Source organism: Ursus maritimus, unplaced genomic scaffold, assembly GCF_017311325.1.
Source record: "Ursus maritimus isolate PB19 unplaced genomic scaffold, ASM1731132v1 scaffold_26, whole genome shotgun sequence".
NCBI classification, from domain to species: Eukaryota; Metazoa; Chordata; class Mammalia; order Carnivora; family Ursidae; genus Ursus; species Ursus maritimus.
Window position 1 is genome coordinate 33,852,184 of NW_024425119.1, and position 72,089 is coordinate 33,924,272.

Consider the following 72,089-nt stretch of genomic DNA (forward strand, 5'->3'; position numbering starts at 1 on the left):
AGAGACAGACAGCCAGCGAGAGAGGGAATACAAGCAGGGGGAGTGGGACAGGAAGAAGCAGGCTCCTAGCGGAGAAGCCTGATGTGGGGCTCGATCCCAGAATGTTGGGATCACGCCCTGAGCTGAAGGCAGACGCTTAACGACTGTGCCACCCAGGCACCGCATACTGTATTTTGCTTTATGGTTTTCATAATGTATTACTCTTTTTGCTAGAATCTAATTTCTTTGAGCAGGGTGTGCTGTATTATTGATCAAATCCAGTGCCTTGTACATGGTAGTAGGTGAGTTCTAGTTGGCTGGCAGGCATAGTTATCTGTCATTCAAGTTTATATCCGCATTTACAGATGCATTAATATCTGTAATTCTCTACCCACATGGAGAAGATGCAAAGCTCATCATTCAAGGGTCCAAGTGAAATAGATCCTTCATTTATAAACTGAAATGATCAGAGCCATATACCTACCATTGGGCCTATTTTGCTTTAGCTCTCTTTCCCCCATAACATTTTATTATGAAAATTTTTAAATAGTAGGAATTAAATAGCGCACACCCATACTGTCATCACCTACATTCTGTCTTAACATTTTATTTGCTTTGTCACTTACCTGTCCATTCCTGTATTCATCCAGTAATTCATCTTATTTTTTGATGCATGTCAAAGTATGTTGCAGATCTTAGTACACTTCATTCCTAAGTACTTCAGCATATGTGTCATTAAGTAGAGTTGTGACATTTTTCTCTTTTTAAAGAAATAAGATATTACAAGTATAAAGCCTCTCTCAGATCCCTGCTGGCTTCTTTCCTTCTTAGAGTTGTCATTCTTGTGTGTTTTCCTATTTTTAGTATATATGTGTATATCCATAAACTGTTTTTAAAACCTACATAAATGGCTTCATGGTTTACATAATTCCTTTGCAAGTTTTTTCACTCATTACTAATTTGTGATTTGTCTAGTTCCTATATTTAATCTCTGTGAGATCTGCTTTTGGCACTAGTGAATTACTCTGGAATTACTTCATTTATTTTTGTCTATTTAGTGTATTAGCTAGAAATGGTAAAAAAAAATTTAAGTATTAACCTTTGAATCCCGTAAATTTATAAATCGATCTATAATTATGGATGAGAATTTTACAAACATTGATTGCTAAGAGTTTGTAGCATTTTTCCACTTTATCATTAATTTTGGAGTTACATTTATGTGGCCGTAATAATTGTACCTACATATTGAATGTAGGTGGTTGAAATCTAATCCGTGTGTTCATAATGCATTTCTTAGCAACCACCAGTGTTCTTTTCAGTTGCTGTGCTTTTAAGAGCCAGTGGGGCTGCAACTTTGAGGAAGAAGTCTCAATGATATCTTTTTCTATTAATATAGCACAAGCAGCAACATAGATTACAATAGTTTTGACACCTTCTGCATTACTACAGACCCAAATTAAAGGGTTTAAATTTGTCTCCAGTATTTAACATCAGTATGCTGTTACTATTTTCCTGACCTCATCAACACATTAGACATTATGAATGTTTCCTCGTACATTAAGCCTCAATTGGAGTTTCTTTTTTTAACTTACATCTTTATACACATTTCATCAAAAGATTGTAGAACATTTTACAGATACTAATTATTATATTTCACAATGCTCCTTTAAAAGTGGTAAGCTTTTATGTATACTTTAATGGTAAAATAACTGCAAATATATATTATTTAATTTACCAGGTCAACACTTATCACTATATCTTTACCTTTTTTCCCACTTCTCAATCCTCTGTATTAACACTGCTTAGTAGAATTTTCTGTTGATGGAAATTTTTTTATATTTGCACTGTCCAGTATGGTAGCCCCTAGCATTTGAAATGGGCTAGGAACTGAGGAACCAAATTTTGCATTTTTATTAAAATTTAAATAGATATGGCTAGTGGCTTCTGTATTGGACAGCACAGCTCTATAATCTCCACCATGCCAAAAACTGCTCTTGCAGCTAACCAGCCAGCCCTCTGATTTCCCAGTCTAATCAGTATGTTTTGTCAGCTGCTTTGATTTTTCTCTGACATTTGATTGACTATATTCTTCTTTTACAAATGTTATTCTTGGCACCTGTGCCTTCACTCTTCTCTAATTTTTAGTCTTCCTTATTGTCTGTTCTTTGGCTGATACTGGTGCTTTTAGGTATCTACTCTGGCTGTCTTTTGTTCTCAGGGCAGACTTTAGCTATTTATTCAACATTTACTGAGTATCTGCTTTCTATCAGACACTGGGGCTAGGAAGAACTTACTCCTTATTTCAAGGAACTCCCATGGTCTCAGCTGGCATCAGTGCTAAAGATGTTAAGAATTCTCTTTCTGCCACCCTTTGTACTTCCTTCCCAGTCTTCCTCCCTCCCCCCTCCCTCCTTTCCTCCTCTGTTTTTTTCCTTCCGAAGTCCAGACTCAGTAATCTGCTTCCTGTTGACAGGTTCCTCAGTTACGTACTAGGAACTGAACTTATCTCCCATTCCCAATATCCTCCGTCTTGAAATAAATAAAAATAAAAAACTTCCCACCCACCATTCTTCACATTATTACATCTGTATTGCTTTTTTTTTTTTTTTAAAGATTTTATTTATTTGAGAGAGAGTGAGAGAGAAAGAGAGCGTGAGCAGAGGGAAGAGGCAGGGGGAGAGGGAAAAGCAGGCAGGGAGCCTGATTCCGGCTCGATCCCAGGGTCCCAGGATTATGACCCAAATCGAAGGTAGACACTTAACTGACTGACCCACCCAGGCACCCCTATATTGCTTCTTAATTACTTGTAAAGCCTCTCATCTCATCTTTCTTTAACACATCATGTGACATTCATTGTCCTGATTCTCAGGAGCCCTTAATGTTGATTCTCTGCCATTTTCTCTCCTTGATACATCCAAAGGATCCAATTCCTCCTTGTAGGTCTTTCCCTATTTGCTAATTGGTGATTTATAGGTTGAGGTCTAAACTCCTTGGAAAAAAAAAAAAAGCTCTTCACCCTACTTTGAGAGTGAATACACTCTACGTTCTAGCTATGCCAAGCCAAAATGTAGTTTCCTTTTCTTCTAACTTATTTTGCTAGAGTGAACTTACGTTTAAAGAATTGGTTCAGTACCATTTTCTAATACTCCTCTTTTCATCATCTGCATCACTATATCTAACATAAATTAAATGCTTCCCATATAGTAGGCACTATTCTAATTGCTTTTTATTATTTCATTTAATCATTATAATAGCACAAGTCAGGTCTATAGGTCCTGAAACTGAGGCAGAGAAGGTAATTTTTCCACCCTGTTTTTCATTTGTGACTTAAATTTTTTTAATAGAATTTATTTATTATAGCAGTTTTAGGTTTATAGAAAAATTTTAAGAAAGTTCCCATATATCCCCTTTCTCCATTGAGTTTCCCCTCTCATTAGCATTTTTGCATTGCTGTGATACATTTGTTAGGATTGATGAGCCAGTATTGATACATTATTATTAACTACAGTCCATAGTTTATTTTAGGGATTGCTCTGTCTGTCATATAGTTCTGTGAACTTTCACAAATGAAAAATGTATGATGTGATATATCACGCAATATCATACAGAATAGTTTTACCACCCTAAAGGTGCCCTGTACACCTATATATCCTTCCCCCACTGTCAACCACTGGTCTTTTTACTGTGCCTATAGTTTTGCCGGTTTTCAGATGTCATATAGCGGGAATCAAGCATTGCGTAGCCTTTTCAGACTGACTTCTTTCACTTAGCAATAACCATTTAAGGTTCTTTCTGTGGCTTTGATAGCTCATTTCTTTTTATCACCAAAAATAATTCTAATGTATGGGTGTCCCACAGTTTATCCATTCATCTACAGAAGGACATCTTGCATGCTTCCAATTTGGGATAATTATGCATAAAGCTGCTGTAAACATTAGTGTGTAGTTTTTGCATCAACGCAGTTTTCAACTCATTGGGGTAAATACCTAGGAGCACCATTGCTTTGTCATATGCTTAGACTCTATATGTTTAGCTTTGTAAGAAACCACTAAACTGTCTACCAAAGTGGCCAGTATCATTTTGCATTCCTGCCAGCAATGAATGAGAGTTGTTGCTTCACATTCTTGCCAGAAATTGGGGTTGTCAGTGTTTTGGATTTTAACCATTTTGGTAAATGTGTACGGATATCTCATCACATTGTTTTGATTTTCGATATCCTAAAGACGTATGATATTGAAATCTTTTCATGTGCCTATTTGCCATCCAGATGTCTTTTTTGGTGAGGTATCTGTTCAAATTTTTTGCCCGTTTTAAAAAAATTTTTTTTAAATTAACATATAATGTATTATTTGTTTCAGGGGTTGAGGTCTGTGATTTATCAGTCTTATATAATACCCAGTGCTCTTTACAAAATATACCCTGCCCAATGTCCATCACCTAGTTACTCCGTCCCCCCACCCCTCTTCCCTCCAGCAACCCTCAGTTTGTTTCCTGAGATTCTCTTATGGTTTGTCTCCCTCTCTGGTTTCTTCTTGTTTCATTTTTTCCTCTCTTCTCCTATGATCCTCTGCCTTGTTTCTTAAATTCCACATATCGGTGAGATCATATGATAATTGTCATTCTCTGATTGACTTATTTTGCTTAGCATAATACCCTCTAGTTCCATCCATGTCTCTGCATATGGCAATATTTCATTTTTTGATGGCTGTGTAATATCCCATTGTTTAGATATACTACATCTTCTTTATCCATTCATCTGCCAGTGGACATCTGGGCTCTTTCTGTAGTTTGGCTATTGTGGACATCGCTGCTGTAATCATTGGGGTGCAGATGTCCCTTTGGATCAATACATTTGTATCTTGGGGGTAAATACCCAATAGTGCAATTGCTGGGTCATACGGTAGCTCTATTTTCAACGTTTTGAGGAACCTCCATACTGTTTTCCAGAGTGGCTGCACCAGCTTACATTCCCACCAACTGTGTAGGAGGGCTCCCCTTTTTCCATATCCTCGCCAACATCTGTCATTTCCTGACTTGTTAATTTTAGGCATTCTGACTGGTGTGAGGTGATACCTCATTGTGGTTTTGATTTGTATTTCCCTGATGCTGAGTGATGTTGAGCATTTTTTCATGTGTCTGTTGACCATTTGGATGACTTCTTTGGAGAAATGTCTGTTCATGTCTTCTGCTCGTCTCTTGGTTGGATTTTTTGTTCTTTAGGTGTTGAGTTTGATAAGTTTTTTATAGATTTTGGATACTAGCCATTTCTCTGATACGTCATTTGCAAATACCTTCTTGCATTCTGTCGGTTGTCTTTTGGTTTGTTGACTGTTTCCTTTGCTGTGCAAAAGCTTTTTGTCTTGATGAAGTCCCAGTAGTTCATTTTTGCCTTTGTTTCCCTTGCCTTTTGAGACTTGTCTAGCAAGAAGTTGCTGTGGCTGAGGTCGAAGATGTTGCTGCTGTTCCTCAAGGATTTTGATGGATTCCTGTCTCACATTTAGGTCTTTCATACATTTGAGTCTATTTTTGTGTATGGTGTAAGGAAATGGTCCAGTTTCATTCTGCATGTGGCTCCAGTTTTCCCTACACCATTTGTTGAAGAGACAGTCTTTTTTCCATTGGATATTCTTTCCTGCTTTGTGAAAGATTAGTTGACCATAGAGTTGAGGGTCCTTTTCTGAGTTCTCTATTCTGTTCCATTTTTTGCCCATTTTTAAATCAAGTTGTTTTCTTATTTTTGAGTTTTAAGAGTTCTTTGTATATTCTGGATAACAGTACTTTGTTGGATATATGTTTTACAAAGATTTTTTTTCTCAGTCTATAGTTTGTTCATCCTCTTAATAGTGTCTTTCACAGAGCAGAAGTTTTTAATTTTAATGAAAAACAACCAATTTTTTTTTCCCCTGAAACACTTTGGTGGTGTAATCTAGATTTTTTTTCCTTCTGTTATCTTCTAGAAGTATTATAGCTTTGCATTTTACATTTAGCTCTGTGATCCATTTTGTGTTAATTTTTGTAGACGGTATAAGATTTGTATCTAGATTATCCAGTTGTTCTAGCACTATTTATTGAAGACTGTCCCTTCTCCATTGAATTACCTTTGCTCCTTTGTTAGAACAGTTGATGATATCTGTATGAGTTTATTTTAGACTCTCTATTCTGTACCATTGATCTGTTTGTCTTCTTTTGACAATCCCTTACAGTTTTGATTACTGTGACTTTATAGTAAGGCTGGGAGTCTTCTTGATCACCGTGGCTTTATAGTAAGTCCAGCAGTGTCAGTCTTCTAACTTTGTTGTTTTTTATCATAATTGTGTTAACTATTCTCTTGGTCTTTTGCTTTTCCATATCAGCTTTAGAGTCTGTTTGTCAATATCCTCAAAATTATTTGTTGGGATTGTATTGAATTTGATAGATCAGTCTGGACAGAACTGATACCGTAACAGTATTGAGTCTCCCAATCTGTGAACATAGAATGTGTTTATGTCTTTTTTGGTTTATTTGCTTAGTGTTTCGTAGTTTTCCTCATATAGATCTTGCACATATTTTGTTAGATTTATGCGCTGTGTGTGTGTGTGCGCGCGCGTGCGCACACACGCGCTGTATTTTTAATTTCAAATTTTAGTAGTTCATTGCTGGTAAAAAGGAAAGCAGTTGACTTTTGTATATAAACCTTGAATCTTGTAACCTTGCTATAATTACACAATAGTTCCAGTAGGTTTTTCATCAGTTTTGGGACATTCCACAGAATCATGTCAACTGTGAACACAGTTTTATGTCTTCTTTCTAATTGGTATACGTTTCATTTTCTTTTCTTGTCTTACTGTATTAACTAGGATTTCTAGTACAGTGTTGAAAAGGAATGGTAAAAGGGGACATCCTTGTCTTGTTCCTTATCCTAGGAAGAAAACATTTACTTTTTCACCATGTAATGTTAGCTTTAGGGTTTTTGTAGATTTTCTTTATTAAGTTGGGGAAGTTCCCCTTTTTTCTCAGTTTTAAACAGTTTTTGTCATGAATCAATTTGTCATGGATTTTGTCAGATGGTTTTTCTGCATCTATTCTTATGAGACTGTGATTTTTCTTTTCTAGCTTATTGATGTGCTGGATTGCATTCATTGATTTTCAGATGTTGAACAAGCCTTGTATTCCTAGGATAAATCCCATTTGGTTGTGGTGCATAATTCTTTCTATACGTTCTTGGATTTGCTAATATTGTGTTGAAGATTTTTTTCCCCTCTGTGTTCAGGAAAGAGATTGGTCTATAATTTTCCTTTGTAGTAATGTCTTTGGTTTTGATAATAAGGTTATGCTGGCCTCAAAGAGATTGTAGAGAATTGGTATCATTTTTTTCCTCTAGTGTTGAGTAGAATTCACCATTGAAACCATCTGGGCCTTAGTGCTTTCTGTTTTGGAAGGTTAATTGTTGATTCAATTTTTAAAAAAAAAAATATTTATTTGACAGAGGGAATGCGCACACAAACACGGGGAGCAGCAGGCAGAGGGAGAGGGAGAAGCAGGCTCCCTGCTGAGCAAGGAGCCCGAGGTGGGGCTCGATCCCAGGACCCTGGAATCATGGCCTGAGCTGAAGGCAGACACTTAACCAACTGAGCCACCTTGGTTCAATTCTTTTCATAGATGTAGGCCTATTCGAACTATCTATTTCTCCTTGTTTGGGTTTTAGTAGACTGTGTCTTTCAAGAAATTGGTCCATTTCTTCTGAGTTATCAAATTAGTGGGCATAGGGTTATTCACGATATTCCTTGATAATCCTTTTAATGTCCATGAGATCAGTAGTGATAACCCGTTTCAATTTTGATATTAATAACGTTTGTCTTCTTTTTTTCTTGGTTAGCCTGGCTAGAGATTTATCAATTTGATGTTTTCAAAGAACCAGCTTTTGGTTTCATTCATTTTCTGTTTTACTGTTTTCACTTTCACTAATTTCTGTTAGAGCAGAAATCAGAATTTTTATTTTTTTCTCTCTTTGGATTTAATTTGCTCTTCTTTTTCTGGTTTCCTAGCTTAGATTATTAATTTTATATCTTTCATCTTTTCTAACATGTATTTAATGCTATAAATTTTTTTTTTCTTTTTTTTAAAGATTTTATTTGAGAGAAAGAGAACTTGAGCAAGGGGAGGGGCAGAGGGAGAAGCCAACTCCCTGCTGAGCAGGGAGCCTGACTCAGGGTTCCATCCCAGGACCTTGGAATCATGACCTGAGCTGAAGGCAGATGCTTAACCTACTGAGCTACCCAGGCACCCCTCGATCTCTGTTAATGTGGTAACATTTCCTCTCTTTATCTCATTCTCCTTCATTCCTTTTTAAAGGACTCTAGTGATTACATTTTGCCCAGCTGGATAATTCATGATAATCTCCCTGTCAAAAATTGGTAACATAATCATCTGTAAAATTCCTTACACCATGTAAGGGAACACATTTATAGGTTCCAGGGATTAGTCATGGACATCTTGGGGGCAGGGGTGTGAAGGGCATTATTCTACTACCAGGATAGTAGAGTCAGGATTTGAACGCTGTAAGCCTGCTTTTGGAACCACTTCTCCGCTCTTTCTGGCTTCCCTACTACCATCTAAGTGTCTTCTTTATACTGTATTTTAATTGTCTTTGTTTACCTTTCCCACTAAGATGTGACCCTCCTGAAACAGGACATAGAGCATTTGAACAAAATGAGTTCAGATAAAGGGAATTATATGAAGTGATCAGGTATCAACAACAGAGAAAATAACTCATTTGAAATTCCAGCCTTTTAAGGCTATATGCACATCTGACTTTTACAGTTTAATATTTAATATAGTTAATTTATTTAATAGAAATTAAATATTAAAATAAGTATATGTATGTAGATCTAAATTGAAGTAGCCTGCTGTAGCTAGTGGCTACTGTATTAGATAGCACAGCTCTGTAATCTCTGCCATTCCACAGAATGCTCTTAGAGAACTTTAATGCAAATGCTAAAGATGGTTTGAAATGGAGTGAAAATACTTCTAACAACTTACGTTGCCTTAATTTTTCGTTTCTCTTTTTGTGGGCACAGAGATAAGGACTAAATGATACACATTTTAGAGGAGTTTTATGTCATTACGAGCAATTTTAGATAGAACAACTTGCTAGACACTCTTCCAGTTACTGAAGAACATAATTAATAGTAAAAAGCCTTTATAGTTTTATTTTGTCATATTCCTTTACTCCTAGAAATACTTCATGAGAATTTATTATCACAGGCTACTCTAATAAAGTATTGTGTGAAACCATATTTGAGTAGTGTTTTCATTACCCTGCACATTTAACTACATTTCTATGCAGTTTATGTAAACCCCACCCAAAGTTTAACCTGCTTCCCATTTTGATGAGGTTCAATCAGGGGAAAAAGCAACAACAAAAAAAATCTTCCTGTGTGGCCTGTAGATATCAGATCTGAAGATTATTAATGCATTTCCAGCCAGGGACCATAAGCAAACAAGTTCTCCTACAGATAACTACACCCTTCCTGTTTGGGATTGAGTTTACTGTGGAACAGATTTCGGAAATAGGTTTCTGACAGTTGTGAATTTTATTTATAAATGTTGGAGGGTGAGGTTCTTCCTTTAACAAAAACCTAATTATTTCCTGTCTAATGCCCAGGCAGTATATTTTAAACAGTCTTTTAGAAAATTTGCCCCTTCATAGAGAATTATGTTGCTGTGGGCAGTTCTGGTTATTCTTGTCAATTAATGTACAAGAATTTGCGTGTTATAATAAATAATTGAAAAAGGACTTAACAATTAAAAAATAAAACACAATCCTCAAATGCTTGTATTATCTTGTCTCCAGAGTGACAGTAGTTTACAGTTTAAATAAATGAACACATTTTAATGTGTTTTTACCTTTGATATGCAAATCTGTAGCACATTTATGTTCAGTAAATATGCTAAACGAAGAGTTTCAGTTTAGGTAAAACAGATTCACATTAAAGAATTTGCAGGTTAATTCACAGTGTAACATTATCCTCATCTACTACATCTGTTAAAAAGAAGCCTATAAAATTTAGGCCACCCACAAAGTGGTCTGCTGAGGCCTGTGGTTGGTGTTAGAATGCTGTTATTATGTGGGCTGACTGGTTTGGTAAGGAATTTACCTCCACTAGGACTGAAACATCATGGTTCTGACTTTCCCCCATGGGGACTGCATTGGCTTGACTTAGCTACTACGTGGTTTTTAGACCAGTCAGTGTGCTCTGTTGCCTTGTCATCATATGTAATATGTGAGTGGTGTACTGTTTTCTAAGTTAATTAGAATAGTAATATCAGTTCTGTACCACGTAAACCTTAGGATAAACTAGAATAAATAGTTGGTTTAGATAGCTGAGAATTAAACTTAATGGTTATTATGATTAAATCTCATCACACACAAGCATGTGGGAACAGGGGTTGAGATAGGAGAAAGCAGCTAAGGTTTTACATATTTCAATTTCTGTATTCATTGAAGAACTTATTCTGTTAATTTCCTTGGGGCTTGTGGAATGGTTTTTAAGAGCAAGGAAATGAATTTAGTACAATTTAGCAACCTAGTACTGTGAGTCAAAATTAAATATTATTCTTGAAATAGCTATTGTTAAGGTACAAAATATTGCAGACATTTAAAAAATAACAGCAGCAACTACCACAACAACTAGCCGTGATCACTGGAGGAATAAAACCTCATAAGCCAAGCAGTGTCTCAAATCACTTCTTTCTCAAGTTTTTCAAAATGAATAAATCCTTTTTCAGAGAATAAACATGTTATATTAATTGTTTGTGTTAAATTTAGAAAAATTAAAATTCATGTAACAGTTCTTTTAAATCAGATAATTTACATTTCACTTTCATGAATACTTAACTGTAATTTTTCTTTAAATACATGACTTATAGAGTATGAAAAATAGCATAGAAATCTAAACTGCATTTTGTGACTACAAATCAAGGAAATGATATTTAGTGGAGAGAAAACCGAGCAATTTTTGGACAGGGAATAATATCTAATTGCAACTGATAAAGATTATATATACATATTGAAGTAAAATAAATATGTATACACAGGTATACATGTGTGTATATGTGTGTGTTTATACATATATGTGTATACACATACATGAATGTGTGTACATAACATTGGTTTGATCTTAACTCTGCCTTGGTGACTTTAATTGTAGTTAAATATTTATAACTTAACGTTTTTTCAAATAGATACTTTTAGTCTTTTGTTGTATACTGAGAATTTTGAATTTGTCATCTGGTCATGATTCAAACAAAGAATCTGAAGTTAGGGGCTCAGAAACTTTTTTCTTCCAAACAAACAAATGAATAAAGCCATGATCGTGCCTCACCTAGCAAGCCTTTGTTCTAGTGCTTCTCTAGACTGATGTCCTTTTAGTAGACTGCCAAATGCTGACAAATGCCATGGCTAACTTCTGTTGTCAGTGATGTGGTATATCAGTGTTTTTCTACTCATTCACATTGTCAACAAATCTCAGAAATAGAGGCTTAAATAGCATTTGACGGTAGTGACTACTTAACGGTGAGGGAGGTTCAATTGTATTATTGTACCTCCCTTTTAGACTTCAGCATCATCATTTTGCTAACTGAATCAGCTCAGTGTTTGGCTGATTATTTTTACTCTTAGCTGACCACAATGTATTTCACCTTTCCAGGTTTACCGACAAGACTGTGAAACTTTCGGGATGGTTGTGAAAATGCTGATCGAAAAAGATCCTTCATTAGAAAAGTCTATACAGTTTGCCTTGAGACAGAATTTACATGAAATAGGTGAGCGGTGTGTTGAAGAACTCAAGCATTTCATTGCAGAGTATGACACCTCTAGTCAAGATTTTGGAGAGCCTTTTTAGAAAATTACTTGCTCAGGCAACAAAAATGTTTCTAGGGTTTTGGTTTTTTTTCTTTTCCTGGATTGTATAAATCCTTAATATATGGAATTTTTGTGATGAAGAGAAATACTTTATGATAGTCGACCACATTTTCAATGTCAAGTATACATCTAAAATAGTCTAAGATATTTTAATTAGAATTTTTAAAATCTACATGTAGAGTCTCCTAATCCATACTTATCTTTTTCCCCCCTAAAATGATGGGTCAGTTAATTTTTCAAGCTTTGAAAAAGCAGTCCTAGAGAAGAGCTTATGTTCTGTTGTCTTCTGTAGTATGCGATCATTTGTTTTGGTCACACTAGTGTAATTTATTAGGTTAGAGATCATTCCACTTAAAACATTTATAGTCTTTTTGCATTTCATAGTCAGTGATACCATGTGAAAATGTTAGAATTTTGAGTTGTGATTTTATTGACTTGTTGCTTGCTTATTTTAGGCTTTGTAACTTTTAATATGTTCAAGTATACTGTCCAAATAAACTGAATACTTTAGTGTCTTACAGAATATTTGCTTTGAGATTCTCATTGTGATAAAATAGAGCACTTAAATCTCAAAAAGACCTCATAATAAAATCCTATTTTCTGAGTAAATGAACTCAATGTTCTCTATTAAAATAATCCTGAAACTCCTGACCATTCTCACAGATATGTGAGTCTTAAACAATATCATATATAAGAGTAAGAGAAGTGGCAATTTGAAATGAAAGATGAGAGCTCTTTTCAAGTTGAGATTTCTTTAGAAACTCCTCATTGAAAGAGAAAAGTTCAGAATATGAGGGAGTAGTGGAGTTTCATTTTTTCCCAGGCCCATATTTTTCATTGGAGAAAGAAGGTCATTGATAGTATATCCATAATCAAACCAGTTACAGGTTATGCCTTTGTTAATCTCTGTTTGTAGTCTTAACAAGATCTTTGTTCTGATGCCCTTTTTAGGGGTCCTCAAAAGTGTTCTTTAAAGAAACAAAGCAGAATAGGCAGTAAGCCCAGCACAACTACCCCTCACCAAGCAGTCTGTGTAAACAGTTCTCCATGAGGGAGCCGTCCAAATCACGAGTTAGTTAAAAATCTAACTGGGGCCATTAGGATATTCCACTCATTTCCTGATTCCTTCCAGCTGGCCAGTGGCATTTAGCCAAAATATGTATTTCTATGGCATTAGGAAACCTTAAAAATCATGCTTATTTTTACTACCCAGTTTCATTATCCCCCCATCCTCTTTCCATTTCCATTCTCTTCTCACTCTCAGTTCTAGTGGTATCTTTAGTGGCCTATATTGATAATATCTAAAGAGCTACCCCAGAAAAGAGAAAAATCATATTAAATAGCAGTACATTTGGTGAATCCTATATGTATTATGCCATTCCACAAATGTAAAAACTACTTGAACACAATTATTTTCTTAACTTCCCTATATGAGACCGCCTTGAACTCTTATTTTTGCCATTTCGATATTGTACATAAGCTAAAACTAAACCCCACATGTCATCTCTGGTAGTCTAATTCCCTAATTATGAACAGTGATTTTGTTACCCACTTTAGAAAGACTAAAGTACTGATATTGTTTCTTCCCCTACCCCCTTGTTTTTCTTTTCCTTAAATATTCTGATTCCAGGGTTCAATTCCTTTAGTCAAGATGTTACAAGTTTAAAAAAATAAAGTTAAGACACTACCACCAAGGCAAAGGATTTGTTCATTTTGTTGAAATTCATTAAACTGGAAATTCATTCAACTCAAGGTTTTACTTACAGAGTCATTTAAATGTAGGTTCAACCAATAATTTCTTCTTCTCCCCTTCCCGCCAATTACATTCAACACTTAAAGCTGTTTAGAGCTTGCCATCAGCATTATTCTGGTAGGCTTGTCAGTGTTAAATCTGTTTGTTTTTGACAGCTTTTTAAAGACCAATTTTAGGATGGTTGAATTCAGATGTGTACCAGAGTGTGTATTTTGCAAAGTGATCTTGATTAAAGAAATTTGTTTGTAAATTATCCATTGTTTTTGAGTATGCCCAATTGATACGATAAATTTTTCATTGTCTGACCATAAAGCCTTGATGATCAACAGGGGGTAAGCACTATTGTGAAGCTTTTTGTGAATTTTAAAAGTGCAAAATAAAGCAACTAGGTTTAAATAATTGGATTGTCTTTTTTTCTCTTTAACAGGCTTAAAGTATTTTCATGAAATGTAGATTTTTTTATTACTCGCTACTGCAGGATTACTCAATGTTCAGTTCTACTCAGCAGCAGGATGGAAGAACTGAGAAACCATTAACTTTGGTGACTTAAGGTGTCTTGATATCTAGGCAGGCAATTAAACAAGATAAGATTGAGCACACAGAAGTGCTCAATAATTGTGTAATTATGAATCTAAGTTTGGAACGTTGTAGGTACTTGTATTTGTTGACACTTCACAAAAGAAGTGACATTTGACCCCTAGGTCTTGGAGGACTAGGACTTACTTAGGCAGAGAAGGGGACGTAATAGAAGTCTAGGAAGAGGGGAATGGTATAGGGAAAGATACAGGCCTGTGTGACTTAAGCTGTTTGGGAAAGATAATGGGCAACAAATGTAGGAAATGATAGGATGACAGCAGAATGAATGATTCTGAATGCTTGTAGCCTTATTCTTTCTCTCCTACTTACTTAAGAATAGCATTTGAAAATACTACCTTTGAAAATATTACCTTTGTATTTATTTTTGCCAAATATATTGATTTCTCACAACCCCTCCGCCACTTACCAACTCTGAGCCGGTTTATAGACCCAGAGCCTCTTGAAGAAAGGGAAAACCAGCTCCCCTTCAGAAAGGACTCTGCATGCACTGCCCAAATATACACTGGCTTCAGCTTCATTTCAGAGTTTCCTGCAAGGGATCCTAAACGCCAAAGAAGGCTGTAACAGTTCTTTGGTGACAACTCTGGAGACAGTGATCATCCCTGAAGTATTCATGGTGTACAGTATTCAGTATTGAGGGCAGCCGGCCACCCCGGTGACTTTACAATTATAACACTGCTCAGACTGGCACCTAGAGCTCCTGTGAATAATGGCCACACTTTGCTGGCCAGACCAAGTTTTGTGGGTTATACACAATACATTTACCATCTCCTTCCTGCCTGTTCTCTTGAGAGCACTGATGTTACTCAATTCTGTGAAAAAGAAAAGAGAAAAGGTGGAGGAGGAAGGAATGACTAGTAACTGAGGCAGTTAGCAGAATCTTTTCTCCCCCTTTTCATGGTAATGGAGTTGAAATAGAGTCACATGACTCCCTAATTAGGACTACATTTTCTATGTCCCCCTTTGCAGTTATGTGTGACCAAGTGGCTAAGTCGATTCCTATGGAGTTTGAATGGAAGTACTTCTACTTCTGGGCTGGGACCCTTAGGACAGTGGATATTCCTTTGTGCTTTTATCCCTTCCCCAAAGTAGTAGCCATAGCTACCCAGCCTTGATTTGTTGCAGAGCCACCAGATGGAAGGAACTTGGATCCCTGCATGACCACATGGAGTACTGAACTGTTAAGTGACAGAGGAATAAATGTCCTCATTGTTTAAGCCACATTATTGGTTTTTTCTTAGCTCCCCTTTTGTTCAAATTAGTGTAAATGATATTTGAGAGTTAGCTTCACTGAAGTTGGCTCTCAGTAGGCTGTACGAGTCCTGCCTTTCCATTGTAATAATTGATCTCGGGGTAATGGGGACTCTTTATAGAAAGGGCTTTGCCAGTCCACTGAGTTAATTCCAAGTTGTGTGTAAAATCTCACTTGATGACAGGTGTCGTTAAAGTCTGATGCACGTTTGTACAGCAGTAGAGGCAGCCTGATGATACAGCACATCGTTTTTTGAGCTCTGCTCCCAAAGATGAATAGTGTTTCTAATGTTAGACCATTATCACTAAAATCGTATAGGGTTTTAAAGTTTTTCATTGTGTATATGTGAGTGAAAAGGTAGAGGTTTTATGAACATTTGAGAACATGTAAGATTTCTGTCTTAACCACAACATACACAGACATTTGCCGCAAGGGGACATCTGAGGTACGTGTCCACTACTTAGGCTACCCATGTGCTAGCACATTTTTCCTGGTTGGAATACAAAGAAGACGGGGAGGGGCAGAACTGCCCTGGCTTACTGACCATACAACCCGCAGGTCTGCACCATCAGGAAAGTTCCTCTTGGCCCAGGGCCAAGTTCCTGGGGGCACCTACTGGTACCCCCCATTCTTGGTAGAGAGGTGGAGACCCTACTGTTGTTGGGGACAGTGAGCATTCACTGAGTGGGTAAGTCTGGGCAAGCTACCTGGGGAAAAGGAGAGGATCCAATGACCAGAAAGTGTGTGGCCCCATCATCCTCCATGTGGGAAGACTCCCATCCTTTGTGATCAAATCCCTGAGAAAGATATACTGGCCAGATGTCTGCAACACCTTCAAGTGGGCCCAGCACCAGCCAGCTGGGTTCCTCTCTGGCACCAGATCCCAGGTGCCCTTCTCTGCCAGCACCCTATGCTTGCCTGGTGGGGAAGGCTTCTGAGGCCAGAATAGGGTCAGCCTCCAGTAGATGGGAAAGTATGTGTGTATTGTGTGTTGTGGAGAGCTGGGGGAGGGGAGAGAACATTCAGTCCAGCAGAGCTGTAGCTTATCAGGCTGAGGTATCTGTTTTGTGCTCAAGCTTTTTTTTTTTTTTTTTTAAAGATTTTGTTTTTTTTTTTTATTTATTCGACAGAGATAGAGACAGCCAGCGAGAGAGGGAACACAAGCAGGGGGAGTGGGAGAGGAAGAAGCAGGCTCATAGCGGAGGAGCCTGATGTGGGGCTCGATCCCATAACGCCGGGATCATGCCCTGAGCCGAAGGCAGACGCTTAACCGTTGTGCCACCCAGGCGCCCCTGTGCTCAAGCTTTTGATTTCTTTCCCTCTCCTTTTCTAGATAGGACTAAACATTAGTGACCTGAGGGCTCCCGCCGGCATGCCCTCCCACTACAGCCTGATGACCACAGTGGGTGGTGGTCTGTGAACACTGCAGGGCTTACTCATTTGAGAGGTGAGCCCTGTGTGAGAATCATGTTTTCTTTATCATATAGGAGCAGCCTGTCCCTGCACCCCCATCCCAAGAGTCCAAGAGGAAAGACCGAGTTTCCTCAGCATCTCCTCATCCCCTGGGATGGCTTGACCTCTGTAAGGCCTATGGCCTCCATGGCCTGCCCTTGTCATGATGTGGGAATGTTGAATGAAGGGGAGAGATCCTGCCCACACCTTGGTAAGCTGGGGTTAAGGGTACAGAACTAGCCCTGCCGTGGCAGAAATTCCTTTTCTTTTAAACTTTGTGTTCTGCTATTTCTGTAGAGTAGAAACTTAATGTATTATATTGGATGTAGGTTAAAATATATTTCAGGTTTAATTTATCAAATGACTTCATAAGATTCTGAAAAACATCATGTATTCAGTTATTTCACTACCTGAACAAGGTTAGAACCACCTTCGTAGTGTTTTTTGATTCATATTTTCACATATAATAAGCCAATGGAGATTGTATTCTCATTTTACAGTCAAGAGCAGGAGAAGTTATAACTTGCCTGAGGTCATGTAGCTGGAAGTGGCAGAGCCAGAGTTTTACCCAAATCTTTAAAGTCAGTGTTCTTAGAAGAAGTGAAAAGTTTGGTGGTCATTCAGAACGAGGTTAAAATCCTGACTCCTGCACACACTGGCTGTTTGATGTATGTGCAGATAATGTCTAATGTAATTATAACGGGTAATATAAAAATAACTCTACCAAAAAAGCTTTTGAGAAAATTCAAATCCTAGTTCAGATTTTTCCTGTTTTTCATTTTATCCTCAGTTCCTACTACCTTCCATATTGGCTCCTAGGACTTCTGTTTTGGAGCTATTTTATGAAACACCTTTTGAGATTCGCCAGGGGTAGTTATGAGGCAAGTAGCATGTAGGGTTACAACCCTCATGGTTACGGTGTAGCCTGGGACTCGGCTTTTGGCTGCTGTATACCCGGACCCATGGTGGAGTTTGAGAAGAGCCATTTAGATGGAATGAACTTGGTAATTCAACTCGCCCATTCTAGGAACCAAGATTAATTAAACATAGTTAACATGTTTTCAGCTTTGCTTACAACATGTTTGGAGATTCAAGAATAAGACTGCTACCAGTAGCAGCCCTCCAAGATGTAGAAAAAAATCCTATCCTTCTGGTAATTGTAGAGAAATAACATGAGGGAGGAAAATATCTTGCCTTCAACATACTCTATGTAGTCTCCCAACTGTCTACTTGAAGACAAAGTCAAGTTGAAGCATATGCACTGGTAGGGAAATAACCATCCTCAGACGTTTTTCCCATGATTTGGTTTAACCCATACCCACTGAGAATCCAAAGCATTAATAGAAAAATAAAAAATAGACAAAAGCCCCAACGCTTTAAAAGTTCCCTACTATCGTTAGTTCCCAGCTCCCTCTTTGGAGGGATCATCCCTTCAGGAATCGTTTACCAACATACTTGTTGGTAAATGAAAGAGTCAAAGAAGGGAAAAACACTTTATGCCGAAAGACTTTTCTGACCTATAAATTCAGTTCAGTCTCCATATAATATTGAACGAAACCTTTGAGATGGTCTAGCAACTCTCATTTTATAGAAGTAGAAACTGGGTCAGAGCACTTAACTTGCTTGAGTTAATGAGAGAAGCAGGTCTCCTAACCCAGATCTCCTGAATCCTGGCATCCAGTGGGCTCGGCAGCACTCTGCAAGATCCGCTGCATGTTGATTTGTATTAGATTAGTGACCGTCTTTTCCAGTGTCAGTTGCTTGGTTCATTTATCAAGAAACACTAAGACAGGTATTACCATTTAAGAGAACTGGTTTCACGTTCTTAACGGTTGTTGGGAATCAAATGTTCGCAGAAAATGGGTTGCAAGTTACATTTAAAGTTGGCATCACAATACCTTGTGCACACAGCAGTAAAGAAATGTGCCATTTCCTTTGCAGAAAGAAAAGTTGAGGCTAAAATTGATCCCTAAGATAGGAATACTTGACCAACTAGCTGGTTCTGTTCAAAAAGAATCAGTCGGCTCTTGTCCTGGTGCGAAGTCTATATATACCAATGTTTTTGTTCGTATGTCCTTCCCATTTTGTGAACTTTATTCCCCCAGTGAAGTTTCATTTTGTGACTTTGGCAAAATGTGAGCTCAGAGGTGCAAAATTCAGTTGCTCCTGCCCATTTCTCCTTGGCCCGGTTCTTCTACCTGGGAACCTTCCCAGTGTGTTCGCAGAAAACCCAGGTGACCATACCGGAGCATGCCTCCTGTTTTCAGATAGCTCCGCAGAATGGCTAGCAAACGGAACCAGGCAATACACAATTTTCTCATTTGACTAATTAAAAGGATTTTTATCATAATTGTGTTAGCATTGAATTGATGAGGCTTAGAATTTTTTTTAATGTTTTTCTCCTTTGTGCATCAAAAAAGGTCACAAGTATTTCTGTCAACAGTAATTGTGTGCCTCTCCTCATCAGCTCTGAGGGATAGGGGACTCACCTTTAGGCTCCAGAATATGTAACTCATGCATTGGAGATTTGCTGACTGCAGGCTCGCTTTGTTCGAAGTGTTTCAGAAATGTTTGAATTAGTTGCTAGCATTTAAAAGTGAGAATTGGCAAAAGTTTAAATTCCTGGTTTCTAAAAATATGAAGGGAGTTCTAAGCAACACTGGTTCTCCTCTCCATGGCAGTAGTCAAGTGCCCATTAGAAAAGAGAAGCTTGAGAAACCGAAGTATGCCCATGTGGTGGTGTTAGTACCTGTGCTAAAATCCTCTGGGTACTCATTACTTTCGGGACCCATCACGCAAGGACCAAGTGAGGCAGGGATGCATGCCATACCTGGAAAGCTGGCGGACTTGGGTGCCCAATTTTACTACTCTTTTAAAGAAGGCCCACTATTTGGATCTAAAGTAAGAGGGGGTTAGACAGCAAATGATACCTCCTTTTACTTCTGGTGCTTTTTATTTAACTCAAGAACTAGAAGGCAGAGCATAAAGTATAGCAAATGCATACACAAAATGAATCGTTTTCTTTTAATGAGGGCTGGAAGGAGTCCCCGTTGACATTTATCAGTGCCCCTTCATGGGCTGTAAGCAAAGCGTTCTCCAGTTTGCTCTGAAATGCAGAAAATGCAAGTAGGGTTCTGCCTCACACATGTAGAGATTAGAGACGGCGTTTTAACATTGGATATTTATCTTGGGACCTGACCAGATACTTTCCACTCTTGTTAACTAAATCTATGAACACCCTTTAGTGACTATACATGCTTAATTTTCTCTTCTAATTCTTGACAGAACTGCAAGGCAGTCGTTTCCCTTCCTTTGCAGTTTGTCTTTGCTACTAAGATTTAGAAGCTTTAAAGTTTGTTAGTTATTATCATGAGTAAATACTTGCGCATTTCCTTTAGCCTTTAGCAATCTATATAACCCTTACATGAAGAAATGAAAAAATGAATAGGGAGATTGTTGCCAGAAGCTAAAGGAACTCCTCTTTTGACAATGACGTGAAAACTACCGAGGACAGTGACTTCAGCTTCCACCTAGGTTTCTCCAGGCTGTGTGCTACCATTTACTATTTATGATTCATCTTTTATAAGCAGCGTCTCATCGCAGTCTTTTCTCAAAGGCTGCCCACTGGTTGCAGTATCGGTTCTGAAAAGGTCTACAAAGGTGAGATATTTGCTAATATGTTCTGTAAGACTGTGATGGGACAAGCACTCTCCTACATTGTTAATGTAAATGTTAATCAGGCCGATGACTTTTGGAGGAAAATTGGTGCTAGCCATCCAAATTTTAAATACAGAACTTCTGTCCCAGGAATGCTATTGCTCAGAATTGAAGTGCAGATGCGCCAGTGCAGGATAAGGTGTCTATGAGGAATTCAAGTCCACCACTAAGGGACTGGTTAAGTCAGTCACGCTGTATTATACTATCATTAAAAGAATGAGGTAGACCTATTTGTGCTAACGTGGAATGTCCGCATATAAAGTAAAACAAATCTAAGCACGTATAGTTTGCTACCATTGTTAAAAGAGATATTTATATAAATATGCTTTGAACATCTGAAGGACACACTAGAAATGACTGATAGTGGTTACCTCTGGGAAGGGACCTGAGGGATTGGGGATGAAGAGTGGAAAGGAGACATTCCGCTATCTTTCAAATTGTTCTGTTGTTTTGTTTTTACCATGTGCATGCATTTCCTTTTCACTGCTGATATGTTTTTCAAAATGAACCAGACCACGGTAATGATGATATAGTTGTTGAGTAAGTCGCTCTCTCACACATTGCGTGCTTCTGAAGGAGCTCTGTTTAGCCCAGCTACAAAGCCTTACCCTGTTCAGGGATGGGTGTAGGGGATGCTGGACTACTGGTTTACCTATTGAATTCATGTCCCCCTTCTCCAAGGCCTAACAGCTTTTCCCCTTTCCAGTAAATATGGACAAGTTTGCTTCAGTGTCTGAAGTCCTATTTCCCACCTTATTAGTAGGGGCAAGGGGATATGCAGGAGTCAAACGTGGCCTGTTAATGGTAGAAGAGGATATGCAGGAGTCAAACGTGGCCTGTTAATGGTAGAAGAATGGCAAAATAAATCATGCCGGAACAGAGGAGCAAAGTGGAAGTTACCTGGGTATGTTTGCAAAGATCTGTGTTCAGAAAGGTAGTTTGTTATTTATTAAGCATTTATTAAATACCTCCCTAAAGATCCAAGATACCACTAGGACCTTAGGACTGAAACGTATGTGCAAGAATAGCACATAGCAAAATACCAGCTCATTAGTTCAACTCCAAGATAATTTTCCCTTCAAATAGAACCTCATATACTTGAAGTAGTCAGTGGCACAGCATCCTCTGAAGATTTTAAAAGAAAAACATAACCCGAAGGCCCAGTTTTCAAAATTGCTGTTCAAGGCCAACAAACTAGCTGGAAGGGAGGGGATAAAAAGAAACAGCCTCTCTTCAAATAATAAATCTACAAAATCCTCTGCCCTACACAGCAGATCCTTGTAGTCTCTTCCCAGGAAATAATCACCACTCTTTTGAAAATGGGAAAGGCACCCCCTACCATCCCCAAAGGGGAAAAAACATTCACCCAAACAACTACTTGTTTTTACCATATATTCCAGGGATATGTATGGGTTTGTTTGTTTTTACATTTATACAGTTTACATTGCTTGACCCATAAATAGCACTCGTAAGATTAACAGGGCCATAGTTTTAAAGAGTATCTACATAGCCCCACCATGCATACAGAGCCTTTTTTATATTGAAAAATCAAAAAATTTGAACTTTCCATCACTAGGCAATATAAATTTGACCATCTAAGCTTATAAACCCTGACTAAAATACAAGCAATCATTTCATCCATAAATGCTGTTTCTGGTTCTCCAACAAATCTAGCACTGCAGTGTAACAAACGTCTTGCAATTCAGGGATATAAAAATATCAGCTTTAAAATCTGAACTGTACATATGTACATTAATATTTGCACCGTTAAATTAGGGATACACTTAAGTCTATGAAATACTACATTATAAATAGCAATGTCTTTTTCAATCTGTAGCTGGACCTAATACAATGCAATGTTTACCTGGCTAATTGAAAGGGGACGAGGTGGTCTCGCACGATGGGATGCACAGTATTGGCTGGGTCAGTGTGACTACGTGCATGCCGCACAACAGGACAGACTGATCAGGACCTGGGCCAACCTGGTATAGACAACGACAAACACTATCGCTTTACAAAGGTGGCGGAAGTTCTCCATTGTCTAAAATCAACACCCCCGTCCAATCACCTCGTGACAGTTTCTTGAGTCTCTTGAGGCTTGGAGACCAAAGCCGCTACACAGAACTGTAATGCACCTGGCAGGTACAAGATGTCACATCAACCTGGCACCATCCAAGGAGGCAAACTGGAGAAATCACACCTTCCAAATGTTAATCTGACAATGTAAACAGCAGCAGGGGTCTCATTTACATGGGCAAAGCACTTTAAACTATTTTAGCAACTTTCCTATGGAAGAAAAAAGATATGATTCAAGATGGTTAATGGCAAAGTTTAAACATGATCGCCACAACTACTAGGTTAAGAAATAATACAGTTTTTGCCCTTGTGTCCCTTTTTCTTCTTGGATTTAGTTGTCCTCTGACCAAACTGAGGAGTGGGGAGTGCAGAAGTTGGGCTCGAAAGGTTGTCTGTATAGTAGGCGTATCTCTGGGGCCGGGGTTGAGGAATTGGTTGTCCAAGAAAATATCCTTCTTCTTCTGAGTCAGAGGAGGAGGAGGTGGAAGAACACCAGGAATCCTCGTCCTCCCCGTAGAGTCCCAGAAACCTAGGCACTCCTGGGTTCTGCAGTGCGTAATCGGAGGTGGCATGGGTGTACTGTCCGTACAGATCAGCATTCTGGATGTATGCCTGGATCTCCCGGGCACTTTTATTCTGTATAAATTTCTCGTAGTTATCAGGGGTGTAAAGCCGCAGTCTGTCCTTGGGAGAATATTTTCTTTCTGTAACAAGATTCAGAGCATTGTCAGAGCGGGACTTCCTACTTCTCCTGCGGCGATGGTGATGAGACCTGGATCCCCTCTCTTCAAAATGGTAGACCCGTCTTCGAGTCCTCTCACTCATTGGAGGCTGCCTGATTTCGATGTTGTCATAGTTTCCGTTGTCGATGACATCATCCGAAAACTTGACCTGCTGGGGTCTGGACTGAGACTTGGATCTTCGAAGCACTGGCAGATGGACTGGTTTCTCCTCAGGCATGATTTTTTCTGCACACAACTCTGAACTTAGACTCTTTAAGGACTCAGCACTCCTGTGCAGCATGGAAGAGTTCAAAGTCCCCATATTGCTCATTTTCTCACAATCCTCTGCCTCTAGCTCCTCAAAGTTTTGCAGGGAATACAATGAGGGTCTTGGCTTGCTTTCTCCATCCACTGAAGCCCCTAGGAGAAGAGCCAAGACAAGATGTGATCTTCTGACAATTATTACAAACAAGCTACTGAAAGGAAGCATTTCAAAGAAAATTACCCCAAATTTCAATATTTGATTAATACCCACTGGGTAAGACCAACATGAATATATACTTAATTGAGAAGGTTTGACTTTTATCAATACACGGGACACAGCCTCTTACAAGCCCAGCTCTTTCGGAGCCAAACAGTTATAGCACGTGTCATGAGCAACAAAAATTTTTAAGCTCTTTATAAAAGTCTCTTCATTAATTTACGCAGGACACGACATGTAGAAGCTTCTGCCTCTCAATACGTTAAAGCCAGACTACTTCACTTGAACATCTCTCAAATCAGTCCCTTCCTTGGCCTCCACATTGCCACCCCACCATTATGGTCCTTTTCTACCTAGATTAGTGGTTAGCACACCACAGCGAGGGCCACCTCCATCCCACAGCCTATTTGCGGGTAAAGTCTCACTGGAACACGGCCACACCTATTCACTTACACATCGTCTACCACTGCTTTCTGCAGTGACAGAGCTGAGTGGCTGCAACAGAAACTGTGTGGTCCAACAAGTACTATCTAGCCCTGGACAAGAAGTCTGCCAACCCCGGACCTAGATCATCACATCCAGTCTTCCCCCTTCACCTAATGAACTATGCCACTTTCAGATTAATCTTGCTTTAATAAAGCTTTTCTCAAAATAGATACTGCTCTCCTTTTTTAACAAGGCCTGGGCAAGTTCAATGAATATAGCCCAGCCGACACTAAGTGACTAGGGCATGGTGCAGACTCTTGTTGGCTGGAGACTACAGAACTTCCTACTTTCTAGAGGGGGCCTGTGTCTCGGCCTGTCATTGTCAAGGAACGTTCAGCCCTAACACTTTCTGTGTACCAAGTGATGTCTGCTTTTGATACTAAATGTTAAAACACCTACCATAGGGCCTAGCAAACAGGATATGCTTAATTAAGTCCCACTCACGTTCCTCAACTCCCCTTTATCGTAGGCCTCATTTTGGTAAGTCCAACAGAAACCAGGAGGGTAGCTGTCTTCTCCCTCCTTCCCAGGATTATTTCCGGCACAGGGCAGCCACTAAAGCCTTTCCTGTATTATAGTAACATAACCTTTGTGAGAGGACTGAATGTCCTTAAGCTTGACTACACAAGTAGCCACAGCTGTTGCTAGCCATGGGCCAGTAATATCGCTGTATTCTTAATGCAAGTGTGATACTCAGGAGGGGTGGGTTCTAGGCTCAGTCTTGCCTCTAAAAATGTATGTGAAGTTAGGCATTTAGCCTCTTGATAATTCAAGTTTCTTCATTTGTAAAACATAGTAATATCCACTCTCTTCTGCTCAGGATCATTTTGAGGATAAAATGTAGCAAACTGATATGAATATGCTTTGGAAACAAAGTGAAATTATTTTATAATCTGGGTAAAAAAAACATTTAGCTATTTTTGAGCTATCTGTTGCCACAGGGCAATTCAGGAAAATATAAGAAGATGTTAGGAGCTTATAAAGTATGCAGGCTGATTTTAATATCTTGAAATTCATATAGCACAATCCACAGAGTCCAGGATCTTTCAGACAAGATGCAGACTCTATTATCCAAATAAATCTACTTCCTCCTGTTTAAAATACAGATAATACCTATTCAAAAAGCTTATATTAAAATGTATACAGATGCATACATGTATGTACACGTTTGTTTTGTTAGTGTTAGGCATTTAATGTAATTATGTAATGTAATGTAATGTAAACGTCCTTCCCTTGGTCTGCAGTTTTAAATAATGCAGCCCCTACTGCTGAACTGTAGTTTGTCAAATAAATTTTTTAGTGGCTCTTTTTTCCAAATACCCCATAATCCCTAGATTACGTACGTACCTGTGATATTAGATAAAGCCAACGAATCCATAGAATCTCGAACACTTTGCTCTGGTTTCAAGTCTGACAAACACTCCAGGGAATCTTCATACCACTGTGTTTGATCATGGTTATATCCTGAAGCCCCATGGTCCAGATCTAACTCTTGGAGCCTTCTACTGCTTGCAGGGCCTGGGTGGCTGCCATAAGCAGAATCACCCAGTCCATCTTGTGACTGTGCCCAATACATATCAGATTGGTATTTTTTGCTTGCGAGGCTCTGGTTATTTTGCTTTAACTCGGTCTTATTTTTAACCATGTTATCAGATATCCAATGCTCACTGGCTCGAATATCTATCTCATTGGGCTGCTGCTGAAAGAGGCTTTTATCACCAAACTTGAGGAGGAGCTGCGTCATATAATCTTCATGCTCAGCCCATTCTTCAGGGTCTTCTGGGGTTTCGTGCTCCACTCTGCCTTTCCAAAATTCTTCATTGACAAAACTTGGTCCCTGCCTGGAGAGACTAAGATCATCCAACTTCCGAGAAAGGGTGTCATCAGCATTGCCTGACAGGCCAGGAAACTTGTAGTTCAGAGCAGGGGACAGGAGAAGAGACTGTCTGCACTGATCGGCTGACCGACTGCTTTTGCCCATCCGGACACTTCTTCTGGAGTCTCTGGATCGAGCAGACTGAAACGCAGAGTCGGAAGAATCAGAGGCATGGACATCTTCACCAAGGCTGCATGTTTTTGAGCAATAAATCTGGCCTTGTTTGGGAAGGAAGGGACACCCCAACAAAGAAGCTTTACACTGGGCACAAGAAAAGCAGGCTTCTGTGGCATGCCAGTGCTGCCCATCATACGTCATCTGGGCGTGGTCAACACCTGTTTAGGAAAAGGACAGAGGAGGGGATTACAGTTCGATCTTGAAATAAAGGAAGAAGAAACAGATACTACTGTTTGTATGAGGGAACTCTAAGGGTGATGGAAATGTTCTGTATCTTGAAAGGGTTGTGGGTCACACAGGTACAGTTAATTCTCATTATTTGCAAAGTCCACATTTTTGAATTTGCCTACTTGCTAAAATTTATTTGTAACCCCAAAATCAACACCTGCAGAGCTTTCAAGGACTATACAGGCACATGCAGAATGATGAAAAATTTGAGCCAACTTACAAGCTTTTTCTGAGCTGAGGTCAAACAAAGCAATGTCTCGTCTTTTGTCTCAGCTCTTCAAATAACAGAAATAGCCTGGGTCTGTTTTCTCTTTCTTCTTTTTCTACTATCATGTTTTCTTCACATTTTTGTGCTTTTTGTTAATTCCGCTGTTTTAAATGGTCCCCAAGCATAGTGCTGAAGTGCTGTGTAGTGTCCCTAAGCCCACGAAGGCTGGGATGTGCCTCGCAGAGAGTATATGTGTCCTAGATAAGCTTCATTCAGGCATGAGCTACAGTGCTCTTGGCCAGTTCAGTATTAACGAATCTACATTAAATAAGCGTTCTTCAAACAAAAACATACATGAAACAATATTATGTGTTGACCAGCTGATGAAAATGTGACCAGACCCTTGCAGGAACCCAACCCTGTGTTTCCCCCAGGAGCAATGGTTCTGTACTCAATAATTCAGGCAACTTTATAGAACACAACTGTTACAAATAATGAGAACTGACTACATCTCCATCTGTCAAAACACAACAAACAAAAACATTTAAGATATGTACATTTCACATATGTAAGTTACAGGGGAAAAAAAAAGACTAGCCATTCGCAGACTGTTGGGCATGTGACAGAGAAACGGGCTAGCTGTGGACTCACCGATATGCTCCCCACAGGCTTCACAGTACTCCGCGTACAGAGACTCAAAACAGCCGCAGCAGAACGGGCGGCCATCCTTCATGATGTATCTCTGTCCTCCTAGGACTGTCTCACACTCAAGGCAGCAGAAGTGTTTCATGTGCCAGTGGCGACCCTCAGCTTCTGTGCACTCATCAGCAAAAATTATCTTTAAAAAGAAACAGGATGAAAGAAAATCTTAGCTGTTCTAAGAGCCAAGTGACTCCAGGTTTTCTGGACAACTGACAGACAGTGGCTCTTCGAAAAGCCACTTAGCTAACCTTGTTTCTTACAGCCTCAAGCTTAAATCTAACTCAACTTAGATACAAAACAAGAGCAGAAAATGTTGAAAAAGAGAAATAAACTTAAAAAAAGAGATTTCTACGCTGGAGAGAATTCATTTGGTCATATTTTTGCTCCCCAATCACACTTTGTTGGCATAATCTGGCAAAGAATACATTAACATTGAACTAATTTAGTGGTCTGTATGTATTTTAATAGAAAACTCATAAAAAGTCTGCAGAATCAACAGTTACAGCTACCCAGACGCCGCACTGTGTGAACAGCACTTGTAGATAACGCTTCATTTGACCTGGTGGTCATCTCTAGATTAGAGACCATTTTTTATGATTTTGGTTTCAAGAAAAATTTTTTTTTAAGATCTGAGAGAGAGCATGTGCACAAACACGCGGTGGGAGGGGGCAGAGGGAGAGGGAGACGGAGAGTATTAAGCAGACTCCACAGGGAGCCTGATGAAAGGATCAATAGCATGACCTGAGCTGAAACCAAGAGTCAGATGCTTAACTGAGCCACCCAGGCGCCCCTCAAAAAAATTTCACATAGTACTTTACTGAAAAAAACCTTTAAAAAATAAATGTATAACAGTAAACAATGAAATTTTACTGTCACTGATTAAAGGAGACTGAGGAGATATAAAGAATAAATGCAATGAGGTACCCTGGATTGGATCTTGAAATAGAAAAGAGACATTAGCAAAAAAACTGGATATGTAAATAAAGTCTGTAGTTCAGTTAATTGTATTAGACCAATGTTACTTTCTTGGTTTTGATACATATACCGTGGCTATATAAGATGTTAACAGCAGGGGAAGCTGGGGGGAGGGTCTACAGAACTCTCTGTCATCTCTCCAAGTCTTCCGTAAATCTAAAATTACTTTAAAATAAAAAGCTTAAAAAAAATTTCCTTTTACACCATCCCCTTCCCTCATGCCCCAGGGCTAACCACTGTTAACTTGGTGTATGTCTTTCCGTACTATTTCTGTGTGTATACAGATATGTATAGAATCTTGACTTATTCTCCCTTTATTTAACAAAACAATTATCTACTACATACTCTTCTCGCAACTTGTTTTTTCCTCTCACAATCCATCAAGGACGTCCTACTTATCAATGCACAAAGACACCTGCTGCCTTCTCTTTAGTAGCTACATATTATTCCCGCATATGAATGCATAGTGTTATCTTAGACAGCAAAAGCAGGAGATATTTTATTTTGCTTAGATGTGAGCAGTGGAATATTGGCTTACTAGAAGCTTATTTTTTCCAGTGTTAAGGGATAAACTTTTTTTTACCTCATCACATGCTGAACACCGTGGTTTGAGCAGTTCAGCATGGTGCCTGCCACAGTGAATTTTTCCATCCTGATAAAAATAGATGAGGTCGACCAGTAGCTCGTTACATGTGAAGCAGACAAAACAGGAAGGGTGCCAGCACACTCCAGGGCCCGCTCGAGAAGCAAACACTGCAATTTCACCTCCATTTATCTTCAAGCCACACTAAAAACAAAAGGATTTGAAATTGGGATGATCCTTCTTTAATGACTGGATTCTCAGCCTTTCCCACTTTACACTAAATCCCATTTTGTCAAGAAGGCTTTTATTTTTGCCCCCTTCGGTTAGTGATTAAATAGTTCTTTAATGCTGGATTATTTCTGATTCTTAACTGGAATGAACATGCCTCAGATATACTGCCACACTAGATGGTTTCTAAGAATGGTTTCACCCAACTCCCGTTAAGAGTCCTTTTCCTGAGCCAGCCTCCTATTGGATACATTTCCTGCTCTGAGCCAGTAGTATCTGGATGTCTTCATTACGCTTCCGCGGTTGGAACACCAGGCATACCCCTGCACCTCTCCACGCCAAGATCCTAGGAAGGGCAGGATTTCACCCGATGTTTACATAAGGGCAGAGGGACTCCGCCCGTCACATATACACAGCAACGCAGAGTTATAAACGTGAATATCCACTTAATAAAAAGCTAGGCTGCCTTTTATTTGGGGGAGGCGTTTGGGGCCCATGCCTCTGCGAGCCCTGTCACCTACCCCCAAGCTCACTCCGTCCATAGCACTACCACGAGCTACTCATCCCGGGAAGGGCTACCTGCTCACACACAGCATGCATGACAGCTCTGGACAAAAGCTTGATCGTTCCTCTTCCAAGTGATTCTTTCTTCCGTTGAGCACTGAACACCTGCAGTTCTTTCTTCTCCTCTTCGCTCAGAGACTGGCAATACCGCACCTTCAGAGACGGGAAAACAGAAGCACCACACTGGAGCGCACAGTCTCCCTCGCCACCTCTTCACTTCCAGAGTTTGCGTTTCAGGAAAGAGCGAGTTTAACTGCCCTGTGCCATGAATCCCCAATTTAAACACGGCACCATACCTTTAAAATGACACCCAATCCTGTAGCCTCTCTAGCAAAAGGGAAATGCAATTTGAAGGATCTTTTAAAAAAAAAAAAAAACTGGAATGTTTAAACTTTTATCAGAGACACAAAAAAATATAAGACGTTAACCTTTTTACAAAAGGTGTAAACTTGCCACGCTCACTCTACATTCTACAGGCACCCGACTACAGGCCTGAACTACCAGAAAGCAAGGACTCTGGATGAAGGGGCAGGGAAATCTCAAGAGTTTGTAGGCTCCTGATAAGTGGTGGGTGGCTGCAAACACCATAAAAACCGACTTGTTGCTAAGTTTATTGCACTGACACCCTTTTCTCTCTTAAAGAATGGAAAGCTGTAGCCTCAAGCCAAATTTTAACTGAAGAAAGGCAAAAGAGCCCTAGCCGAGGAGGGCGTAGGGTTTATGAGAGGCATCTCAATGTTTAGGGTGTATTTCTTTTTTTTTTTAATCAGCCTTCTTCCTGTTATCTTACCTCATTATCATGTGGTGGCAACTGGTACAAAAGCTGTTTAATTCGGTGTTTCTCTCCAGGGCTGTTCACATAAGGAACCTTTTCCTCTGGTAAGCAGGCAAAATAGAGCTGGATCTGAGGAAGAGACGGAAAGAAGGACATCAGCATACAGGAAGTGAACATCTTAGCTTATGTTCCATCTTAGAAAGTTACCTTTCCCTTTAGGTACAGGGCTTGGCCTCTTGTCGCTAATGAGAAGACCAGCTGAGCCAACGCTGCAGAACTGCAAGCCTTCAGACAGCTCGCGCCCAGCTGCTAAATTGCTCTTCGGGGACGTAATTTGTAGTGACAATTAGGAGCATCATAAATTATGCACCATAAATGTGCACATTTAATGCTGCTCTTCCTCAGCCAGTCTCCCTAGGGTCAGCCAAGAAAGAGTGGCGGGGGAGAGCTGCCGATGACCACACAGGCTGTGTGACGCCGTCCCAAACGCAGCCACGCCACAAGCACGCTGCATCTGCTCTCTGAAGGTTACACGTTACAGAGACAAAAGCTGTTTTGTTAAACTCTGTCAACTCTCCCTTATCAGGTTCTCTCAAGCATCAGCTCTCTTTGCTTCCATGGGTGTTATTTTCGAAATACCTGGAGTCCTTTTCCCCGAGGAAACTGGAGGGGAGCCACACTGAGCTGTACTTGGGTCACTCTGAAAGGAGGATTCGATCAATTTTTGTTTGGGTTTTTTTTTTCTGTTGTATTTAACGGATCATCCCTTCGTGAGTCCTGCAGGGTACACCGCAGTGCCGGGAAAGAATAAAAGTGATTCGAGGGAAAAGGAGATCGGGGAATCGGGGGCCTGTCTGCTGCTTAGCATCACGCAAAACCTACCCAACCCAGAGCTGAAAGAAGGGGTTTTCTCTTAGTAATTGGATCAAAATATTGCTTTCCTAACCTGGGTGCCAGCCTGCCGCCCTCTCTCCCCGTTGTATCGGCCACAGAAGCCTTTCCAGTTAGAAGTGCTCACTGACGACCAGCTACATGTGCGCGGGGCAGGCCCTGGGTGAATCAGGAGCCCCCGTTCTCAGAAGAGTTCCCCACCGTAGCTCAGGAGCAACCGCACACCTGACTGGCACCTTTTATTTCAAACTATGGCTTCGCCCTTATAAGAATATCTGTCACCAGCAATGTTTAGTAGGCTTATCATTATAAGGATATTAGGAAAATAAAAATATGCATATACTTAAAATAACAACACAGACAATGCACAAAACCAGCTGTCCCCCCCATCCACACCCTAGTGACAGGTTCTTTTATGTGTAAGGTTATCAAAGGTCAAATGTCTAAGCAGTAACACTTCAGATGGTTTCTTATAGCTCTGTATTTCTTTTTTTTTTTTTTTTTTTAAAGATTTTATTTATTTATTCGACAGAGATAGAGACGGCCAGCGAGAGAGGGAACACAAGCAGGGGGAGTGGGAGAGGAAGAAGCAGGCTCCCAGTGGAGGAGCCTGATGTGGGGCTCGATCTCATAACACCGGGATCACGCCCTGAGCCGAAGGCAGACGCTTAACCGCTGTGCCACCCAGGCGCCCCTCTATATTCTCTTCCAAAGCAAAAGCGTTGCTGAGAACCGGCATGGAAACGTTCCTCTTTCCTTTTAATTCCCTTTTTGTTGTTACTGTTTTTTCAAAGGTTAAATTCCTCTCACCCTCCAAGAGAACTGTCAGATAGCCACATACCAAACACATAACCAGCGCTCTGGATGTCATTCATGAGAGCAAAAACAGCATCACTGCAGGACTTCTGGATCCATGAGTACAAAAGGACTGAAAACTTTCATCGAGAAATTAAGGATGATCTTAAAAGACAAAAATTTATACTATCCAAAGAGTAAGGACGAGGAGGGTAGCATGTCAGTGGTAGTAATGGTCTATAAGGGCTTGTTTTGTTTTGTTTTAGCAGCAATTCGAAAAAATCTTAAATCCCCTGGAAAAACAGGACACACTGGGCGCTTAGGTGCTCACCTGCTCTGGTCTGAGGCCTGGGGGCACCCAGGCGTACTCCTCCAACGCACAGCCAGAGTCATCGTCCGACGTGGAACTCCTCTGGCACCCAAAGGCGAGTTTGCTCATTTTGGGCTCCATCTCCAAAGGCATAATAATGAAGTGAAAAGGCTGGTTTCTCAGTCACAGAACATCAAACAACGGCTGCTGTGGACAATACAGAGAAAAAACAAATTAAAACCTGAAGGCACTATTCTTACCCTCCAAGAACTTTTACTGAATGTTTACCACAGCTGGGCCTAGAGAAAGTAACCAAATTACTAGTGTCCCCCCCCCCCAAGAACCCCAGGCCCACTGACACTTAAAATCCAGGGCCGCAGAATTCGGAAACAGCCCCCTTCACGACTCAGCACCACAGAAAATGCTCCCCAAACGAGCTCAGCTGCACTGCCCTTTAAAAAGGGCCTCTAACGCACCATTCATTAGACAGGTTCTCAAGAAAACTGCTCTGTTGACTTTCTAACTTTCCCACAAAAGAAATCCCTGTGAAGTCCTAGGAGTCGAAGAAAGAAGTGTGAGGGCCTGCACCTCCTCCTGCCCCGCCCGCGGCTGTGGGCCGTGAAAAATGGCGCCAGAGACACCCCCCCCCTCGCTGGGTTTCTACTCAGTTTTCCCAAGAGGCACCACTGCGTGCGCAGAGTGGGTCCACGGGGCCAAACCGCTGGGGTTGCAGGGTTCTAATCAAGTTCTGAGAGACAGCAAACTTAGTTTACTCGCGGAGTGGAAAGAGCTGTTAAATCCTTATATAGCACATTCAATCCAAAGTCTTCACTACCAATGGGCTGAAGTCAGCCAGTTCATTAATGAGTTCCTTCAACAGAAAGTAACTGAATCCGAGCATGAGACCAAAATAAAATCCAGCTAGGTGACTATTAGTGTTGAATTGCATTACCAGCAGGCATTCACTGAAAAGTGACACAGTACCTACTATGTGTGACATGCCAGCAGCCAGCTACTGGGCAAAATAAACCCAGTTCTGGATGAAAAGTCTTCCTGGGACAGAAGGGCTGGGAAAGGTGTCAACGCAATGTTGAGTCCCTGCCCTACAGCCCAGGATCTACGTTATCAGCACTGAAGTTCCTTGAAGATTCTTAAACATCCTCCCCTCATCCCAAGGCACTAAGAAAAAGATAGAAGACTTTCAGAATCAGCTTTCAGACGCAGCTTTTTATATCTGCCCCTTTCCCTTTACGGAAAAAAAAAAAAAGAAGAAAAAGAAGAAAAATATACATGATTAGCCTGACCCCAATTTAAAGAAAACAAGGCTCCGGGAAGTTAAGTGCCTTGCCCAAGGTCACACAGCTAAAAGCAGAGTGCAGTCTAACTCATCAGACTTCCAAAAGTTGTTCTGCCTTAAAAGATCCTCTCGGTTGCTAAAACAAGTAGGAAAGGCAGTGAAACCTAAACACGCCCGAGACCAAGTCCTTTTTCAGCCACTATGTCAAACGCAACTCACTCACAGTATCAGAAACTGTTACCTATAACAACCTGATCATTAAAACATAGGGTTCTCCTTTCAGAAATCAAAGGACATAAGAAATCTAAACTGTAACAGTCAACAAATGGAGGCCAAACACCCAATGCCTACAATCTTTACTGGAAGAAGGAGTGATGCCACACGGTAGGTAGATATGATTCCAACTAATAAATTTAACCTTCCTTCACCCTGAACAAAAAGTAAAGATGACCTCATTTCCTCCACTATCACTGGGAGGTTATGACCTTTTAAACAAGTCGTCATTTCACACAGGTGCAATTCATTCCCATCTTGACTTAAGAAAGGCTCTCTAAACAGGCACATTCCTTAGTCCTCAGTAAAAAGCATGTGTTAATGAAAGTCAGAAAATTTCTTGGATCTAGTCTTTCCCTTTTGTTTTGGAAAAAGCAACTCCCACATGTCAAAGGAAGAGAACTAGAGGTTAAGAATTTAATTAGTAACTCAAAAACCCCACCAAGAGAAGTGGGGGGTGGGCTTCAACGCAATTTTAACCTGAATCATGAAATATGTATATTTGGCCCTTGCCAAACCTGGCTGAAGAAGGAGACACTACCGTACCTGCTCTTCAGAAACTTACAAAGAACACAAATATTAAATAGAACCTAAAAATTAAATGTCACTATATTGTAAAACAAGAGAAAACACCACAAATTAAGACAAATCATGGATTTTCCAAACTAGCACAAAGATGCAGACCACCAAAGATCTGAATCACTTTTACAGCTGTATTCCTTGATAAGCCTTTTGCAAAAAAAAAAAAAAAAAAAAAAAAGGAATGTACAATTACTATCCTAATCAAGGTAAGTCAACATGAGCACTAAATGACACAATCCCCCTCGTCCGAATCACCGACAGGTGCTAGCCGCGCCTCGAGCCCACCTCTTCCACACATTCATCCCAGCCTTTCCACACTCTACACGGAGGGCTGTTGTCCAACAACAACCTGAGAGGTCCAACTGAAGGAACCTGAGGGACAAAGCCCTTGTTATCCCAGGCAAGGCTTCCGGTTTTACCTGCTGCACTCTGACAGCTTATTCCTCTGCGCTCAGCCCGGCAGGATTCATGTTATGACAGTTAATCCCTATATCAAGCAGCCCAAAGAGGGTGTATCTCGATTCACAGAGGGGGAAACTGAGCCTCAGAACGATCTGCCACAGGACAGCTGTCCTAAGGTCAGTTAACAAGCAGTGACCTTAGAACCGGGCCCATCTGTGATCTTAAACCCCTCACCGCCTCCTAGAAGTGGAACCCGATTGGCCTGGGTCCTTTCCTCTGGCCAACTAGTCATGCTCCCGGGCCACAGTGGTGACAGATGACAGACCGCAGGGAGACTGGCCTGGAGCAGACACTTCAAGGAGAGCACACAGGCAAAAAGGATTCTAAAATTTCAATGGCCTCATAAGCTGTTGATTCAGAATTTGTTCTCTGGAGAAGGCCTCTTTTTTCTTTCTTTTTTCTTTTTTTTTAAAGATTTTATTTATTTATTCGACAGGATAGAGACAGCCAGCGAGAGAGGGAACACAAGCAGGGGGAGTGGGAGAGGAAGAAGCAGGCTCATAGCAGAGGAGCCTGATGTGGGACTCGATCCCATAACGCCGGGATCACGCCCTGAGCCGAAGGCAGATGCTTAACCGCTGTGCCACCCAGGCGCCCCTCTTTTTGCTTTCTATCAGGAGATAACTTAAAATGACACAACATTCCATTCGTTAGCGAGGTCTCAGAGATGACAAAAAAAATAAACATTAAAAAAAAAAAGAAAAGTGACCTAGCACGACCCCCACTTACCAGGCTGTAGTAAGAGACACTACGTAACCTCGAGCTACTTTGTCTTTACCTGATAGCACACAAATTTGAATATGGATTTTTCTTTTCTTTTTAAAAACTACCTGTGTCCGTAGACCTTCAGATTCTTAAGTATATCACTGTCTCATGCTGGGTCACAGGAAAGCAGCTGACTGCTGAGCATGGTTCCTGCACTTCTAACACGTTACAGTAAAAAAACTGATAAATGCGACCTCACCGCCATCTCTTACTGTGGGCATTCGCATTACTGTATGGGAGCTGCTTTGACAACACAAAGAAAGAGGGGAGCCTGGACAGGACTTATGCTCGGGGTCATGATGTAGGAGCTTCCTGATGACATGCAAATGTGGTTATGTCTCATCGGCCAAAATACCACCTTTTACGCCAAACACGAAATCACGCGTGAATTGAATCTAATAGAAAAATTTCACTAGGAGCGCCTGGGTGGCACAGCGGTTAAGCGTCTGCCTTCAGCTCAGGGTGTGATCCCAGTGTTCTGGGATCGAGCCCCACATCAGGCTCCTCCGCTGGGAGCCTGCTTCTTCCTCTCCCACTCCCCCTGCTTGTGTTCCCTCTCTCGCTGGCTGTCTCTATCTCTGTCGAATAAATAAATAAAATCTTTAAAAAAAAAATTTCACTAATTTCATTTCCAGGTGTTGTTGCTGTAGGTTGGTCATGTGAAACAGGGACACAAATCAGATCTACAAATGAACTGAATTATAATGGGACTAGAACTACTCAAAGCTGGGATTAGGACAGAGAAACTTTCTCAAGATTTTTTTTGTGTTTTGCAGAACCACACTTAGATTCAGAAGAGCGGCCTTGTCCCGTGCCCTGTCCTTTATTAATTTTGTATTTTATTTATTTTTGTAAATTTTCATTTTGATGTAATTTCAAACTTCAGAAAAGGTGGGAAGAGTAAGGACTCTTATGTAGCCTTTACCCAGACTCATCAACTGTTGACATTTTGCTTCGTTTCATCATAATCCTCTTCCTCATTATCACAAACACTACATACACTTTCCTGGGAACCCTTTGGGAGTATTTTTTTACATTCTCTTACCTAACCACAGCCAAATTAAACAAGATGCATTTTTTAGATGTTTATTTAAAAAAAAAAAAAAAAAAACTATGGGCAAGACATCATGTTAGCTGCTCGAGATAAAAAGAATAAAAAGCCAAAATAGCTTAGTATTCTGTGATTATTGTGAGGCAGGTTTCTCGTCCTGCTCTTGAAATGCTATAATTGAACTGAATGAACTTAATCATATGTGAATGACAATTATTCATTAAGCAATTCTGTGCTAGGTTTGCCCCTGCTGGGGAAATGAATCAGTAGAGGCCCCACCTGTCCCATGTCTCTTTGTAATTCTGGATGTAAAGAAGTCTCATGCAGGGAAAAAAGTGAAACAATTTTCAGGAACGGGTTTGTTCAGGTTTCAAACAGAGTCTGAACCTTAAGGAAATGTGTAAAGGAAGCCACCCCTTTAAGAGCTACCGGCACGGTCAAGGATGTCCTCGAGGTCAGCGCAGCAAGCAGGTATCTGAACCAAACAGAGCAGGTTAGGGGGTATTTGCACATACAATTCTGAAGAGAAGACTAAAAGCCACTTGGAAGAATCAAGGAGAGAATTGAATGACAAACTGAAGAAAAGAGCATGGACATAAGGGAGGGGAGAAAGAAGCCTGAGGTTGGGTAGAGAGAAATGAGATACTTTTTTCTCTACAAAGACCAGGGTTATCATGGGGGTGCTCCATGCCAGCCATGCAACAGACGGTGGGAGAGTTTCATTTCCCTCCTCTCCCTTTTCTCCCTCCTTCCTTCAAAATCGTTAAATAGCTACTTCTCACCATGTAAAAAGACTCAAAGACAAACAGCTCGCAGGTGTAGGACTTCTCAATCATCATATAATTGTCAAGAGAACATCTGACCCAAGGGATAGAGCAATACTTAGGGAATAGGATCTGGGGCTTTAGCATTCAGTAAACTCAGCCCTGAAGTCTTCATACCTTTCACAAGTCACCGAACATCATGGGGCCTTATTCTTTAGGGCAACTATTTTCCAAAGATGGTCTAAGTATGGCAAAGTTTTGAAGAAGAAAGGACTTGCATGAATATAAAGAATTACAGTTACTATCGACATGTGACAACTGGCATTGTTATTCCCACTGTTAATTAGTAGAAAGATTTTCTTGAAGCTGACTAGCAACATCCAGAAAAGAACAACTTGTTAATAGCAAAACTGAAGGTGGACATGTGACTTTCATCTTCTTTTTGAGTTCAGAGGTTCTCGAACCTTTTGAAGGGCAAACAATTTTGAGGAACTATTAGCCTCCATTCCCAGTTCCCTTAGAATCAGCTTCTATCCAGTCCCTACAGGAAATCTCCAAGACCAGTCCATGCAGATGCGTGCGGGCGCACACCCACATAGAGCCGCACACGGTGCGTAATGGTCTACACCGCGGAAGGGTATTTCTAGGTGTCTTAGGTAGAGCAACAATTGTGAGAACCCAATATAGGACTGGCTGTAAGTTGGCCCTTGTTCCCCTAATCAGAGTATGGCCTCATTCATCCAACACCATGATGTAAGAAGGGGTGCTTCATGAAATTTACTTTCCAGATTCATTTACTCCATCCATTCATTCATCCCTATATTTAAAGGCCATTACTGAGTGGTTCTAGAAAATACCAAAAAGGGGCAACTGATTTTATTCAATTAACGGCTAGAACTTTAAAAAAAAAAAAAAAGTTTCCACCACGACAAGAATATTTCCAAATTTCATTATACAATTTCTTGAGTGGTGGTATGTGTGTATACTGTATGTGATTTAGCCTTTAGCTCATCACTCGTTTTCATTCCCAGTGGAAAATGAACAGCAGACGGAACACGGGCTTCGAGAATGTAATCCAGCCATCCAGCTGGGTGTGATCTGGGAACCTAACTCAACTAGAAAGTAAGGTTGGGGCTCTCTCACAGTGGAGAGCTGATGTCTGGAATGACAGGGCCCCAGACTCAGGGGTTTAAGATGGTTGACAAACTTTTTATAGGTTTTTCCCTCTCTGCTGTCATGATAGATTTTTGAATTCCTCCTGCTTTAGTCTCTTATTAAGTGGTCTTTTCTCTTTGACCACAACCAGCAACCTCCAAATTTTTTAATTTGTTGCTTTCTATCTTCTGTAAATTAGGCAACTACAATTTGAAAAAATTCATCTATAAGTATATAGAATTGTTACGCTACGAACAACGGCTTACACATTCCTTCTGTGAGCACCGTAATCACTGGTTAAATAAGATGACATACCATATGTGAAGGTGTTATGCAAACTAAAAGCAGCTTTATTATTTTGTTATGCTATTTTGGTCATCTGAGAATCATTTATTTTCTGTTGTGCGATATGCTGCATCCAGGACAGCTAAGGATTACTACTTTGATTGACCTTGCCATATACATAAATGAGCCTTTATTATTTTTCTCTAAAAAGCTTAGTAAGTCAGCACAGTATGTGATGGTCCAGAGGCAGGGAAGAGTCAAGAGTTTGCTGGAAGACAGAAGCAACAATAGAAGGCAATGGTAGCACCGAATGACATTTTCAAGAATTAGATTAGGCAGGAGACTTTGTGCTTAACTAGAGGCGACAGGAAGAGACAAAGGGCATGTGAGCAGAGTGCCATCGACGTTCTTAAAGGAAATTAGTACAACAGTGATGGTCAGGAAGGAGAACAGGAACCCAAGAGGGGCCTTTTAGTCCACTGCTACTAAAAACCTAACCACGGTGGCTTGGGGAGATAAAGTAAAAGGAACCAACAGGAAAGGGAAACTGGGTCAAAGATAGTCTCAGTCTTAGGTGACTGAAAGACGATGTACTAAAATGGAAATACTACGCAGGCAAGTCAGAGGAGTGAGGATTTCAGGCGGTTGAGGAGAAGACGTTCAATCAGATACACACTGAGGTTATAACCGTACATCAGTTCTGGTCTGGTTCCTATTATTAATCATTTTCTTGGACCAAGTCACCAAGTCAAATCAAAATCATGCAAATAGAAAACAGAATGATTTTCAGTGCCTGCCACTGAACATGACGTCCAAGGTCATACCCCTAATTACAAATACTTTTCCCAATCAAACTCCACTCTAGTTCCCATGTGAAGATTACCATGGCATTGCAGGATCGCTATGAAAAGGTATTTCTTGTGTGAACCTGCCCAGGGAAGTCAGAAATCCTTTGATCACCAAAACCCAGAACAGATACCGATTTGTGTCAGTAGGGCTAACATTCCCTAGGTGTCCCCTGCTGCTAAGTGTCATCCTGTAGGCCACAAACTGCTTAACAACTTCTTTGTTAAACAGCTTGTTAACAAGGCCTTAGCACACAGAAGACGCCGCTCACACACCCATTCAAGAGCTGCTCTAACTCTGTCAGGCTAAATATGCAGGTGAATTAAATTTAACTACAGACTAACTTGGCAATGCAAAAACCTGCAACACTTCCATTCTTTACAACACACACAATATACAACCCCATGGATACAGGTAATTTCTTCTTTATGGAGATTTTTAAAAAGCCAGAGACCTGTAATCGCCATAGGTATCAAAACTATGATAACCAAGGTTTGAATTTCATAGTAGAGACCCTAAACTGTTACCTCTTTTTCTCACACATCCAAAGAGCACTCAATACTTACTGTCTGCTAAAGACAAAGTTCAGGGCCCAGTTCAGTTTTATTCACATTGAAATGAACTGTAGAGATAACTGTAAAATAAAAACATCACAAAGGTATCCAAAGACATTGCTTAATGAAACATTCTTTTGCTAAGAGTACTTCATACCAGCAATTAGTGGCATTAGGCCATGTGCCCCTTGGCATTTTCTGTATTTTCCAGGTAAACCTCTATCCAACTTGTACATTTTCCAACAGCTGAGTGGCCTGTCATGTACCACCCAATTGCCAAGAAGCTATCCATTTTTCCAAAAGGAAATGTGGAACTCTGCGGGGTTTCAAAGCATTCTAATTTCATGCACAAATACATTCCACGACAGTAAGACAGACTGCTTAACAAAAGGAGGAAACATGATGACAAAGCATGGTCCTTTGCCAGAGCGACGCTTTTGGGGTCAGGTTTTTTTTGGCTGTAAACCGGGCTATACAGACAAAATCCAAAACGCACGCTGGGGTGTACGGCGGACCACGCAAGGCACTGCGCTAACGAACTAGTTATTTTCCATAACGGGGGACGCAGATATTTTTGCAAATCGTGTTCCAGTCAGTCTCCTATTGATTTTTTCGAATTTCTATTTTCAACGGCGGCCCAAGGAAACGGCAGCCAGACTTGACTCCAATGTACACACAGACTCAGGTTTCACCCCGTCACCTGTTGGCTCCTGAACAACACTCCTCTTTGTGAAACTTACAGCACTCATTTGAAACAAGTTTCCAGAGAAAACACTTCAAGAAAGTGTTTGAGAAGTCACAAGACTCGAGTTGTAAAAACAAATTCCACACATAGCCTGGTTTATACTGACATAGATTAATGTGAAAACCCGAGCTTTTTAAGAAGGGGTCCGGAGGGGAGCCGGAGGGAAAGGATGTCACCCTTCTTCGGGAAAATTCGGCAGGCTAGATAGGGCTGCGAGTGCCGGCTGTCGGAGTTCCGCCAGGTCAGCCCATGCCCGCACCGAGGAAAGAGACACCTTAGAGCAGCCGTGGGCGCCCCGCAAAGCCCTACCCTCCGCGCGGCCGTGGCTGCTCGGGCCGCGAGGGGGCGCCCCGGGCCGCGGGTGGGACCCGGCCCCCTGCCCCTTCCCGGCCGCCCCCCGCCCCCAGAGGCCGAGCCCCAGACCCAGCGGCTGGGAGCGAGTCCCTCCTGGGCGCCGACGCGAGGCCCGCAGAGAACAGCCCCCCCTTTTCCCAGGGGACAGTGCAGTCGCCTGCGAGCCCCTTCACCCACCTCCAGGGGAAAGCCTCGCGCCGCCTCTGCACAGCGCCCCCTCCGAGGAAGACCACTCGCCCCGCGGCTTGACGGGGATACCGAATGGCCGCCGGGCCCCCATCTCTCCCCGAACTTCCGACGAGAAGCCCCCTCCCCGCGGGCGCACGGGAACGCGCTCACCCCCGCAGCACTCGGCGTTCAGTTCCCGTCGCCCGGCTGCCATCGAGCCCCGGGACCGGACAGCGGCTCCCCACCTGCGGCTGCAGGGCCGAGCGCGGCCTGCAGCCCCTCCCGGCGCCCTCGGCGGCCGGCGAATCCGCGGCGCCCACCGCTCCGCGTGGGGCCGAAACTGGCCGCTCGGCGCGCGGTGGTTCCCGAAGGAAAATAGGACCGGGTGCCCTCCAGGTCACCCTCACCCACCCGTTTCCGGAGGAGACCCGAGCAGGGCGGGGACGGAGGCGCGGGGGCGGCGAGCGCAGGGCCCCCAGTAAACCGTGGCGGGCCGCGCCCCCTGTCGGGGCTCAGCACCCGCCCCACCCGACGGATAGGGGGTCGCTGCCCGCAGCCCCCGCCCGGCCGTGACGCATCCCCACACACACACCCGCTGTCCCCCTCGAACCCCCTTTCTGTGCAACGCGGCGATCCTCACCCTCCGCAGCTCCCTAACCAGCCGTGGGGGGGGCCGGCAAAAGGTCCTTCAGCTCCCCGGAGACCCTCAGTCCTCGCCGGCGTCGCCGACTCTGCTCCCCCGTGTTTGAGTAGCCTCGTCCAGGCCACCGCATCCCCCACGCCCAAGCGCTGCGTTTCTCCAGAACCATCCACCGGGGAGAGAAAAATCCCCGTGTCCGCTCTGCGCCCGGGGCCGGCGATCTTCAGAAGTAACCAGAGCCCGCATTTAAAAAAGTAACCATTTCGCTTCCTGCCGGTCCCACCCTCCTAGGAGCGCGGCGGGCCGCAGTCCCAAGCCCGCTGGGCTCCCGGCTCCCGTCCGCAGGAGGCGCCTGCCCAGCCTGATCTCGCGGCCGCTCGCTTTCCAGGAACTGTCACTGCTGACCGTGCCCCTGGCAGGTCTCCACCAGGTCCTCGCGCACATTATTCCTCGAAAAGTTACCCACCCACTTGGCCAGCCTCGCGGCTGGAGCACCTTACCTCCGTCCGCCCGCTCCATTCCCAGGAGTCCTAGTGAGAGGAGCAGCTGAGATGCAAATACCCCAGGACGCTTATGTAAACTTCCCCCTCCCGCAGGTGCACGCGCGGGCCACAAAAAGCTGGGAGAATTATGCAAGGCCACCTCTTAAAGAAATCATCTCCACTCAGCCCCATAAACATGATGTCAGCAAATGGCACGTTTAACCGAGTTCTCACTTGGAAGGGCTCATTAACATATGAATTCTCCTCCTAGGACTTTTCTTGCATTTCGCAGTGATTCCCACTGCTTAGCGCAGGAGATTTATTTTTCTCGGTAAATAACAGCAAAAGAAAAGGTGCCAGGTCACGGGATACACTTAATCAAGCACACGAGTAAGAATCTCCATAAACAGGTTAAGTGAATATCATGCAGACACAAGAATGTGCCTCATACTTAAGTCTAATCTTGTTTTTGAGCTGATTTCTAGATGCATTGAGACAAAGTGAAGGTTGGCATTAGTTGTTTACAGAAAGGACCAAGAGAAGCAAAACCAGGGCCTCAGGGCAAGCCTACGAGAAAAGGGTAGATGAGTGATCAGCACCGGAGGTATGGATCTCTTTTGAACTACAGATTCTAATTTCTCCAACAGCCTCCTTACCACAAGGTGATAAAATAGGAAGGGGGGAGAGAAAAAGATGCAATGTTTAAATATTTAAGGGTTTTGCCAGTTTATAAAGTGCTACTAAATAAAAACAACTTGAAATGACCACCAGTTCCTTAAGTATCCTACCTTTTCTTTAAGGTAAAAAAAAATCCTTGAACCGTCAGGATTCCTTGGGAGTGCTTTGTAATGTATATGTTTCGACAGTATACAACTGAACAATAGCTCACTGTAACTGTGACTGGAAAATACACAAACAAGTTGCCATAGATGGAGCAGTCAAGTAAATAACTCTGTGGCCAGTTTCTGTTATCTCTGCCCTAAAGAGAGGAGAAGCAGCTGAGGAGAAGCTCCTTTTTTAAGTGATTGCTTTAAAATGGCAGAGACAAAAATGTGTGGCTATGCTGGTAGACTAATTTGGAAACATGGATTCAAACAACAGGATTTGTAATTCAAATAGACTCTCTGTTGGCCAATACAGATACCGGTTTTGAGGACTGTTCCTAAACAGTTCCACCGCTCAGCTCCTCTGGCCTTGAGATTGTGTGGGGACTCGTGGGAGGGCGGGCGGGGGGCTTTCAGGGTTACTGCTTTCCTCTGTGGGCCTGTGAAATTAACCATGAAGGCCTAGGTCAGATTTCCTTTTTCCTAATTCATTCTGTGTGGGCTTCCTCAGGGAAGTCATGCACTGACCGGATCTAGAGGACAAAAAGTACAGTTATTGACTTAAATCCTAAACTATGGTCTCATTACGATAAAGGGGGTATCAGTGGACCAATGCTGTGAGCCAGGTGGAGCCTTTTAGAAGCAGCTTTTAAAGGAGAGCTACACTTTGGCCAAGGCCACGGAACCCTCCCAAAATACAAACCATAACAACACTGATCAGTATTAAATGTCAGCCATTGTAAGTGTGCCTCCTCTAAGACAGTTACCTGTAAATACTGTTTGTTACAATTTCAACAGCTACTGTCAGCTTTATTGCCTGTCTTCAGGGTTTTTAGTGATGAAGCACTTTGGAGAGCATTAAAAAGCTTTCTACTCCTGTTCAATCTAAATGCAACAGACTTTTCTCGGGTCTGAAAGGCATTGCTATTGTCAAGGGTGAACTTAGGCAGGATGGGGAGCAAGGCCCCCAACCAGCATCCTTTTGTTTCTGCCCAGGGGGAATATTCATTGCTTGCAGATCACACGTGAGGGGAGGCGGAGAAAGGAAGCCCAGAAATTCACAGGACTTGGTTTCCTCAGCCCATCCTGGTCTCCGCTCTACTGTAACCTCCTCAGAGGGGCCTTCTCCAGCCCTCCTAATCCCCCAAGTCACCTCTCCCTCTGGTTTTGCTATTGGTATTCATAGCTCTGAGCTTTGCTTGACACCATGTGTCTGTTTGTTCATGTTTGCTGTCCTCTCCTCCCCCAAAAGGCAGAGACTTTCGGGATTCGCTACTATATTCTCAGCACCTAGAATCATCCCTGGCGCGTAGCAGACCAGCTCAATAACAAGAGTTAAGTGAACAAAGGAGTTCTGGACATTCTTCTCAGGCCCTCACAGATATGCCACACTTGTACAAGTCAGTCTGTTTCTAACCTAAAACCATCCTGAACTGCAACGTCCTAATGGAAGAGACTAGGCTAGAAAATCAGAAAAATGCCAAGGGCAAAGAAATAAAGAGGCAGCATTGTGTTTGTCAGATACCCGCCAGCTGTACTGGATCTGGAAGAAAGAGATAAAATACAAAATGGAAAGCCAACCTTGGCGCTATTTCTTGGTTCTCCTGTGATTTGTATATGGTGACCTTGAGGCCTTTTCCTTGCCTTTTTCATTTGTAAAACAGACCTGCTTTTCAGTGTTGAGAGTCAGAGTTGCTCTTGGTCTCAGACATTGGGAAGAATTTGTATCTAAATACCAGAAATCTAGGAAGAGTCTATTTAAATGATTGGATGTCCTGGAGTTCCTTAAGAGAAAAGAGAGATCAAGGGCTCTAACATTCATCAAGGGACATCTCACTGAATAAACTCGCGGGTCAGCTGGCATAATGTGAAGCAGGGTGAGAGCTTCAGTCTTCAGTGGCGGCACAGTCCAGGACCGCGGTTTGGCTGTTCTGACTACATACAGGCAGGCAACTACGAGAACCTCAAGTAACACCTGTATGAAGGACGTAATTTCTATTTAAAAAGAGTTTTAAAATAAAAAAAGAATCACAAAATCATACAAGTGGACAGTAGAGTTGACAACAACCTGTGGGATTCTACATCTTGTCTGGATAAAAAAAAAAAAAATGAGGGGCGCCTGGGTGGCACAGCGGTTAAGCGTCTGCCTCCGGCTCAGGGCGTGATCCCGGCGTTATGGGATCGAGCCCCACATCAGGCTCCTCTGCTATGAGCCTGCTTCTTCCTCTCCCACTCCCCCTGCTTGTGTTCCCTCTCTCGCTGGCTGTCTCTATCTCTGTCAAATAAATAAATAAAATCTTTAAAAAAAAAAAATGAGATCCAGAGGAATAATCATAATAATTCATCATGCTTGTTACCAGATTAGTTACCATGGAAGATTTATGTAAAATGGTTCCTTTTTCTTGTTCATTTTAAACATTTCTGTGGTACCTCAGATTGGGCGATAAACCCCCGAGGGTGACTGTCCTTTTGCCAATTCTGGTTACCGTGCACGGAGTCCGTAGCACCCCCAGGGAAGGGCCCCAAGGCAGACACCCGTTCTTCCTCAGTTAACAGGCATTACGGTGTTTCATAATAGGTTACAGTTCTCCAGGCCTCCAATTACTCCCTTCGCCCTTTGATTATATTGAGAGCAATGTGATTAGAGAGCACTGGTTCTTTCACTTTTGCTACAGCCAATCCCTCTTCAGATTTACTCCTCCAGTCCTCCCAGCTGTCTGTCCCCTCCCCCACCCACACCTCCGTGGCCGCTGGTGGTGCTCTCCTGCGGAGGTCCCGGAGGCGCTGGGCTTGCAGGTAGCTCTCTGTCACCCACTCACTCGGTGACACTGGGATAATTCTCTAAGGTATTAGTTTTCTTCGCGTCTAAAAGTGCTAGTGTTCGGGCGTGGCCAATGGTTAGAACTTTTGAGGAGGGAACACAATCCATTTTTTTAAACTCAAGAATCTCAGGATGGAAACCGATGAAGGGGAGGCTGCTCTGTTGAAGGTCTGGGCTGGTTTTCCCCAAACCCCTCCCGCAACACTGTCCCCACCGTCACCCCTCCATACTCTTCCGGGTCGGCCCCTCAGGCTCCCTCACCTCAAGCTAGATGCTCCCGGACAGGAAGATAGAAGCGAAGGGCTGGAGACTGTGCCCAAAGGAAGGCAGGACCTCTAAGCTACTCTGGGGGCCACAGGGGCCACAGGAGTCGAAGCAGAGAAGGGTGACATGATTGTATCTATGCCCTAGTTAGAGGGACGGCAGAGAGAGCGGTGCAGAGAAAGTAGGTGGGAAGAGTTTAGAAGCTGCCTGAGTAGTCGAGGGCAGAGAAGACCAGACAGTGCGTCTGAGGGTGAAGGAACTGGACTTGTGGCGGCCCAGCCTGTATGCTGGGGGTTAGGGTGGCAGATGGGGTGCGGACCTTCCTAAGTGAATCAGCATTCCCATAGTTTATGTGAAAGACAACCAAAAGTTTGGCCCTGATGTGAGCTCTAACTTGAAACTGCAAATACTTTTCCCTGCCCATGGGAGACAGAGGGTTTAGAAGGATTTTTCTTTTTTTCTTCTTTTTTTAAATCTCAACATCCAACGTGGGGTTTGAACTCACGACTCTGAGATCAAGAGTCACAGGCTCTACCAGTTGAACAAGCCAGGCACCCAGGATTTACATTCCTACATTCCTTCCTTCCTTCCTTCCTTCCTTCCTCCCTCCCTTTCTTCCTTCCTTCCCTTCCTCCTTTCCTCCCTCCCTTTCTTTCTTAATTTATTTACTTGAGAGAGAGAAAGAGGAGGGGGAGGAGGAAGAGGGAGAGAAGCAGACTCCCCACTGAGCCCAGTCTCACAACTCCAGGATTATGACCTGAACCGAAATCAAGAGTTGGATGCCCAACCAACTGAGCCATCCAGGCACCCCAGGATTTACATTTCTAGGCTCATCCTTAATCTTCCTGTTGATATTCACCTTGAAAACTTAGTACTTACATCCTCTAGTGTTAAAGAGCTCAGGGTCCATCATTGTGAAAGGAACAGGCACACGATTTTCAGGTTGGAAGGTAATCTATGTAGAAGAACTAGCCAGCTCATACTATAGAGGTCAAGATGGCATTGAAAATGACATTGGAACGTGAAGTGGGGGGGTCTACAGTCTAGCAGTTCATGTTTCATACAAAACATCGAAATAATAGGTATCACTTTGTCTTAAATTTTAAAATTATGGAGTATTTGCTGCTTTATTTCATGAACTACATGGGCAAAGCTGTTTTGCTCACCTGTGTATTTTCTTATGCTATTTAAACTCCACCACCTAAAATGGTTGACTCTCCACAAGGGAGAATCTGGACCGACAAAGGCATGCCAGCTTTTAACACTGTTCACTGTGTGCTATGACTAAGCAAGGTGTTCCTAGAGAGGTGTCAGCAAAGAATTGTTTCAAGCAGCCAGAAGCCTCTTGCCAAAAAGAAAAAGGTCAGCAAAGCTTTCCATAACATTTCTTTATCTTATCTGCAATCCCAGGTCCCCTTCTGCAACCGTGGGAATTTAAACGAGGTGATTTCGTAGTGGAGACTGGTTTGCAAGCTTTAATTAGATTGCGCCAGGGACAGGATCTGGAATTCAAACTGTTCTATTGGTCCTGAATCACATAGTTCTAGATGAGTAACTGTCTTCTGATACAAGTTACTTTTAATATTTCCTTTCTTCTTTATGCTCGCAGCTGTAGTCTCCTCAAAACTGCGTTTATAATGAATTAAAGACGGGCAAAGGCCAGGGAGCTCGTCTGTTTTGTTCAGTGATAGATACACAGGCCTGGTATATTAGACACTTTGCCTGGTACAGATGGGATTCTCAGTAAATATTTGTTGAGTGAGTTGTTCACATTTGATTCTCCGCAGAACCTGACACAGACCTTGCACATACTACTAAGGACTCCTTTTTATATCTCAATGATCAGTCCATTGTTTTATTTTTATTCAGATTTCTTTTAAGTGTGTCAACTACTTTGAGGTTAAACTTTCCAGTTTCAATATTTAAAGTAGTCTCATGAAATTTATCACTTAGATCATTTATTCTTTTTGGCTTCTGAGATCTGATAGGAACAAACTGGCTCACTTGAAATCTCCTTAGAAAGCTCAAATTTCTAAATCCTGTGTCCACCCACCTCCAAACCATCGTCCTACCTCCTCGTCTCTTCCCAGTCTCCTGATGGTACCACCAACACTCCCGTAAGCCCAGTAAGCTGCAAACCAATCAGCCCGGAGCCTCCCTCACTCCAGGTGCCCTCCTTCCCGCCTACCGTCTTTGGGTTACTTATCAGATCTTTGTGTCTTTTAAGCTTTCCCAGTTAACTCTGTCCCTCCTCCCTCTGTGGCTGCGGTCCACCCCCCCTCCCACCCCGGGGGTACCGCACAGCCGGACTCACTTCTCCCCGCCCTCTCATCTCTGCCGTCATTCTCCTTCACTTGACCACCACGGATGCGACTGGGTTCATTCTCCTACTTTAAAATCCCTTCTTCACAGTCTGCCCAACACCTCCATGGCTTCTTCGCGGCGAGGGCCCTCCATTTGAAGCCCCCGTCGAATCTTCCAGCACTATCACCACTACCTGAACCATCTCACTTTGGGCTCTCTAGCTGGGGGGCTTCCAGCTCTACCAGGCTGTTTCATGACCCTTTGCTTCATCCAGCTGTTCCCTCTCCATGGCTCTGTCTAGCCACTCACTTCGATCTGCCCGGCTAACTGACTTCACGACCTCATTTGGGGTGGGTCCTGGCACTGTTCCCGACGCCCCCGTACAGAAGGGCTGCTGTGCTGTGCTTTCCCTGCTCCAAGACCCTCCACCAGTCCCAAGACTCCCAGCTTGGTCAGGCAGTCCCTCCACCCGAATTACAGCTGCTTTTCTTTCTCAATCGGAGGTTCTAGCGTGAATCACTAGTGCCGTGATTGTCCTGTGCACGCAGCTTCGGGAGAACCCAGAGGCTTACGCTAATAGGACGGGCTATGGTCGCTCTTTCGGTTAATATTAGCATACGGAAGAGATAGCATTTTGAGGACTAGACCTTCCGGTGTTCCTAGCTCCTTCAAAGAGCTTTCCCCAAAGCTTCCATTCGCCTTCTGCCAAGCCCATCCCAAACAGTGCGGTGAAACAGGCACGTTGGGTTGCGGGGTTCACAGAGATCTTGACAAACGCGACAGCCTCTCCTGAGTTGCCAGCATTTTGAGTTTGGTCAGCTCGTTTCTAGATGAGATGCTCCTCGCGAGCAGCGGCTGCCCCTTCTGTGAGGTCGCAGGACGGAGCGTAGGGCAGATGACTCGCTGGAGCAGGCGGTGGGTGAATACAGGGGACTCCGGCCGGTGCAGGAAGCAGGGCCGCAGGCGCGGACCCCCCTCCGGTCAGGTGCAGAAGTACCGCAGCCCCCAGCGGCCTGGGCTGTGGTTCCCTAAGCAAAACGGCCGGATCCAACACCCATTCACGCGGCTTCACACCCCAACCTTTGAGACACAACCAAATCACTAACAGCCTGCTGTTAATTCCACTGAAGAGGAATTTTTAAGACCGAGACATCAGTGTCAAGTGATAGGAGCTCTGTAACGCCGGCCGGCCTCGGGGTGTGGAGTAGTGAAACCGGGAGGCAGGTTAGCCGGACAAAAACAATCCTGGGCTAAAGGTGAGACTGGCTGATAGAGAAAGAGGAGAAAACCAGGAATGTCGAAGGAAAAGCGGGGTGTGCTTTCTCTGAAGACGATCATAAAGGAGCTGCTTGTAAGGCAAAAAAGTGAGGTCTCAGTGGACCTGGAGGCTGCAAACATCCTTGGCCCCCTTGAGGGAAAGGGAGCACTGCCTGATAGCATTTTCCTGAGCCCCTGGGTTAGGGCCCGCCGTCTAGTGAATTCAGTAACATCAGGACTGTGGTGGAATCAGGATGGAATGAGGAGTCAAGTGTGAGAATTGTGTGTCATCCGGCATACAGTGTGACGTGACTGCATTTTCTGTGGTGACATAGTGAGGAAGAACACAATCACGCCAAATGAACCCCCTTATTATGACTATTATAGCAGCTATTACCCAAGGAGCACTCCTTTGCTGTACGAATACCTTTGTTAAAATCGCCAAATGAACCCCCTTATTATGACTATTACAGCAGCTATTACCCAAGGAGCACTCCTTTGCTGGGCGCTGTGCTAAATCCTGTACGAATACCTTTGTTAAAATCCTTGCAACAGCATCAGGTAGGTCTTAGACTCTTCATTTCACAAAAGAGAAAAGTAAGGCAACTTGCTGCACCATCTCAACATTAGTGAGTTAGTACAAGAGCCGGGATTCAAAACCTGATCTGACATCAAAGCCTATCATCTGAGACCACGATGTTATTTGTTTTTAAAGCAGAGCTTCTTCGAAGTAGCAGAATAAAATGCTTTGCTTTCCCCAGCTTGCCCCCAGCAACATTATCGGAAAGTAGGAAGAAGAATTCTAGAAGTTCTAAGCACCGTACTATTTTGGGGAGAAATGAAGCAGTAATTATCAGTCAAAGGGGAGCTCAATGAATGTCTTAACTTTGCTGGCCTCTAGGACCAGAGAGTTGTGTGCCTCAAAGGAGCTGGGCCCCCCAGCCCCCAACCCTGGAGATGGTCAGACAAAGGAGACGGTCAGCTTTCTGACGCCGTTCGCTGCACCATTTTAATTTCTACAGATACATCATTTTATTGTCCACATGCAACAAAACTGGCCTGTTTCTGAAGTTCCTACATATAACAGTTGCTCTGTTCTTATTAGTCATTACCAGTGTCAGGACGTACTAAGCTCTCGCGCAAACGAGGTTCTCATTCTCGGATGGGCTCAGCAGCCCGGCCGTCACCTCCTCAACTTAGAGGCAGATGATGCTGAACAAACAACAAACCATGAGAATGGCTCGGTTTCTAAGTCTGTGGGTGACACATTCTACTGAACGCATTTCACGCGGCATCCTCACGGCAAAAGACACTGAAGTAACGCGGCCATTAATAAACTTGTAAACTTGTCAGACAAAATTGATTACCCCACAACTCCCAGAACCATAATACATTATGATGTGTGTGTGTGTGTTTGTGTGTGGGGGGGTATTTTTTGAAGATTTTATTTATTTATTTATTTACTTGAGAGAGAGAGAGATCACAAGCGGCGGGGGGAGGGGGGGGACAGGGAGAAGCAGGTTCTCTGCTGAGCAGGGAGCCCAATGCAGGGCTTGATCCCAAGACCCTGGGATCATGACCTGAGCCAAAGGCAGAAGCTTAACTGACAGAGCCACCCAAGTTCCTATTTACTTATTTATTTATTTATTTATTTTTACTAAGGTCCTTCAGTTCAGTTGCAGCAAATGAAAAATGAAGACAACAGAATTACTAATCTCTCTGGCAGCATTTCTGGACAATTCTAATTGCCAGTATGTCCCCCAACAAAGATTTCTTGCAGATGAGACCAAATAATAGGGAACTATTAGGACTCCTATTACCTCACAGAGGTTTGTAAAGACAATGTGCTTCCTACTAAGGGCAAACATCTCTACTTAACTCAAATGCTAGTTCCATCCTGGACTGCTGACTGACTGCGTTGTTGCTTACATAATGGACTGAATCACATTCCCATTATTGACCATTTCTGAATCGTTAGCTTCTCTTTCAATAGAGTCTAACAAGATTCTAGGAATCTTTGAAATGCTTCTCTCTTCTTTATGGAAAAGTACATTTGAAAGGGGGCGCAAGTTAGTGAAGACTGAAAAGATCATTAGAAAATAGTTTCATGAAATATCATGTTTTTAGGATCAGAAGAGTCAAAGGTTTCTGAAAGAGTCCAGTGATATGGTGGGACAACCTCTTCAAACGGAGCCACTGCTCCAAAGATAAAAGAGGAGGGCAAATTCCAGTGCGAGCAACACTTATGACCACTTCCTTGTCTTTCCAAGAACCTTCAAAATGACTTTCTTGAACGTGCAACTGTCTGATCCCTAGGAAGACCTTTTAGGAAGTGTACCATTTTTTCCCCACAATCAGGCATATTAAAATCTACAGAAAGATGTTTGTCCCTCTGTCTCTCATGCTTAATTGAGTTCTTAGGATAAATATGATAATGGCATACATATATATTTGGAATTCTTGAAAGCCTGTAATACGAGCATCTCAGCATCATGATAACATTTATTTTATAGTAGAATTATAAGGGAAGCAATGTGCTAGCTGGACTGCACATTTTCTGGGCATCGTAAGGATACTATTTACTGTCACCATCAACACTGCCAGGAGAAATTAGGAGAGAGTGGGCTGGCACATTAGTCCTAGGAGACTGCCAATAGGTAAGGCAGCCATGACTGTCATTGGGTGGATTCCTGGTGGCAGTCTTTGTTTTGAGGAGGGGAGGAACCAACAATTAATTTACAGACTGGCCTGGGAATGAGTGGACATACAGAGTTTTGTAAATTTTTTCTCAGATGGTTTTACATCTTAGTTCTTAAAGACAAAATATAGGGACTACTTCACCACAGTATTTAAAAAGTATGATTTAAAAAAATTATTTGCTTCTCTGCTCCTTTCTATTTACAACTATCAGGGACCCACATTGTGCACTGGAATGTATTTTTAGGGCAGATGGGGGAAGAAGGCCAAGTTTCAGATGTCTCTTTTCTCTATTTCTTTCCTTCGCTGTAAGGTTTTCTTTATGGACCTTTCAGTCTTCGGTTTCCATAACCTCCTAATGCAAAACAGGCTAAGAAGAGCAATGAATGTAACAAACCACATGTCGCTTTGCCTTTTTTCTTTCTTTCTTTCTTTCCTTTTTTTTTTTTTTTTGGAGGAGGAAAAATCCAGCTTCCAAGAAGAGTATGCAACTTAGCAGTTAACCGAAATTAAAGATGTTTTAAAGATTTCTTAACCCCAGTCTTGGCCATCTTGTAATATTTTAAACTGGAAACATATGATTATGATAAACTCTGAAGCAAACAGGAGATGTTAAGACCATGGATAATAGTTTACAAAATTAATTTTGACTTATGAGGCAATCTGAGTATTTTCACCTACGCCGAAGATAAGAGACATATGAAAAATAAACTTCAAGGATTTCACTGTGAAATCAACACTAGTACATTCTGAACCCTGGATTAACAATCTATATCTGGGCTTCCACAGACTTGCATAAATTATTCAAAAATTTTATGGCTCAATTCAGCTGTCAAAGAGAAGAGCCTTTTGACAACACTTCACACCTGTTACTTATCTAGTAAAGTCCTGGGCTGAGTTCCTCCCACCTGGGATAAGCATGTCCAGACTTCCCTCACACTCATTTTCCACAGGGGACAGATTCTTTGGAGTGTTGGGTAGTAGAGAAATCAAGACACACTAAAACTAAAACCCCTGGAATTTTCCCCAAATAGATGATCACCATGCAAATCTTAAGTAACGACTGAGAAAGGAGCACAGGCCTTACAATGCCATCACAAGAGATGGTCTATTTACAGTCTTTCACGCAAGACATACAAATAAAACAAAAAATTAAGAGCCACTGACTTCATTATCTGTTCGGAGGAAAGGACTAGTCAACCAAAAATAAAAGTAACAGAAATTATGCAAGCTAATTTTTCTTCTGGGTCTTACACTCGTAGGAAATATGAATGCCCAAAATCAAAACACATCAGAATATTCCCAGCTGCTGGGTATCTCTGATTAACCCCAACACCTTCTTTGTACTTTAACTCAACTCACTTAACAGAGAGATGAAGGCTAGCTCACGTCTGAGGTTCCTGCAACCTCCACAAATCCCTCTTCACAGTCCTCCCATCATCTGCCTGCTCTCGTAACTCAAAAGGGAGCTCTGGTTAGTTAATTATGTGACACAGGGGATTCTTGGGGGAAAAGAGGTTTGAGACAAACATCGAGTTTGTCTGGATCCACGGCAAAAAAAAAAAAAAAAAAGACATAAAACCCCACTCCCTCACAAAAACTATACGTGGATTTTAGAAGTTCCAAGATACTAATCCCACCGAAATATCAATTCTGCTGCTGGTTTTCTATAAAAGGAAATGAGATGCAAAGAAAAGTGGGGTCTTAGGAAAAGTCTACATCATACAAGATGAGGGTACTTAAAAAGCAAGGGATGGGAACACTTGAACGCAGATTTCTGAAAACAGAGCCAGGATCAGCTCAGAGGCGCGTCTCCTGGACAGGAGTCCTGGGACTGGTGCCAGGAGAGCAAACCTCTCGTTTAGGGAAGTTTGGGGGGCAGAGTGGGAAAACCACTGTTATAATTCAAGTGTCTTTAAGGAGAACATTCTGACAAGGAACAAAAGGATATCGGCCTCTAAAAAAAGCACATTGACTGGGCAGAAAATATGAGCAGTCACGAAAATGATTCCACAGACGGGTTACTTTCCCCATTGGGGGGCATCCGAGCTGGGCAGGGACGTGAGGCAGCTGTGCTAATGCACCCCGGACTGTGTGGAAAATACTGAATGAGGTTTGTGTTTGTGCGGACTCTAAGGCTGCAAGTAACAGAAACCAAACTAAGTTGAGGAGGCAAAGGGTGGGAGTGATAGTTTACTGGAAGGATACAGAAGTGTCTCAGAAAGCACACGGCAGGAATGTGGCTGAGCCTCTGAAAACGGCCACGGTCCAGAAATGGAGTCCCTCAGATGTCTAAACAATATTCGTCCTCCGTTTTCTGCCTCTGCTGCTTTCTGGTTAACACTTGAGTGCTTGCAAAACAGGACTTTGTGGCTCCTCAGTCTATGAAGTTAAAAAATGGCTGCGTCCCAAGTTTCCACCCTTGACCACGTATCCATTGGGAGAGATGGGTTTGGATTTGGGTGTGTGTGTTTTGTAGGCTGCAGTAATTCCCAGTGAAGGTGGAATTGTCTTGTCCTGCACAGATGCTCCAAAACTGTTTATTCAATGGATTAAAAATTCTACCTGTACTATGGGGCAAGCGTGCTTGCCATTAGATATCACGGATGGGAATCGGGTGATCCATACCATTGGTGATTAAACAGCAACTGATGCCGAGCTGGCTGGCATCTCCTGGAAAGCCTTAAGAGATACACATGCGCGGCACCTGGGGGCTCAGTTGGTTAAGTGATCGACCCTTGATTTTGGCGCAGGTCATGATTTCAGGGTTGTGAGGTCAAGCGCGCATGCAGCTCTGTGCTGGGCGTGGATCCTGCTTAAGATTCTTTCTCTCCCTCCACGCCCTCCCCACCCTGCTGGGGCTCTCTCTCTCTCTCTCTCTCAAAAAAAAAAAAAAATAAAAAAGATAGACAGATGCCTGGACCATAATCCCTATATTTTGATTCAGTAAGTCGGCGTTAGGACCCAGAAATCTGCATTGCATATTGTCTCCCTAGGTAATTACAATTTGTAACTGGGTTTAGGAACCATGGACCTATAGGACTTCGGTTAGCTAGCTCTCCTAAGACAATGGTAAATTTGTGGAGTGAGAATGAGGAACTACTTTAAGTTTTCGTTGAGTAGTCAATAGAAAATTCTGCCTGGACCCTAGGAGGTCTTTGATACTGCTTGTGAAGCAGTCGTGCTGATGAGTGAACCTCAGATCTCTTTCATGAAAAGTTCTGAAAGAATAAATGTCATTTTAGGGATGTGACCCACTTTAAGACATCTTTCTCAAGTGACAGTAAACTTCTCTTTTATTATATTAAGTGAAACTATTCTTTTGGTGCGGCTGTACTGCTGGTTTTAATCCACAAAACCTTTGAAAAACTACGGTTTCTCATGGTTTTTTTTGTAGAATGGGTTAAAAAAAAAAAGCCATGAAATGAGAAATGTAAAGCCATTCCACATCTAATATTTAAACCCATTATTTTGAGGACATGCAATGCTTAATTTCGATTATGCATAGTTTTTGTAATTTCAGCACATTTCCTACGTATAAACTGCACTTTCCTGAAGCTTTTGAGGCAAGTACTGTTCCCATTGATGTAAATTAACTGCTGTCCACCAGTTAACTGTTTCATTGCGTGGGAGAATTTTCTGCAGCTATTATTTTATTACTGTAAGGAAGACTTCGGGAGGAACTAACATCCCTTTCCCATCATACCATCAATAAAGGCTGTGTCGCGCTGAGCAGGCAGCAAAACATGAATGATGTTGATGGATATTTCGAAAGCCAGCACATCTGTGTTGATTTAATGCGGAGAAAGAGAAGATGACAATGGCTAGTCATGTGATAGATGATATGTAAGCTTATCACTGGGCTGAATCTCAGTATTGACAGTATTAATTTTTCCTCATTAGCCAGAGAACACAGTAAATATATATCTGAGGATACCCAGTAGGATTAGATTACAATTCCCGTTCCCGTGTGATTTTTATCAGGGTATGAAATGCAATTATGTCAATCTCTTTGAATTAATCCATCAATTTGTCACTTAAGGGTTTTACAAAAGTTAACTGTATAAACAAATGAAAGTAAAAGTATGCTTTAATGATGATTGAGAACACTTTTTACATTTTTTTTTTAAATCATCAAATGATAATAGTCCTTCTTTTGTACTGGTTATAGTGGAAAATGAAAAGTTTGGAGAATGTGGCTCTGAGGAAGGGAACAGGAAAAGGGGAAGGGGGTGGAATGTTGGCCCTGGACAAAGTATTTTTATAAAGGATCCTCCATACTCATACTGCTTAAGGGCACTATGAAGTTTATTATATGGCAATAATCTTAGCACAACGTATTTTCCTGTTAGAATATCCTGTACCATTACCTTGAACATTTTTGGCTTAAAACTGAAGTATGTCTGAACATTATGTGTAATGTAATTCCCACAAATGAGCTACTGTTTGGGGGGAAAAAGGCAAGTGGTAATGAATCTGTAAATCCCTACTGCAGTTTTCAGGACAACCTTCATTGGTCTGGGCTCAACAGTTTTATACGTAGGTATATAACACATGCCAAATTAGAAATGTAAAATCCATCAAGAGCTCTCATTGATACAGAATTGTTGCAGAAATAGCTTTATTCTTCAGGGCTTTATGTATTTATTATTTAGAGAGCTATTATGAATAGATTTACTGGTTATTTGTTTGTTGTTTGTTTAAAGGAAAAACCATAGGGAGAGAAATCTGCTTTAGGTTAAGCAACTGGGAATTATCTCAGAGTTGCCTGCCTACAAACACAGTGGGGCAGAGAAGTACCAAAAGCATTAAAAAAAAAAAAAAAAAGGATTATTCAGAGGGGGAGTGGGTCCACTTTCAGGGCCCTAGGGAGGCTGTGGCGCTGCACTCTTGAGTCTGGGATGGAGAGGAGGACAGGGCTTGTCACTGTACTTCTCCTCCTGCTGACAACTGCCTGGAAGACCTTTACCCCTCTGGGCCTCAGTTTCTCATCTACAAAATGGTAGATGCTCTCCGAGGTCTTTTGACTGTGATATCCTGCAATTCTCTGATTTCTTCAATTTAGAAAACCTAAGAATGGAGGTCAGCTGTACAGACAGGGGGCCATTTTAAACCAAGAGGCTATTTTAAAATGCACTGCTATACCCCAGAGGGGGGAAGCAAAAGCAACTGGGCTTATTCCCTTTGAAAGCGGCAGCCTGCTGGTGCTGAGCACTGCTCTTACGAAGACCACAGACAGGGATGCGCCTGGAAGTCAGGGCAGCCACACCAACCCTTTTTTGTCTCTTTGGGGTTTAGACCGTATAAAACTTCAAATGAAAGTTCCCAGGCATGTACCCTAAATTCTCTAACTCATCTGCAACTCCTTAGTCTGAAATGGGAACTTCTATTTTGGGAAACTGTCTAGAGATTCATTTAGGCTAACAGGAAGGAAAAGATGGAAAGCAAACTTGAGCATAAAACACGGAAACTCTCACAGAACCGATGAAAAAGGAAAATGAAATTCTTTCTTTAAAGCACACACCAGAATAAAGTTCTAAGGGATTCAAAAAGAATGTTCCCACAGCACCTGTCACTTCCCTACTATATATTCTGTTCACCCCTTAATTATTTGTATGATGTCTGTGGTCTCTTTTGGGCTGGAAGACTTCTGAGGATGGCGAATATGACTGCCTTGCTCAGTCCTATATCTGGGAACTAGCCCAACACCCGCCAGGCAGAAAAGGCCGGACAAAGGTTTGTTGAGTGACTGAATGGCTGAATGATGAATGCAATTAATTTTATGAGAATAGCCAAGATGTGGAACACTCAGGATATTAGAATGTCAATTAAAAAATGACTGCCATTTATTCTATTTTTTTCCTGCTTCCCGTTCTACAATGACCTTTCCTAAGAAATAATGCATGCCTTTTGGTCTGAAAGATAATCAAAATCATTTTTCAGTTGGAAAGCGTTAACATTTTCTTGAGAAATTCTTTAATTGGGTTTCATCTGTATTTCATTCCCGGTATAATTAATTTTCTTAAATGGGTAAACAAATGAATCCCCCAAATCGATGCTGTTTTCCTAAAAACCTTTATTGAGATGGGTACCTCCAAGGTCCTCATTTCTGTAAGAACGGGGCCCGTGTCCTACATCTCTCTGTTATTACCCGAGAGCCTGAAAAACCTTTATTTACATGTCTAGCAATGACACTAACCTGCTCCGTTAAGAGCTCTAATAAAAAGTTGTGTGATAAAAATGCCAAGGCCTGCTTATCTGAAAAGATCCCTCCTAGTTCAAAGGGTCAGTTTCACACCAGGGTCCCAAGTCTTATCAGCTGGCTCTTCAGAGCACTGCCATTGTAAAACAAAGGATTCCTCCAACTGGCATGACAATGGTACGATCAGCAGACACTTCAAAAGCAGCAGGCACTGCACAGGGGATGCCCCAAGTTTGTCCCTCCCTGGGATGTTTACACACACGCTCCAACAGCTCACCCCACAACAAAGGCCAGGCAGCATCGTCAAGGGCACCGCACTTACAGAGTAGACAAGGACTCTGTCTTACCATTACAGCCAGGGGAAAACTTCAGTTTAACACCATTTACTCCATACAGTGTTCTCAAAAGACAGGCTCTCAGTACTGTACCAGGGTGAGGACACTGCTGGGGTCAGGCGGTAGGGGTGGGGATGGGGGGGATGGAGTTTGGTTTCAGGGGGTGGGGGTGGGGGGGATGGAGTTTGGTTTCAGGGGTTGCGTCCTCAGCACATAATTAGAAAGAGAGAGAGGGAGGGAGAGAGAGAGAGAGAAGTATGCCCACAGAGAACCCAGAATAATCTGCAGGTGTCCACGTGGATTTTGCAGATGACAATAAAAATCAGATTAAAAGATGATCCTTACTGGTTTGCAAGATGCGAAGAGAAAGCCTGCAGTTGTGAGGTTAATAGAAAGAAGAATTTATTGAATTCCCTCTGAGGGTCTGGCCTTGTGGGGGAGGCTCTGACCTGTTGGCTTTGTCTAACTTCCCCAAAAAGCAAAAACAAATGTATATTTTCCCAAATCAGGGTCCACAGGGGAAAAGGTATGGAAATCCAGTATCTGTGAAAATGATTTAAAAGCTGACCTTTGAGATTCCGCAGCCTTTTTGGGGTGATATGCATTAGAGACATATATAAATAGTATTATTTCAAAGAAACTCAGGCATCTCCATGGGGGAAGCAGGACACTAACTGGGGGAAAGGGGGCTAAATGGGGATCTCTTCTGGATCAAAGGTTAAGTTAAAGGCTTTCTTTATTTTTCAAAGCTAGTGCCCTTGCTTTGTCCACTCTGGGATGCCAGGGGTGTTTTAAAAACAAGCAAACAAACTCCCGTGATTATAGGGAATCCTTTGTACGTTGTAAAGGGCTTGGTGGCCTTGCTAAGGCCCCAAAAGGCCGTGAGGTGTAGGCAGCTGGAATCTGCCTAGTTCTCCTTCATACCATCACTCTCCCCTCACTGGGGTTGTGCTTTTCCAGCACCCGTGTCTTGGTTCTTTTTAGGTTCCTGTCTCTGCTTCAGCCCTAACGAGGTGCTGAACGCCCAACAAGATGGTCCCGCTATAAACCGAATAAAAGGTTCAGACTAAGTTCCCAGAGAGATGGATGGATCTTTTATGGTCAAGGAAGAATTTCAACACGTTAGTGTACCTACGACGCGTCCGCCGTGTTTACGGTGCACGCGCTGCCCTCCCTCTGCGGCGCCCTCCTCGGCTCTCTCCGGAGCGGCCTAGCTTCGCAGCACCTCTCCGCACCTGACAGCTTAGGATTTTACAGCATCAGGGTGTTCGGCCCCTGGCCCCGCCCCCTGCGCCAGGAGGCGTGTCCGCTCCACAAACAAAAGGATTTCTCTCCATTTGGTTCATTGGTGTCGCTCCAGAACCTGGTGCATAGTAGGTACTCGATTAGTACTTGTTACATAAATGCCTATAAGAAGCCGCGCAGGGCACTGGGGTATAAAGAACAAGCTGCCCTTTGCCCTGAAGCACTCATATCTACTCCCTGCAGATGTTTGCACATCTGCAGTGCTTTCCTCGTTTTTTATGCCTCTCTCTCTCTCTCTCTCTCTCTCTCTCGGGCTCCAAGCTTTAACGTGTCTCTTTAAAAAAAAAAAAACTAATACACCATAACACATGGATACAATCTCATTGTATATTAGGAAGCTATTCAATTCAGTATCTGCAGTAGGCCCCAGACTATAACTGTTCCAAAATACATTTGTTGTTTTTCAAAATCCTTTGAGGAGTCATCATTGCGATAAAACAGTCCAACAGTTGTATGGTATACAAATATATCCCCAAATCATGAAACATTAATGATCTAATGAAAGCAATTAGTTTCAGGTTGCAGCAACTGAAACTATGTCCTCTATTCTGGGATTTAAGAACCTTTTATTTTCTGCATTTCATATTTTCCTCTGTGTGTTCCAGGAACTATTAGATCCCCCACCAGATAGTTCTCTTATCTCATGCTTCTTCAGCCAGAGAAGAAAGACCTCATCCTTTTTTTTTTTTCCCCTGAATCTCTTGTCAGTGTTCCCATAAGAAATGGTTATCCAAATACTGCCTAATTACTGCCACAAAGAATGCTTTCGCTAATGCATGCAGACCAACAGAAACACCTTGGGAAAGTTGGGGGCTGATGAGCTAAAATTAAATCTGAACAATGTATCTATTACATGTTGTCAAAGGACTTATCAAATCGAAAGATCTACATTCCTAAAATAAAATGAGAACGAAGTTTCCTTGCCCATCCTGGCCGATTCCATTTTTAAAATTTAGTTTTCCTGAAATTACACAGGCACATAGTTTAAAAATCAAACAATTCTAATAGGCTTGTTTCGAAACACAGCAGTCCCGTTTCTCTCCTGTTTTGCTTCCCCAAAGCAACCACGTTCAGCTCTTTGTACGGATTCTTTTGCTATTTATCTCCACTTATTCTAGATAGCAGAGAGAGTACTACTTGGATTTCTTTTCCTCTTTTTTTTTTTTAGTCTTTATTTATTTATGTATTTACTTATTTACGATAGAGAGCACGTGAACAGGGGAGGGGCAGAGGGAGAGGAAGGAATCCCAAGCAGGCTCCACAACCAGCACAGAGCCTGACGCAGGGCTCCATCTCCTGACCCTGAGATCACGACCTGGGCCAAAATCAAGAGTCAGATACTTAACTGACTGAGCCACCCAGGCGGCCTGTTTCTTTCTTTTTTTAAAAAAACACATTCTTTGCCTTCCACCCTCACTCTAACCCGTGCCCCTTTCATGGGAGGTAAACTCGTTGACACCTTGCATGCCTGCTATTCCATTTATCTACCCTTGACCTCCAATGATGTTTTGGTGGACGACTGAACTCTAAGCTTGAACCCATTTCTCCGGAGAATTCTGGAGGTACTGTCTGCTGTCTCCTAGCTTTTAGTGTTGTCATTCTGATTTTTCACCCTTTACATAAAACCTGTTTGCTTTTTCCTCTCTGGAAGGTTATAAAATCTTTTACATTCCTCACATTCTAAAATTACCTCTAAAATGTGCCTCTTTTCAAACACTGCACTGGGGAATTTGTGAGCCTTTCAACCCAGGAATTCATGTCCTACAGTTCGTGGAATCATTTCTTTGATGATATCCTTCCCTTTTCTCCACTTATTTAGATGCTAGATTCCCTGAACCAGACTTCCAATTTTCTCATCTTTTCTATCCTGTTTTGCATTTCTTAGTGTTTTTTACTTTCTAGAAAATTTCCTACCATTGTCCCTTCCAAAACTTCCAGTGAATGGTTTCCATTTCTTCTCTCTTGTTTTTAATTTCTAAGCACTTCTTTGTTTGCCCATGAAGTTTCCTTATTTGTAGCATTCTGTTCTTGTTTACTGGGTACAATGTACTCTCCTTTCTCAAATATATATTTAAGTGTTTTTACCCCTGAGTAGTAGCTGTTTTGTTATCTCTGTCTCTCTACTCTTTCATATTAGATATTTCTTCCAATGTTGGATGATCCTTGGCTACCTGTTAACATATATTTTTAAAGATTGTATTTATTTATTTATTTATTTATTTATTTATTTATTTATGAGAGAGGAAGAGAGAGAGAGCACAGGCAGAGGGAGAAGCAGGCTTCCTGCTGAGCAAGGAGCCCGATGCGGAACTCAATCACAGAACCCTGGGATCATGACCTGAGCCAAAGGCAGACGCTTAAGGACTGAGCCATCCAGGCGTCCCTATCTGTTCATATTTCACTGAAAAGCTGATTGCAAGCTATCTGTATTTAGGAGGATGGGGCCAGGGAAAGGGAGTCTTTTGATTCTGTCTTCACTGTAAACTAAGATAATATAGGTTGGGCTGTTTCCTTGGGGAACTCCCAAAGTTGGTAACTTTAGTTTTGTGTCATCTCTACCCCCCATTCAGCTAACCAGATTCTCCAGAGAAGGCTTTCTTGCCTATAGGGTGAAACCTGGATGAACAGTGTGGAGGAGGCATGGTACCTGGTTGCTCTGGTTTTGGTTAGGTACCCCTCCCTCAACTGCCTCACAGGTGAGACAGCCTCTGTTCTATCCTCACCTAAGTATAAGACTTCTTGAGCCTTTTGAGAGTTCTATGGTATAACTCAAGTTGCTGCCCAACTTTTCAAGGATCTGCTTCCTTGGGTCCTGTAAGTCAGTTACTAATTATCCTGTTTCCAGCCTCCGAATTTGTTATTTTCTTCTTTTCCATTTTCCTCAGCTGTGTGGGTCATCTCCTTTTAAAAATAATTTATTTACTGTCATTTTAGTGAAATTTTGAAAGAGGACAGAGCCAAATGTATGTATCCAGTCGCTCATCTTTAACCAGAGGCCCCTATTTCATTTCTTCCATGGGCTGGTTTGTAAGGCCGTCCCCAACTACCAGCCTCACTGCCTCCTCCAAACTCAAGGACACCTTGCAGCCCCTGAGGTCTGAGTTTGAAGGGAGAGGAAAGGAATTTCAGTTGAGAAAAGACAAATGTGGCCTTGGATACTTAACCGGGCACTTAAGAAGAGGGGGGTATTTTCTTTGGGAGTCTGAGAGGTGCTTTTTGCTAAATAATAGATGGATTTCTTTCTGTACACCAGATAGACATGAATTTCTGGAGTTTGGAGACATCTCAGGATGTCTCTTCTGGACTTGAGTTTGTAATTCTAAAAATAAGAGAATTTGAAACCCAGCCTAATACCATGCTTTCATTTCTTTAGCATAAAAACTAGTTTTACTGTAAATACTGGCTAAATTAAAAGCATCATGACTGTAGGTATCTTGATAACACTATGATTGCTTGCCTGCTAACAAGAATGATGTTTTGCACCCTGGAGAATTTCTCATTTTTTTCAACTGAAGTGTCTTTTCCTAATACGTACAAACAGTAAGTATACAACATGCTGAAATCCATATGTTGTAGATTTATTTTTTAACGAAGCAAAGTTATTTAAGTTCTGACACTAACAACAGCTGCCATCTTAATTTGAAAGTGTTAAAAATAGCTCAGTGGTCCTTAATTTTCCTATATTTGTCCTTGCATCTGTCTTCCAATTTTAAAACTAAAATTCTATTGAATTCACCAATATAAAAGTTATAAGATGAATTTTAGTCCTATATTTATTTAAAACTGATCCATATTTAACATTACCACCCAGTCCAATGATCTTGAAATTTATTTGGCAGTCGTCTCCTGAGGCAGGAATAATACATCTTCTATTTCTCAAAAAACTAGCAAAAATGTCCCTGTAGCCTCTGATCAACTAGAAGTCACACTTATTCACAAGATAATCTTGGAGTCTCGGTTCATTGAACGCTTTGCGCCTCACTAGCTGTGCTACCCTCCATTTCCTAGTCTCTAAAATGGGTCAGTAATGGCATCTCCATCATGACCTTGTTGCGGTGGGTAATAAGGTGATGATGACACGTACAAAGCACCATGCCTGCCGTGAGATGCGCTGTGGCTTCGTTATTGGTAATTCTCTGATTTAGAAAGTCAGCTCCGAAACGTTGAAAGAAGGGTCACATCATTTCTCTCCCTCAGTTAGTAATCATTATTCTTGTTAATACTGAAAAATGTCTTCAGTGGGACAGATTCTTTTTTTTAACCCGGGGGGAGGGCAGAAGAAGAGGGAGAGGGACAGAGAATCTTAAGCAGACTCCATGCACAGTGTGGAGCCTGACTCGGTGGTTGATCTCACAGCCCTGAGATGATGCCCTGGGCCAAAATCAAGAGCCACCATGTGACAAATTCTTAATATCATTTTTCTCATGGCATTTTCCAGGGAACTAAACTGTTGCCTCCACTGTGTGGTTAAGAGGTATTGACTGAATTTTTAGAACTAGCTTTTGACTTTTATCAAATAGAAGAGATACTTGAGACCTTTGTGGCTCAATGTCCTTGATCAACTCCATCGCCTTCTCTGATCTGGGTGAGCAAATATCGATCCATGGTGGTGAAGGTAACAAAACAGCATTTTTACACTTCATCAAGTGGCCTATTCTTTTGATTAATCCACAGCTGGATGAACGTTTACACAGAAGTAGTCTCCATAATTCTTAACCAGTGAGGTGGTAGGTGAGGAAGCACCTCTAGAAGGAGTAGCTAAAAGGGGTGGGGTGAAGTTGGGTACCTTAAAAACAAAGCTGAACTCTGACCCGTGGCTTTGAGTGTTTTAATCCAACAGTTACTTTACTTGGCAATTCAAGTAACACTAAAGGAAGACCTACATGTTTAGCAACACAGGCATATGCTTTAAAAAACAGTTGAAAAATACTGATCTAAGCCATGATTTCTCCATCTTCCTTGTCCCTCCCCCAGTAGCAGTAGCCCAGCATGAACACTGCCTGCCCCTACTGCCGATATGGTACCCCTTCCTGCCACCGCTGCTTTATGTAGGGTGACCACGGGTCCCTTTTGCTCTGGAAAATCTCAGTCTGTGACTCTTCTCCAGGCACAGTTATTGACAGCACCCTCCTTCCCCCTCTCAAGTGTCCAGGGTTAGATGATAAATTATAAGGTCACCCGAATGTATAGGTCACCAGATCTACGGTGGATCTGCAGTCATTGAAGTAAGAAAGTTGTATGGAATCGCCACAGAAACACAGATGGGGCCCCTATTGCACACTGGTCACTGAGCCTTTCACCATGCTCTTCCAACCTAATCTAAAATATGAAAAAGAAAGAGGCAGGACCTTGGCAGACAATGTCCATGAGACTATTAATAGATAGTGGACTTTGCAGGAGGACTGTTAGAATGCTGACTCTCCCATGTACCAACTTCATGATGGGGGGCAAGTCATTTCATTCTCTCTTAGCCTCTTTTTCCTCAACTATGCAATGGAAATGTCAAATTTTCTTCAGCACATTGTGATGGGGATTAAACGAGATGGTGCATGGAAAATGCTTAGCACGGTGGGGAGATACTGAGAACAAGGTCAATGGCAAAGGGCCCTTTATGTTGTTTTAATTTGATCGAGGCTTCCCTTTAATTCATGTGTTATCTACTTTAACCTAATAATACATTTTCCATCTGAAATACTTTTAATTTAAAAAAAGGTTCTTTAATTTAGGCAGAACATAAAACTATTGATTTAATTTGGTTGGTTAACAATAGTGAGGCGTTGCAAATCAGAACATAAGCTTCAGAGAAATTTCAGTATGTGCACAATCCAAATCAGATATAATGTGGTGGTATGTGCTGACATTTATGGAGAGAAGGATAGAGGAGTTAAAGATATACCTTATAATCCATCTGGGCAATTTGTATTGTATTAATATAAATATTAATTACATAATTGAAAGTCAAAAGAATGATGGTAAAAAACTTTAAAAACTTATTTTGAGAATAAATTATATTTTTTTTACTAATTATATATCTAATGGATGAAGCTGAAATACCTTTAAAATTAAAATGTTAATTCAATCTCAAAATAGTTGTGAACAGAATCTAGTTAAAAGTGGTAACAGGAGGCTGCCTGAGTGGCTCAATCGTTAAGCGTCTGCCTTTGGCTCAGGGCGTGATCCCGGAGTCCTGGGATCGAGCCCCACATCAGGCTCCTCCGCTATGAGCCTGCTTCTTCCTCTCCCACTCCCCCTGCTTGTGTTCCCTCTCTCGCTGACTGTCTTTCTCTCTCTGTCAAATAAATAAATAAAATCTTTAAAAAAAAAAGTGGTAACAGGAGAAATTAACCAACCAGGCAAAATTCAGAAGAAATGCTCTTGAAATCTGTCCCATTTCTCCCAGCACCAAGAATGTCTCCTATGAACATAGACCATATCCATATAAGCCAACAATGAAGAGTAAGACAATTACCCTCAGAACAAGCTAATTTGGTCTTAGTTATATAAATACTTCAAGTGAAAGGAGGGGTTTTTTAGGACTGCCACTTTCTCCTTGGCTTATACGGCTAGAATTATGTGGAATTAAATGACTATCATCCATTTGTAATAAAACCAGAACAGAGCGGCGCAAATTTGACGTCTTTTTTTCTTCTCAAATAATTCAGGCTGTGTCTTAGCCTTGAAATTTGCGAGTCGGGTATGGTAAATCTGGATTCCAAATTATATTGCAGCCCAACCCACAGAATTACCACCTAAATGTACCAAGAGAAAGGGTATTTATCTGAAAATGTGTCTTGTTTTAATAAATGTAATATACAGTCAAAACTACTCTAAAATTTTGAGAATAAGAGCTCTGTACGTGTGAAGCTACGATGGCCTTGGTCCTTAGTACTCCTTTCCTTAGCACGGCCAGTGGCGTTCTGCCACGGGAATCCCACCACCGCACCAAGTGACTTTTATTACTTTGGTGGCTGGACAAAGTTTTGTTTTTTCCATTAGCAAAGAGAATCTTTCTTTAAAGCAAGAAATAGGCAAAGTTATTTTTAAAGTGGATATGTTACATGAATTTGATCTTAAGGGATTGAGCAATTTTCAGTGAACGCTCTTGAAGAAAGCAAGCTTTGTGTTCCTCCATCATCTTATCCCTGGCCACTTCGATAGAAGGACTACCCATGTCCCAAAGCAGTTCATATTCGTTTAAAAAAAAAAAGAAAAAGAAAAAAAAAACTTAGAATAAAAAAAAGTTGATTCTGAGAGTTTTTAAGTTCCCTTTAAACTTGGAATAGGCATTTAAAGGTTAACCAAGATCCCGATTTTCTGAATTTTCTTGGAGCCCAGTGTGTGCAGGGGCAGCTCTTGAATTCTGAACAAGATATGCGGAACTGGGTCTTTTCGTGCTACTTTACAGCGAGGTCATAGTTCAACAAACTATTTTTCATGCTAGTGCATTTGTTCCCAACTTTGTCTGAAACAATAAGTTGATATTCACCACCTCTCTCGAGTCTTCAAATAACCAAGAAAGAAAAGGAGGGACACTGAGAGAAACAATGGATTTTCACACACGTCTCCCACATACTCAGTGTTTCAGATGGCTCGAGAAATGCCCAATTATAAATAAGAGCCCTCTAGGTGTATTAAAGGGTAAAAAACTAGGGTCACATTATGGAGTACAGGTGGAAATACATCTATAAACACAGGACAGGTGATGTGGATAAGCCTGTAACTTTTATCTATATGCAAACTTATCCAGTAAGACTCCCCTATCCCATACTTAAACAAAATTAAACCTTGTCAACCACAAAGTTCAGAATAAAGATCTTTGATGTCAAACATAGCATTCTGAAGTAAGTTTTTATTAACTAGGCATTTTGTAAATAACATTTATCTTCAAAGTACCACAGTACCCATTCCCAGGTAAACAGTAAGTGGTTAGGAACAACTGTGTTGAATTAATTTATGACCCTAAACATTCTTTCCTCTGAAATATATTTTAACACTTTAATTGAATTGACCATGGCTTCATTGAGCTAATCAAAGGCACTTCCTATCTTTAAGCTAATTTTATTTCCATTAAAATGACCTATGCAATACATGTAATTTGGAACAGCAAGTACATCTATAATACAGAAGCTCTATAACATGCTGTTCTGTACAGAGTATTTGATTATGAAAAGCGAGGCTTCTCTAGAGCACAGGATATTATAGAAAAACAAAGGACCAGTAAGTGCAAGCACGTGAATTTTGGCTATGTAGTCTTGATTTTTTTTTCATAATTTTTCTACTAATCCAACAGATTTAAAGTGTTCCTGAAATATTAAAAGAGGATCCAAAGTTAAACCACTGAGTAAAAATCATCAGTAATAACCATTATTATATTTTTTATATTTATCTTAAAATTCTTCGGTATCAGTTATGATCCTTTTTAGAATAGATGTTTGTTTGAAAGATACTGAGGCACAGTGGTTGAGGCCATGGGTTCTGGAATCACTGAGACTTGGTTCGTGTGGCAGCTTTGCCGCTCGCCAGTTATGTCACCCCCCCCCCCGTGCCTTCATTTCCTGTTCTCTAAAATGGGGGCAGTAATAGCACCTACATCATGAAGTCATTGATATGGGCAGTAAGTGTGATCATTCATGAAGCACCATGCCTACCACATATTAAGTGCTCAAGAGATGTGAAATGTCACTATTACCAGTACACCTAAGTCCATTACCAAGGACAGAGAGGGACTGAATGCCTCTCCCAAGAAGACAATGCAAAGCATTTAAGCTGTCTTCTGTTTGAAACAGAATTATGGGATCTTAAGTGTTTGGAAACATGTAGGAGAGTCCTCTAGGATTTTAAAATACCAATGTATATAGTGCAAAGCCAAGATGGTCATATCTTTTTTTTTTTTAAGATTTATTTATCTATCTTAGAGGTGGAGGAGGAGCAGGAGGAGAGGGAGAGGAAGAGAATCCCAAGCAGACTCCCTGCTGAGCACGGAGCCTGACCCGGGGCTCAACCTAACAACCCCGAGATCATGACCTGAACGGAAACCACGAGTCAGATGCTTAACCTGAGCCACCCAGGAGCCCCACGTGGTCATATCTTAATGAAACCCCTGATCCAGGCTGAGCTCAGCTGGTGGGATATGCGGGCAAAAACTCAGGCCAGAGATGCATTCACATGTATTTCTTGGTGCTTTTCTTAGATCCTAAGTGACAAAGATAATTTAAAAAATAGATCTGTACTTAAATAGTTTACAGTCTGGCGGGGGAGAGGCACGATCATAAGATGATGCAATAAGTTAAACAATGGAGGTCTGAATGAAGTTTGAACAAAGAGCTGAGGGACAGAAGGTGGTTGAGGTCAGAGGACAGAAGACAAACTGTTGAGGGAATTAGGAGAAGCTTTTAGATGACACTGGAACTGGAAAGATGAGTAGTAGTGTACAGGGCAAAAGAGTGCTGGAAATGTCCTTCCAGAATAAGGACGACAAATCTGGGCACTTTCCTACCTGGAGAGTAGTGAAGAGGTTCCATAGAGCACAAGGGCAAAAATGGTGAATGAAGATGTACGCGGGAGTGGGCTGGGACCACTCTGCTAGGGCCTTGCCTGTGAACTCCACTGGGTAGGGACCCACTGGCGAGTTCCGGAGGGCCAGGCCGTGATCAGAATTGCCTTCTTGCACAGCGATCATGGCCACAGTGTAGAAAATGGTTTAGGAGTGTAGTAAGACCACTTAGGAGGCTGTGGAATGATGATGACGGTGCCTTAAGCCTGGCAAGGAGGATGACAGGATGATCTGAGGGGCGCTCCCCAGGTAGAACCAATAACCTGTGTGCCTGAGGTGACACAGGGGTGACAGTCAAAGCTGATGTGTCCCATGTCATCAAACTGTGGACCAGCCCTCTCTACATTCAGGTGACTAAAACAATTAAAGGAAGAGTGAAGAAGTCATATGGGGCCACGGGGAAGTGTAGGATCTAAGGGTGTACATCTTAAAAGCAAACTGCTTCCTTCTCCCCTCTTTCCACGGTGGGAGTCAAGATGGAACTCAAGGTTCACTTAGCAGGCAACACGAGGAAGCATTTCTAGAAGCCTGGTTCACAGCAAGGACAATTATTCAGACTTCACTGGGAGCCCCCGAAGACATGGTTTGTGTCTGGCACGGAGAGAGCACTTAACAAACGCTTGTTCATTGACTTTGTTAAGCAGAAAGTGAATAAAGGAGTGGACTGTGTCTCAAAATTATCTGAATCTTCTGAATCCTCCTGTGCCTTGACTTCCTCATTTATAAAATGGAGATGAAAATGGCTCAGTCTGTTAAGCATCTGACTTAGGCTCAGGTCATGATCTCGGGGTCCTGGGATTGAGCCCCGTGTTGGGCTCCCTGCTCAGTGCGGAGTCTGCTTCTCCCTCTCCTGCTGCCCCTCCTCCCACTTGCGCTCTTTCTCTCAAAAAAATAAATAAATTCTTTTCTTAAAAAAAGAAAATGTTAGAAATTAAAGAAAATTTGTAAAATAAGTAAGACATGATCGAGAAGTATTTATGTTGGGAAAAATGGTGACTAATTCTGTATCTAATGATATGTAATCTATTACATATTCTATATATACTCTGTACTATTTCATGTCTATCTAAATTTTTACTCTTTTTGCCATAAAAAAATCACATTCAAGTTTTCTTAAATTTATATGGAAAGCTAAATTTGTGCATTAAGTCTTAGCTGTGGCGAGAAAAATACTTGTGTCAAGAGGGCTCTTGAATTTTGAGAAAAACAACATTTGCAAGAAGTCTTCATATTTAGAAAGAAAAGAATGTAATGCTTACAGCCTGGCTTTACATCTGCCTTTAAATGTCATTTCATAATAAAACATCATCATTTTCCAGATCTTAGGTAGTATGACAATTTTAAATGTTTGTATTAAAATTCTGACTTGCCAGAA

General features: G+C 41.9%; 2 protein-coding genes across 8 annotated transcripts in view; one reads left to right on the top strand and one right to left on the bottom strand.

The window, feature by feature from the left end:
• Positions 1–12,490, top strand: part of PPHLN1 (periphilin 1) — a 136,187-nt gene extending 123,697 nt beyond the window's left edge. For all 7 annotated transcript variants that reach the window (XM_008704459.2, XM_040642351.1, XM_008704458.2 and 4 more), the window contains one exon: positions 11,667–12,490. In XM_008704459.2, coding sequence (XP_008702681.1) covers positions 11,667–11,861 — 195 coding nt within the window. In that variant the 3' untranslated portion in view covers positions 11,862–12,490. The remainder of the gene's footprint in view (positions 1–11,666) is intronic.
• Positions 12,491–21,594: 9,104 nt separating this feature from the next.
• PRICKLE1 (prickle planar cell polarity protein 1) lies at positions 21,595–34,035 on the bottom strand. The gene is made up of 7 exons (XM_008704463.2): positions 32,751–34,035; positions 30,749–30,862; positions 29,974–30,111; positions 29,167–29,370; positions 27,558–27,744; positions 25,765–26,628; positions 21,595–23,870 (listed from the first exon to the last, which is right to left on the bottom strand). The coding sequence occupies exons 1-7, from the start codon at positions 32,880–32,882 to the stop codon at positions 23,011–23,013; spliced, it is 2,499 nt and encodes an 832-aa protein (XP_008702685.2). The 5' UTR covers positions 32,883–34,035; the 3' UTR covers positions 21,595–23,010.
• Between the last annotated feature and the right edge of the window lie 38,054 nt (positions 34,036–72,089).

Bases quoted from the DNA above. Each gene is read 5' to 3' on its own strand.
- PRICKLE1 (XM_008704463.2), bottom strand. From the start codon at position 32,882: ATGCCTTTGGAGATGGAGCCCAAAATGAGCAAACTCGCCTTTGGGTGC. The intron at 30,863-32,750 runs GTGAGCACCTAA...TCTCTTCCTCAG, and splicing joins CAGGCCTCAGACCAGAGCAG to ATCCAGCTCTATTTTGCCTG. The intron at 29,371-29,973 runs GTAGCCCTTCCC...TTTTGTTTTTAG, and splicing joins TGCATGCTGTGTGTGAGCAG to TGTGGCTTGAAGATAAATGG.